The sequence below is a fragment of the Adiantum capillus-veneris genome, chromosome 15, assembly GCF_014529385.1.
Source record: "Adiantum capillus-veneris isolate H3 chromosome 15, ASM1452938v2, whole genome shotgun sequence".
Taxonomy (NCBI): Eukaryota; Viridiplantae; Streptophyta; class Polypodiopsida; order Polypodiales; family Pteridaceae; genus Adiantum; species Adiantum capillus-veneris.
Window position 1 is genome coordinate 57250055 of NC_140945.1, and position 72089 is coordinate 57322143.

The window sequence follows — 72089 nt, forward strand, 5'->3', positions numbered from 1 at the left end:
TCATGCATGACAAGGAATGCCCCTAGAGAAGGCATACGACCTTGTATGCTTGACAGTGGTATGCTTACGATAGAACACTTGGTTGAGTCATAGGAAATGGATGTGTGTGTCAAATTACTTCGGAATACACTCCATGTGTGTCACGGCTTCTACCCTACATGTACGACATGGACATGGTTCTCGCGGAGGGGACATAACCATGTGTGCCTGCGGAGGGTATGGCTTTGGTAGCATGATGCGGGGATGTCCTTAGTAGTTCCATATACTCTCGTCTACTCGATCAATGCATGTGTCATATCTGTAGAGCATGTTGTTGACTTGCTTGAGGCAAGTTGTAACCCTTATGCCTGGGACGTGCCAGGGTAAGCCTAAGAGGTACCCTTAAGACTAACTGGTGATAGGGCCATCCTCGAGGTAACCCCTATGTCTCGGAGGAAGAAAGTGTGCCTAGCAGGCACCATGTTTGCCTAAGCGGCAGTAAGCATGTCTAGGAGATCATGAAGGTGTGCAGGGCATACACACATGTCTCAAAGGTAGTTATCAAGCAGAGCTTGAGGTATGCAAGGCATCAAAGCATGCGTCACATGCATGGCATGGTGATGGCATGTACGATATAAGGACACTAGATTGTGCTACCTACTTGTGCAGGGCATGAGTAAGGTTAGACACATAAGGCTTGTCCAATGTGAGACTAGGCTCGGCGCTATGTCTCTTACTCCTTACGTTGAATGAGACTAGGCTAGGCGCTATGTCTCTTACTCCTTATGTTGGAGAGTTGGTTCATGTGTGAACTTGGGTATGTGGCGACTTCGCGCGTTTCGCATATGCTTGAGCATACAAAATTGTGAAGACATAGGCAATGTGTTTGCAGGTTAATTCATATTGCAGGTTATTTCATTATGTACCAGGCGGGTGTATAGGATATACGACGGCGTCTGTGCAGATACGGCTATAAGCCCTTTTGGAATGAGTTTTTCCTTCCAAATTTCATGACAACTGGTTGTAGCAACAACGACCAGGTTAGCCAAGTTTAAGTTTTTTTTGTTCTTTCTTGTTTTCACTTTACTTGGCAATTACTGTCATTGTGCAAAGCAAAGTGCTTTGGCAATTTTATAGGAAGCACGGCTTCAGGGAACTGGCAAAATAGGGGATCTCAGCTCCCAGAATCCTTACCAGTTTCAATTGTGGAAGGTGCCCTTTTAAGTCATCCCCATACAGTCACGACCCTACACTGTAGATGGTCAAGATTCAACTTGTGTTTTCTATTGCCTCTCTCGATGAGAGCGTCATACAGACAGATTGTGGCATGCTTATAGGATAAGCTGCAATTCAGGCATAAGATGTCTAAGAGCACACATTCTGGGCACACACTCTACAAATTTAAGGAAAGTTCCTCAGCCCAACATGCTCTTCTTTTCTCTCTTTTTCTTATTTCTTTCAAGAATAACGAAACTCTTCTAAGAAGCTTTTGATACATATTCTGCTGGTAAGTCTGCATGAGCCAAGGTGCTCTAACTCACAGCTAGCACGTGGCTAAGATGCGACTCAAATTAGTCTTCATCGGTAAGAATTCTGCAATCTACCACGAGGTAGTGGACAAATTCAACTTTTCAAGTTGATTTCAATCATTACGTACACGGTTAACTATGTTGGTTACTGTTACCTGCTAGTTGAGCAGTTTCTACAAAAGGTCTTACCAAAGGGTTTGACTACGCAGATTTTAACCAAAGGGGTTGGATTGCGAGGGCAACACCCATAGTTCCCAGTGCACTGCTGTTTGTTTTTTCAGGTAGGGGACGTGCTCCTCTCCATTTGAATACGGGTAAGTGAACATTACGTTCAAATCTCCAGGTATGCATCTATTGATTTGGTGTTATTCCATTTTTAGTATGCTTTGCTTGGTTTTTCAAGACGTATAAGTACGCTTGAATGTTACAGAGTCATGCCAAGGGCATGTCGGCACAAAGTATTTTGGACCAAGTATCCAATCTATTTTTCTGCCTTATGCTGTTTATGAACCTACTTGTAGGGTTCAATTTGGCACATGTTGTCACATGGGATACAACATGGTCTAGAAACTCAAGGAGTTCGGTTTAGCCAGTGTGGAGCATGATAAAGAGGGTCCCTCTCACTCTTGTCGTAAAGTGTTTAGAGCTACCTCCACACACAAGTACATCTTGTACTTGTAGGATTTTCTTTTTCAGACATCCTTAGTTGAGACATATTCCACATGTGGAGAATATGAGTCTCTGGACTGACACTGGCGCCATTATTTCAATTCTGTGTCACGACAAAGTCCCTAGGTGCTGGTCACATTTGTTTTCTCGACCATTTTTAGCACGACGTATCAGGAGCAATTTCGGTGGCTAGAAATTGTCGGATACTTAGAATGGCTTGTTAAGGTACAAGTGCTGCTAAACAACATTATAGATGGTTGTTTATACATATAGGACATGAAAAAGTTTCATTGTTTGTACCTAGAAGTGATCACTGTTTCACCTTCTATTATGGTTCAGACATTTCAACAAAGCTTGCAAAAGTTTGCAAATGAAAGTATTTAGGTTTGTTTTAGAACTATTTACATTCCTATTAATGTGTGCTAGGCGCATCACATTTTTCCATGAGTATTGTCAAGGATCATTATGGATATACAGGTTCGGGTTAGTTTTTGCTAAATGCATGCATACTAGGTGTTATGGGCCCTAGTGTTTAGCAAGGACTGATTTGGAACGACATGCATATTCCACAAATTGTTGCTTATGAAGCATTTTGCACTCTATGTGCACTATCTCTCTGAGATTACTTTTGGATCCACTAAATCACCAATAGAGGTCATGGCTCGGTTTGGGCGTTTGTGGATTTTTTCAAGTTAACCACGATGGTTATTTCGGACATTGTTGATTCTTCACCAATGTTAAACACTACTGTGATTTCTCGTTTACCAGTCATCTGGGACAACTGTCTGTAAACCGTGAGGAAAAAACACCTCAGTACTGTCACTTATCCAAGGGGATAGGCAGATTACAAAGATTACAAAGAGTAATCTTGTGCTAAAGGATCTGCTAAGAGCATACGTTAACACAATGCATTTTTAAATAGATGATTTTCTTCCTATTCTAGAATTTGCTTAAGTACGATTTTTGACTTTGAACACCTCTTGTGGCGGGGTTGGAGATTGTGTCAATACTTTCATACGTCAAGGACTTACCAGGTGTGCTGACATAGCATGTTGGCAAGTAACCTTCATTAGGGATGAACATGTAACGGACTTTTCAAGATACTCAGGCGAGTAGGAAATCTGGCTCACAACTGCATGGAAAGTTACGCCAAGGTTCCCTTGCATTATTCCAGTACCTTCAGAAGATCTGAAAATTGGTTATGCCTTTGGACAACTCTTAGTTGTAGTTCATCCTTCACAGTACTCAAGTGAGTTATAAATGGAGTTACCATTTAAGCCCAAGTGACTCTTAGTTGTGGTTACTTCTTTACAACACTCAAGTGAGTTATAAATGGAGTTACCATTTAGACCCTGTTGAGATGTCGAGCTCTACACCTTGAGCTGGCATCCACTACGGGTCTTGGCCGCTTACGGCATTTACTCACTGGCGTGTTAGGTGACCGACATGAAGGATCTCTGCCAGTGATTCTATAACTGGACTACACTTATAGTGCCAGCCTAGTACGCTTCTAGCGAGTTCACACTTAGTGACCGCATGTACATATGTGCTACTTTTCAGCTTTAGCACTTAGTCATTTTGTACTCTCTTTTCTGTGAAGAAGAAGAAGAAGCTTTCCATCTCTGTGTGCTTTGTGCTTGTCTTGTGTATCTCTCTTGCATCCTCATTCTTTACATGGTATCAGAGCCTGGTGTAGGCAAGAGAGACTAAGAGAGCAAGAGCATCACAATCCCTTCGTTCGCAATCCACGCACAAGTTTCTGAACAGGTCTCCAAAGTGCAGTATACAGAGAATTACTATACAAGTACAGTGGTTGTATGTACGCTTGATTGTGGACACTCGTTGAGTGTAGAAAGCATTACAGGTACCACGATAGCAGGTTCAACAGATTTGCAGGTTTTTGCAGATTGCAGCTATTTTGTCTTAGTGCTTCAAGATGTCTGACGGTTTCAGTTAGATTGTTACTGAGAAGCTTGAGAAAAATAACTACCCTGCATGGAAGTTCAGAATAACAAATTTCCTAAAAGGAAAAGGTTATTGGGACTATGTAGAAGGAGACAATGAAAAGGAACCAGAGATTCCCGAGGCAAATGCTACAGCAGAACAAAGGAAAGCTTTGAGGGACTGGCAACAAGGCCAGAGCAAAGTGATGTATTGCCTTCTATGAGCATCACACATGGCATGATGGGCTATCTACAGGATGCTGAAACCCCCGCCATTGCATGGAGAAACTTAGGCAGAGTGTTCGAGGTGAACACCAAGGCCAGGAAGCTTCAACTAAAGTCGGAGCTAAATCAGATTAAGAGGACCAACCTCTCAATCAATGATTATGCCTTGAAGATCAAGAGTATCATTGAGGCTCTTGGATTTATTAAAGTCTCAGTGGAAGACGATGACATTGTCCGTGCATGCTTGGATGGTCTAAGAGATGAGTATGTACATTTTAGGTCTTCCATGAATACAAGAGACGACATCCCCGTGTTCCAAGATTTGATTTCTATGCTTATTCTTGAGGAGAAGAACCTTGACACATCTTCTTCTCATGGCAGAAATAATTCTGAACAGGCCTTCTATTCTAACTCCAACAGAGATAGAGGTAGAGGTCGTGGTCGAGGCCCAAGGGGTTGCAGGGGCCAATTTTTGGAAGGTCAATCAAATCAAAACAATACAGGTGGCAAGGAAAACCAGTCTCAAGGCAGGGGGAGTCAAAGAGGTCGTGGTGCAGGATCAAGCAGGCAACAACATACTCCAGATAGCAGAGAATGTTGGACTTGTGGTGAAAGAGGTCACATGTCACGTGACTATCCAAAGGGAAAAGCAAGTGGAAAGAGAGAACAGGGCAACTATGCATCTACTAGCAGAGATGCAGATGACAGCAAAAACGAGCGTATGTTTGTTATGCAGCATGTAATGAATACAATGACTGCAGAGAATTCCACCCAAGATGATGTTTGGTATGTGGATTTAGGTGCCTCTAATCACATGACGTCTCGTGGAGAGTGGTTTAGAGATATGCGCAAACCAGATGTGTCAGGCTATGTGCAGACAGGAGATGACACAGCTCACCCCATTGCTCATGTAGGGGACATACCTCTAAATACGAAGAGTGGGAAATCAAAGTACTTAGCATATGTACTTCATGTCCCAAACATTACAAAGAATCTTGGTTCTGTTGGACAAATGGTTGAGCAGGGTTTGCAGGTTCTTTTCAATCCAAATGGCTGTTATGTAGAAGATTTCCAGAATGGCTGTAAGCTGATCACAGAGGGCAAATGTGTGGGCAGAATGTTTACGCTGAATGTAGACATGCCTGAGGTAAAAGCTGCATTATTTGCACAGGGCACATGTGTTGTGGCTGATGTTGACATTTGGCACAAACGCATTGGCCATGTCAATGAGCAGAGATTGCGCAGCATGCAATCAAAACAGATTGTAAAAGGTTTGCCCAAATTCAAGGTGGATGGTATGCATAAAGTGTGTGCAGCATGCCAGTTTGGAAAACAGTCAAAAGGCTCATTTCTACATGAGCGCAATGTATGTAAAAATCCACTTGAGGTGGTGCACACAGAAGTTTGGGGTCCAACTGATACTGCAAGTATACATGGTTGTAGGTATTATGTCTCTTTCATTGATGACCATACAAGGAAAGTATGGGTCTACTTCATGCGTAGCAAAAGTGAAGTGTTTGGTCACTTTCAAAACTTCAAAGTCATGATTGAGAAGGAGACAGATATGCAAATCAAGACATTGAGGTCAGATGGAGGGGGAGAGTACTTCTCCAATGATTTTTTAGATTTTCTGCGAATGCATGGTATATGCAGGCAGTTTACATGCAGATATACTCCACAACAGAATGGGTCGCAGAAAGGAAAAACAGGCACATTGCAGAGGTTGCACGTGCATTGATGAATGAGAAGAACATGCCTCATCATTTTTGGGCTGAAGCCGTAAATACAGCTGTGTACATTATGAACAGGACACCTACAGCTGCAGTGCATGATGTAACACCTAAGGAAAAGTTTACAGGTACAAAGCCTGATTTGGCACACTTAAAGTGTTTGGCTGCATAGCTTACGTGCATGTACCAGATGAGTTGCATAGGAAATTGGATCCTAAAGCAGAGAAATGTATTCTTTTGGGATATTCCCTTGAACAAAAGGGGTACATGTGCTACAATCCTACTACACGAGAATTACGAGTGAGCAGAGATGTAGTCTTTGATGAGATGAACAGCTGGTACAGTAATGCACATGGCACTATTGGGGCTGATGTAAAAGATGATGTGGTTGTACAAAATGTGAGGCCACAATCACAGGTTTTGAGTGGACCACAAGAGTCCTCTTCTCGTGGCTCTGTTGAGAAACCATGGAATGGTAGAGTACGTACGCAGGTTACTCCACCAACAGGTACAGGGAATGTATCACGAAAAGGAAAGGAAAAGGTTGATGAACCTCCCTTTATGGCTGATGCATCATCAGGTTTTTCACATGTAGACATGGATTCAGATGGTTCTGAACAAAGTCTTGATGAGGAATTTGGGATTCCGGCTGTCAGGACACCTGGTGTAAGGAAAGTACAAGAAGATGCTAGAGGGCAAAGGAGTGACCCAGGACCGCGCAGATCTAATAGAGTCAGAAATCCAGTTCAGAAATTGACTTATGATGGGTATCTAGCGCATCACCAAGCCTACATGGCTAAGGTGATACAGGATGTGGAGCCCACATGTTTTGAGGATGCAGTTGGAAATGTGCATTGGGATGATGCAATGAATGAAGAGATGGCTGCATTGGAAGCAAACGACACATGGGAGTTGGTGCCATTGCCAAGTGGCAAGAAAGCTATTGGCTGTAAATGGGTGTATAAAACCAAGCATAAGGCTGATGGTAACATTGAGCGTCACAAGGCAAGGCTGGTCGCAAAGGGTTATGCACAGACGTATGGCAAAGACTATGAGGAGACCTTTGCTCCAGTGGCAAAGATGATGACTGTGAGAGCTGTCATAGCAGTGGCTGCATCTAGAGGATGGATTATGCATCAAATGGATGTAAAGAATGCCTTCTTGAATGGTGAGTTGCAAGAGGACGTGTATATGGATCAGCCACCTGGTTATGTCGATCCAAGTTACCCAGATTATGTATGCAGACTTCTCAAATCTTTGTATGGTTTGAAGCAGGGCTCTAGAGCATGGTATGACAGGGTTGCCAAGTATCTTGTCAGTATTGGTTTTAGGAGAGCTCATGCTGATCATTCACTCTATGTACGTGAGAGTGATGTGGGGATTGTGGTCATTACCATATATGTAGATGACCTTATTATTGTTGGTGACAATGCTATGGAGATTGACTATGTGAAGGGTCTTCTCAAACAGGAGTTTGAAATGAAAGATTTAGGCGAGTTGCGCTACTTTCTTGGCATTGAGGTGATCAGGACTCCAGAGGGTGTATGGCTATCACAGAGACAGTATGCTTTGGACATGTTGTCAAAGTATGGTATGGCTGATTGTAAGCCAATTTCTATTCCCTTAGATGTGAATGCAAAGCTGAGTGCAGAGAAGGGTGATGTTGTTGAGGATGTCAACATGTACTGGAAGATTGTGGGTAGTCTAATCTACTTGACTATCACGAGGCCAGACTTGAGCTACACAGTAGGCTTGGAGAGTCAGTTCATGCAGCTTCCGAGGAAGCCACATTTGGATGGAGTACGACGCACACTTAGGTATGTGCAAGGTACTCTTGACTACGCATTGTTCTATGCAGCAGATGCACCATTAGCATTGTATGGGTATACAGATGCAGATTGGGCAGGTAGCATTGTTGATAGGAGATCTACGAGTGGCTTCATGTTCTCTTTTGGGAGTGCTAATGTTACTTGGAGCAGCAAAAAGCAGCCTACGGTTGCTTTATCGAGCATAGAGGCCGAGTACAGAGGTGCAGCAGTTGCGGCGTGCGAGGTAGCTTGGCTACGCACATTACTTGAGGACTTGGGAGTGCAGGTGGACCAGCAGATTTTCATCCATTGTGACAACCTCAACAGCATGCAGTTGGCTAGGAACCCAGTGTTCCATGCCAGGACCAAACACATAAAGGTCCATTACCACTACGTTCGAGAGCGAGTGTTGGCGGGCGACATCGACTTGGTCTACGTCAGCACAGAGGAGCAGATAGCGGATATCTTTACCAAGGCCCTCGGAGCTGAGAAGCTTCGACGTTTCCGGACTATTCTTGGACTCTGTGACATGCAGAGCTCGAGGGGGAGTGTTGAGATGTCGAGCTCTACACCTTGAGCTGGCATCCACTACGGGTCTTGGCCGCTTACGGCATTTACTCACTGGCGTGTTAGGTGACCGACACGGAGGATCTCTGCCAGTGATTCTACAGCTGGACTACACTTATAGTGCCAGCCTAGTACGCTTCTAGCGAGTTCACACTTAGTGACCGCATGTACATATGTGCTACTTTTCAGCTTTAGCACTTAGTCATTTTGTACTCTCTTTTCTGTGAAGAAGAAGAAGAAGCTTTCCATCTCTGTGTGCTTTGTGCTTGTCTTGTGTATCTCTCTTGCATCCTCATTCTTTACAGACCCAAGTGGTTGCAAATGGATAACAATGTTGAAAATCAAGATATTCATCTTGGTTTCATTGAACCTCCTCACTGCACCAATTATCGGTCATACAGACAACTGGCTCACTTATGGGACATCAATACAGAGAACACCAGTATTCTTAAGAAGATGTTACTACTTGTGTTTTCGAGGACGAAAACTCTTCCTTAAGGGGGAAGTAATGTCAGGACACGGGTCCTGTACCCTAAGGACTAGGCTAGGCAAGGACTACGGCCAAGGGTCGGGCTAGTGTGGACAGGGGATCCGTCTAGGGCAAGGGGCTAAGAGCCCACCTATAAAGGGAGGTTGGGAGGAGGATCCAAGAGAGCTTAGTTGCCTAGTTCCTTACACATGTGTCCTCTTTTACCTCTTTGAGAGAAAGAACTTAATTATTTATTTTTATGCATCTAAATTCTCATTGGACCCCTTTAAAGCTTATCCAATAGGATTCAAGCACATCAAGAGGGCCACATGTGGAGGATCTTGACATGTGTCTTTTATGCTTCTTAAGATATCATATTTAAATTGAACACTTCAAGCACCTAGTCATTTAGGCATGAAAACTATTTATGCCTCTTGAGAGATTATGTTTGAATTGAACACTGTAAGAACCTTAGTCATTTAAGCATGAGAAGCACCTCAAGCTTAGGCAAGGTTCCCACAAACACCTTAAGCACCTTAGGTAGCAAGTCGACAAGCACCTCATGCTTGGGTAGGATTCCCACCTCAAGGTGAGCCCTATCTTGCCTAAGGTCAAAGGAATTTTTAACACTAACTTTTGGAGGTCTTTAATGAAGCTAACCCTAAGGTCTTTTAAGCTCCATTAGATGCACGTTGCTCTTTGATAGACTACCTCCTTTTGGAACCCTATTGAATGTAACCATAAAGCTCTGCTTCTCTTTGTAATGAGTATCTTATGCATGCCTCAACCAATCAAGAAAAAAAATTGCATTTTAAAGAAATAACCTCTTTTTTCATTAGCAAAAAGGGGAGGCATCTCACCCCTTTGGGGGAGACCAAAACTGCAAGGTTATGTTTTATTTGAGGCACCATGCCATGACATCATCCCCATTAGTAGGTCCCATTTTCCTTTTTTTAATATACATATAGCCATTCGAAGCTTCACTTCCACTAGTTTTACGGGATCGCGGCCACTCATGCACACCCTCATGTCTCAACTTGAAGCAGGACTCGGGAAAAGATACGTTCGCTTTATCCAAAGCCCGTTCAAAATGAAAAATGGTTGGCTCAAATTAGGTTCTTAAGCTGGTTCAAATGATGGAATTTTAGTTATAATATGAGATTTTTAGTGTGATTACCCCTCTCAAGTTTGGAGTTAGCCTGCTCATATGAGTGTGAAAAGGTTCCAAAGCCGCTCCACAAGAAATGTTTCTCGAGCTGGGTGAAACCATAATACTGGCAACACTCCTTTTATTGACGAGATTCCCTTCCCCCGCCTCAGTTCCTACCCTAAAGCCTAACCCTTCCAGCCTGATATCACCATCGCCATCGCCAATGCTCCTCCACATACACCCTTTGCCTCGCCTTTTCACCTACTTGCGATTAACTGTCAACATTCCTTCAAATGCAGGTCTCGATAACTGCCTGAAGCAGAGCGAGATGGAGGCATTCAATCAGTGCTGTTAATCTGCAATAGGCAAGCAGGAGGCATTCAAGCAATGCTACGGACCTACAACAGAGCAGGCAATAATTAGTTGCAATGCAGGCCGTTGTAGAGAGAGAGAGAGAGAGAGAGAGAGAGAGAGAGAGAGAGAGAGAGAGAGTAGTGATGCAGGCCTTCGTAGAGAGCGATGGAGAGAAAGTGAGAGCGTCGCAAAGGAAGGAACCGAGCATGGCATGCCCTCCACGTCTTCCCTTCGTTTCTCTTCCCTTAGAAGAAGTTTTTAACGGCTCATGTGAACTAAAGCCTGCTCTTAATGAACCCTTTCTCCATTTTCTACTATCTATTCGCTCATCTTCAATTGTTTACACGGAATCTCACCAGATCCCTTGAAGGCCTTCTATCCGTTGTAAAAGTTGCAGCGAATTTCCCATGCAAGTCCCAGACTTTAAACTCAAGACGTCACAATCAGCGATTAGTCGTTGTTGCACTGAGCCAGTTGATCGTCACCGACTTCGTGCTCAGTGCACAACACGCTCAATATAAAAAAAAGAGGTCTCATCGTTCCAGCCTAGCATGCGACACTTCGAGCTGCATGCCTGAACCCACGTGTTGGGGAGAGAGAGACCCTTGACTTTTCTACTTTTCCATTTTTTTCCCGTCAACCTTCACCTTGGCATATATTGTGATTCCATCTAATTCAGACGTTTGGACTACCTATTTTGGGTATTTTGGGTGCGCGCTTAAACCTTCACCTTTACCACTTTACCACGAGGCCACTCTACAGGACCCATTTTCCAATTTAAACAGGTCGTAAGCCACCTTGGTTTTGATCGGGTGTAGCAATAGAAGCTGGCCATGGAGGATCAGAGGCGACTAGAATCGAGAAATGGCCTGCTCCTCCATTGAACGCTTGGGATGGCTCTGCTCTCTGTGCCGCTGTTTTCTGCTGCTTCTCCTCTGCTTGCCCTTGAACTCAGCTGCTGTTTCTTTCATCAGGTAATGTGTGCCCCTCTCTCTCTCTCTCTCACACACACACACACACACACACACACACACACACACGGGCGCCACGCACGCATGCACACGGTATTTGCGTTTTTTGTGAAACCCAACTCAAGCACACACACACAAAACACATATTTTCTTTCTCTGTCCTTTTAGCTCAACTTGCGTCACTTCTTGTATCTTTCTTCCAAGGCAGCTTTTCTTTCCTTCCATGCGCACTCTACTCTCATTTTATAGGCAGGACCCATTTGCATGTTGGTGAAAGCCAAGCTGTCTTTGCGTTTTCAAATGATTTGAGCTTATATGTCATGGATTTGAAGTAATTTTCCTGGTTTTTGCATTCTGAGCTACTGAAGATTGTGCACGGGCATCTCTGTGTGGGGAGGGAGAGAGAGAGAGAGAGAGAGAGAGAGAGAGAGAGAGAGAGAGGGGGGGGGGGGGGGAGAGAGAGAGATTTCTCTCGTAAAGTAGCATGCGTCTACACTCAAGTTGTTTGCATTTTATACTTTAAATTCTGATGTCGTTCTTTGCATGTTTTTGCAGAGCGAACAATGGCATTGCACAATCTGCTGATATTGCCACATCTGGTAGGCACTCTTGTCAATCTTGTCAGAATCTGCCTCGACGTACGTTGGCTTATAAATGTAGTGGTTTGCTTTATGTGGACATTAATGAATATATGAAATGGCGCAGGAATTCCTCGTTATCCTATGTTTTCTAATGATGAGAAGTTATTTTCTTGTGATGAAGGGTGTAGAGCTTGTTGAAATCTTTAAATGTTCCTGCCTGGGAAAAGAATTTTGACTCACATGGCATTCACCAAAATGCAAGTTATTTGCATCTTATATATTGCAGGATTGTCTTTAATAGTGTCAAATGAAGCAGAACCTTTGAAAAGATCTCTCATCGGTTTTCTGCTGTTATTAGATTAAACAAGATGTATTGTGTGCTAATTTGATCAAATAGGTGGTCTACAGGGGATCTATCGTGTGTCTTGCACTTCAAGCAGCAATATGGCTTCTCAGTTTCCTTCATGGAAGTGAGATTGGCGCTGATTCTAGTGTCAGCACGCCAGTTCAAAGAGAAACATAGGTTTAGCATAATCTCATATCAAGATGCAAAGAATATTTGCACAGATTGGAGAATTTGAGAGCAAAAGTCTTTCCTTTTCCTGTTTTACTCACCTACACTGTTTTTGTTGTAATTTACAGGTCCAGGAACTTTGTCTTGTGGTGTTGAGTCTGGCACTAATGGTGATGCCTCAGTCCCATGCTTGAAAAGTGCTTTGGCTTTTTCTCTCACTGGAATACCATATGTAGGACAACTCGACTCCCGAAGCTCCTCTTCTGGTAGCATCGATTCTGGCACTGAGGACGCCGCCTCAGAACCACACTTGCAAAACAGTTCGCTTGCTCTCTCTGGAGTGCCATCTGTAGAGCAAATCAAGTCTCTTATCAGCACTTATGGACCAATCATTTACTTTCACCCAAAAGAACAATATTTTCCTGCATCAGTAGATTGGTTTTTTGGTAAAGGGGCCTTGCTCTATTCAAAAGGACAAAGTGCACCAACAGTAATCGCAAGGGATGGATCAAACTTACCCGCAGGCGGCTCTGATGATGGTGAGTATTGGATAGATTTTCCTAACGATGGCACCGCAGGTGAGGTGAGGATTGGCAGTCTACAAACTGCAAAGGTGTATGCTCATGCAAAACAAATGTTTGGAGTCTTCACAGACATTGCCTTGTGGATATTTTATCCTTTTAATGGTGCTGCGAGAGCCAGATTTGAGATCATAGACTTGGACCTTGGGAAAATAGGGGAGCATGTGTCTGATTGGGAGCATGTCACTTTACGGATCGATAACTTGACAGGAAAGCTTTCAAGGGTCTTTTTTTCGCAGCATAGTGGCGGCGTGTGGGTTGATCCGATCGATCTAGAGTACGCTGATGGCAGCAAATTTGTGGTGTATGCGTCTAGATCAGGTCATGCAAGCTATCCTCATCCAGGGATTCACCTTCTAGGCGATCATGGAGTGGGCCTTAGGAATGATGCAGATAAAAGTCAGTATATTTTGGATGCGAGTCGGAATTTCAAAATCGTATCTGCAGACTACCTTGGATTCGGAAATGCTCCTGAAGAGCCGGCGTGGCTGCAATTCATGAGAAAGTGGGGGCCCAAATTGGATTATGAAGCAAAAGAAGAAATTGACAAGGCAATACAAACAGCTCCCTTTTTCTTAAGGCACAAGTTAAGATCTCTAGCAAACAAGCTCCCCAATGAGGTGATGGGGGAGGAGGGGCCCACTGGACCAAAAGAGAAGGCTTCATGGACCAAAGATGAACAAATGTGGTGAAGGTTTGTTATTTCATTTCATCATTCATTGTAGGGGCCATTGAAGCCCCTCTCTACTAGGTTATGTTACAGTTGCCTAAGGCTACTGTGTGTAAAAAATGTTCTAATGTAAATATGCAGCACTTTGTTATCATTGGAGTATTGGAGGATGCAACCAAATAGGTGCATTTTTTGACTCTTAAGAGTTGGGAAAGGGTGTTTGCAATGTTTGATCTTTCTTGAAGGCATTGTCAATTGCTTAGGAACTTGGTTATTGTCCTCGTAGGAGTGTATTCAATGCGTGGTCCCTGCGTGATGCTCATTTTTGTGCCAAAATCGTCGGATGTAATCTGGCAATCTTTAAGTGAGAGATGTGTCTGGGATAATCTCATCTCATCTATCTTTCCTTCTTGCTCTTTGAAGTCTTGGATGATAGTGATTCACAAGGAGTTTTGGACAAATTCTCACAATAATTCCCACATTGTCAACATCATGAGCTTTTGTGAGGAAGGCACCGCATACCTAGCTAGGTACGATTGGGGGCAGGGGACCGCTGGCCCCCCAATCCTACCTAGCTAGGTATGTGGTGCCTTTCGAGCAGAAGCTCATGATGTCATGCATTGTATGAAAAACATTGAAAAAGACTCCGTTTTCCTACATGAGAAAATTTCTAAATCTTCTTGTGTATATAATGTAGACATCTGCAATCTACTTAGGCATGCATAGATCCTCGAGTTGCTTCACTAGGTAAGCCACATGGGATTCATTTCCACACAGCTTGCAAAGAACCAAGCGTGTTCCATGCTTGTTTTTAAGTAGTGCTTGAGTGGATGTACAGTCATACCAATCAAAGCATGTGCTTATGAATGTTTTCCATCCCATCTAAGCTAATCTTCTTTAAATGGACAAGAGGGACAAACAACATGCGATAATAGTGGAAATAGATCAGTTGGTTCTCTTCTCCGTGTCTGCCATGAATTTGGACATGTTGTCAGGATGCTGCTCTTCCCTCGTTGGCACGGTGAGAAGCAACACTTACTTTTAAAGAACCCTCTGAGAAGCAACACTTATTTTCAACAAGTGCATGGAGACAAAGGATGACATTACCTTTATTAGTACCACGGGTTATTGAATGAAGTGTGAGCGGTGCAATCTACGACGTTGAAGTGGAGCACATTTTTCACAAAAGCTAAACATTGTGTCATTTGTCAATGTTAACTTTTTTTTTGGCGGTGTTTACTTTTTCCCTTGCCTTTCCTGTCCAAGTTTACTTTATGAGGGACTTAAGTGGCTTGGGGCAGGGCTAGAAAAATACATTTTTCCTAACCGATCAAAATAAGGGGAAACTTGAAATTCTCCCGGTTTTTAGGTCAAAATTTGAAGGTTTTGCTGGTAGTTACACTAAAACTTGTGTAAATTTGCCAGTTTTCTTAAAGGCAAGCTCAAAATCTAACTCAGCCGGTTAAAATACACTAGACCCTGGTTTTTTTCTAACATTTGCTTGGGGGACAAAGAATCCGACGTGGGCATGTGGTTAGAGCATTGAGCTACCAAAGAGGAGGTTTTGGGTTTGAAATTCCGGCACGAGTCTATCGAGTGAACTCGTTGGCTTTTTTTCAGTCGTTGCTCTTCCTCGAGATATGTGACACCGATCCCACCACCTGGGTGTACCCCATGGTATATACTGTCATGACCAACATACCGGCAATCAATCCCCCGCTGCCACTTTTGGTGGTGGTTTGTTGTCACAACAATGTTAAACATTAAGAGGGCTCCACTGTATTAGCCCATCAAAGGCATTTTGGAGTGGCCCTTTAGCAATCGTAATCATGCCTCATAACATCGCTACATCAGAGGAGTTGATCGGCACTGAGCAACTCTATTGGCAATAAGCGGCTATTTTTCAGTACGGGTGCTTCAACCACCCCCCACGATGTAGAAGTAGATGGTTTCATGGTCGGCTGTCAAAACAGACCTAGGGATTCCGGGTTTTGAAGGGCCCTTCAACCTCGGTATCCTTCTCATAGACCTATTAAAGGCGAATGTTAAAGGGCCATTCAAATCTGTAGAGCCATCTCATACACCATGAAGAGCGCCGTTGCCAAGAAGTCGCAAGCAGTTTCGCCCCTAGCATAAACTTCTAATAAACTACCTCCGAAACAGGGTAGAGCCTGTTATTGGCCGCCTACAGCTGCCTGTTGCACGAGACAATCACACAGTGACTGTCTAAAGTTTGGCAGTGGTAAATTCGGCAAGTGTGGGATTAGAGCTATCCTGCTAAATAGACTTTCCAAAAGTAGAGGGCCTTCTCTACAGGCGACGCTATCTACGGGAAGCCACTCTTATAGAGGGTCTATGGGGGAGGCCTTCTTACCCGTGTAACATGGAACAGGGAACGGGGGGAACACAGTCCAAACGTTCCGAAACGGCGTTCCACACGAGTACCATTCTCGAAATAGAGATGGGAATTGAACGCCGTTCCAGAACGGGGTGTAACCGGAACGGTGTTTCGGAATGGGGGGAACGAGGCGGAACGGCGAAACATGGGGCGGAACCGAAAAAAAGTAGGCATTTGGGGACAGATTTGGGACTGTTTGGGGATTATATTTGTTGCACTTTGAGGCAGGTTAGGGGGCAGTTTTGGGGTTGTTTAGGAGTTTATTTGGGACTAAGCTGAATGGAGGTAATTTAAGCCTTACTTTAGTGGACCGTTCCGGCCCCATTCCCATGCCGGCCCCCCCTCCTCCTCCTCCCCGTTCCCGTCCCATTCCGTACCCTCCCATTCTCGTTTCCCGTCCCGTTCCAGGTAACTATGCCTCTTACACGCTATTTTCTATGGCCAGGTTTAAACAAGCCCATCAAAAACATCCTCATGTGTTGCCTTGTTCCATGCTTCCTATTCACAAGAGGCGGAGGCAGCTCTACATACAAAAGTGGCGAACATGCCGACATCCAACCAACTCTAGCCTAGTGGTTAAGTTGAGGTCTTGCACGTCGTCCACATTCTTTGCTAAAAAGAGCTCGGTAGCTCATACTTCTTTCTGGGGAGGGAAAAATGCACGCTCACTTTTTGGCCCAATGGATTAATGCCAATGTGAACATTGAAGCTCTAGTGTCGTTTCGTATGAACACAACCTATGTGTGTGTGTGTGTGTGTGTGAGAGAGAGAGAGAGAGAGAGAGAGAGAGAAGAAAATATTATAGGCAACATTTTAACCTTAAAAAATGAAAAATTGTACGACAGCTAAAGACAAAGGGGTACACCTCTAATAAGCAACATTTTTTAAAGAGAAGCATCAGTTACCACACAAAATAATTTTCAATGAAGGCAATGTCAGTTCATTGCATTACATATCACCTTCCAAATTTCAAAGCAAACCGACTACCCCGCGTGGCGAGAGCTCCTTCATCCAGCATGTGCTCCCTGCAGCCCCCGGACACACAGACACACGCGAGTGCGCACGCGCGCGCACACACACACACACACACAGGAGGCCAAAGGCTGCCAACCGTACTAGTTGTTCTAAACTTGGAAGGCAGTCTACAACAAGATTACAACAAAGACAAATTTTCACCCTTACCATTCATGGCCCAAAGTCACGGACACTACGACCTATAAGTAGTATATCACCTACACATATAACGTTGGAAAGTCCAGTTGTCGTAAAATCTAATATTCAACCAACCCAAATAATTTTCTCATATTAAATTGATCATTTAATGTGTGAGAATAACCGAGAACAAGGGTTAGGATATAGACATGTGCTTATAGATCTATCTCAACACAAGGCCAATGGTAAAAGGGCCCAAATGAGAGATGGTATGTCAAAGAGCAAGGCTAACCAATGGAGATTTAATATCTTAGGGTTAGCTTCATTGAAGACCTCCAATAATTAGTAATAAAAGTCTTTTGACCTTAGGTAAGCTAGGGTTGTGCATGAGGTGGGAACCCGACCTAAGCTTGAGGTGCTTGTCATGCCTGATGAGATGCTTGAAGTGCTTGAGGTTCTTGTCGTGCTTGAGATGTTAGGGTTGTACCTGAGGTGGGAACCCAACCCAAGCTTGAGGGGCTTAAGGGACAAGCTTGTGATGAGAACTGTGCCCAAGGTTGAGGGCTTGAGGTGTCACAAAAGTCAAACGAAATCCCTACAAGGAGGGGGCGAGCCATGCAAGAAGGGGGGGTGGTTCTCTCCCAAAGGGCACCCCTTGCCCAAGAGGCAAGTAGCACATGTCAAGCCCCTAGCTAGGTCACCCTCATGGTGTGCCTAAAAGTCTATTGGTTGGCCTTCCAAGGGGTCCAATGATAATTTAGTGGATTTAATTAATTGTTTTAGCATTTATCAAGTCCTCTCTCTCAAAGGGCAAAGGGGGACACTTGTCCCAAGGCTACCCTTGTTGCTTGATATGACCTTGCTTGTGATTGGCTAGGCCAGGAGGGGTCCAATGAGCTTCAAGCATGAGCTACAAGGGGGGGTCGACCAAAGCAAGCTAGAGGGTTGCTTGAGGGGTATACTCTCCCACACACACACTCTCACACACACACACACACACACACACACACACACACACACACACTCATTGTGTATTTGTGCAAAGTGCAAGAGCTCCCTCTCCTTCTCTAAGTAAGTAGACAGGTTGAGAGCCTACACCAAAACTCTTGGCTATGGAATGCAAATCCAACAAGAGCCATGCTTCAATGCTTAAGCTTGCCATCTTCTCCATCTTCATTTACTATGCTATTATGTATGCTAGCAAGAAGATTGATGATAAGTGTTTGAGGTCTTGGGCTTGAGGCTTGGGATAGTTAATGCTTTCCACAAAGTTTATGTTATGCTCGTGATGCATGAAGCTTTCCATCTTCATTGCATCACGTAGGTCACAAGGAACTCAAAGATTGTATTGTAACAAGTCTCTCTTGATGGGAGAAAATATGATACAAATGTCTATTGGAGAGGGGACCGGCTCCAAATAAATCTGGTCCTCAACTGTTGTCATGTTCTCTAAACTCTCTCTCTTGCAAAAATATTCTTCATGCGATGCTATGTGTATAATGCTACCATCAATTAAGTTCACCCGCTATGCTCACAAAGTAATTTCATAAAAGTACTTCTCTAATTTCCGCTACTCTCAAAGTTAATAAGCCATTTCCATTACATTGGTATCATAGCATTTGGTTTCTCTTTTCTTGCTTAAGAAGAGAGGTCCTTAAGTAGCCTATAAATGGTTGATTTTGTTAATTATAATAGGGTAAGTGGGGCTGGGATCTATTATTGATTTTGTTGAGGCCACTATGTGGGATATGGTGCACACCTTGGGAGCTTTGGACTTAATAATGGGGTCTTTTTAGACTTGCCTATGGCTTTACCATTATTGATCCATACGAAATCTGAAAGGAGCTAGCCCTCGGCAACTCTTCAATATTAGACCTACTCCACTACTCTCTATAATTAACCACTTCGAACCGTGGGTGTAGATACTTAAGTGACAATTTTCAAAGGCCAAGAGCAGTAGCAAATAAGGTTTTGAATTGCCAAATCATATACTAAGTAAGTACACAATTTTTTTTAACATGGCTGACAATAACCAAGAGAGTAGAATGAACATTGATAACTTGATTTTTCACATGAAGGTGCTAATGATGCCCCCATGTTTGTCAATTATCTCGTTACTAGGTTGCAGCAACCTGTGGGAAACCCTGCTTTGCAAGCTGAAGTTACTCAACAACTTCGCACTTATGGGATTTTCCTTCCTCTCCAAGAGGAGAGATATCTTAGGAGGCCTCTTGAAGAGACCCCCAAAAGAAGAATCTCTCATACGAGATGAGGAATCCAAAGAACAAGAAATCAATGAAACTTTAAGTTCCTCTGAAGATGTGGCTCCTCGTAGACGGCGGTCTAGACGATCGCCAGCTCCTCCCCAGAGGAAAAGATCAACACACAGTCCTTCTCCTCGTCACTGTCTGAAAGGGAAGAGAGGAAACAAAGGAAGAGAAGGGCAAGAAAGAGGTCACCCTCTTCTCCTTCTTCTTCACTTTCCTCCTCTTCCGACAAAAGCTATGGCTATTCTCCTAAAGAATACAAGAGGGGAGGACATCGCAAATCATACCCTGCATGGCGTAGGTCACAAAAGCTCAGAAGTTCAAAGAGGGAGAAAAGAGTATCTCTTTTCTCACCTATAATGGGACCTTTGGTGCCACAACAAAGTATTGGCCTTCATCCAACAATTTGATGCGGCCTTTGGAGATGAGGGCTTCACGGAGTCCTCCAAGCTACCTCATGTAGCTATGCACTTTCAAAAAACGGCTTGACAATGGTGGGCTAGCCTTTGTGGCAACGACGAAGCCCCAAAAACATGGAAAACTCTACGAGTTTCCATCATGAAGCAATTCCTTGGAAGCGATGCAAAGGACAAAGTGCTCACCGAATGGCACAATTGGAAGCTTCTCTCTCATCAGTCTATCCACAAATATGTAGACAAGTTTTGGGATTTACATCTCAAGGCTATTGTCTTCCAAAAGATAGACTTTGTCGAGCAAAAGCAACAATTGTGTGCGGGATTACCTGAAGAGATGTCCGAATACGTCAACTCTCAATGGCCTGGTTCTATCACTGAAGTAATCCATCACACCATGGGTGCTTCACGCATCAATTTCCAACAAGGGGCTAGACGGAATGTCAAGACCATGGAAAACAAAGACAAAAATGATGCAAAGGGGAAAACCAATGCCCAAAATTCTTCTCAAGGCACTTCAAACAACAACAATCGGTCCAAGGAGAAGGGAGTTTACAAAGGCAAAAGCAAACTCTCTCTTGAAGAGCTTGAAGCTTTTCGCAAGGACCAAAAGTGTTTTAAATGTGGGGATCAAGGACAAGGCTATTGTTCTTGCCCCAAGAAAAATGCTCGCAATGAAACTCCTAGGGCTCCCACCATCAAAGCTCCAAAAGAGGATGCTCATTCCAAAGGATCATCTCTCTCCTATGCTTGGGGAAAGTTAATGGAGCATGATGCCTTTATCTTGTTTGACCTTGGCTCTTTGACCTTGGCTCTACTCACAATTTCATATCAATGGAGTTGGCCACCAAGTTGGGCATTCAAGCTTCAAGATGGGAGATATTGTAATGATGACACATCTTTCAAGGGACAGCAAGCCTCCGTTACTCCCTTGATTGGGAAGTTGAGGCTTCATGTCTAAAGCTATGTCGACAAAGAAGACTTTTTCATCTCTCCTCTCCAACATGAGGATGCTATCCTAGGGGCTCCATGGTTTGATCGCATGGCTGCCAACATGAAGTTCACTGAAAGGAGAATCTACTTCACCTATAGGGGAAAGAACATGTATATAAATGCTAGTGAGTGTGGTCGTACTATACCACTTGTAAATCCTCCTCCTTTTGATAAATTAATGAAGACCTCAGTTTTTCCGTACATGTCGGATAAAATTACCATGTCGTAGTACCTTGTCTTCATGCTGAAGGATAGCTTCGGGTTGTGTCACCTCTTCTCGGTCTTCGATTTTGGGAGGATCTTCAGTAATTGGTTCTCTTGGTGACTCTCCTTTGTAGGGCTTAAGTAGGCTCACATGAAAAGCATTGTGTATGAGCCAATGGTTGGGCAGCTTGAGTTGATAAGCCATCTCAAGATCTGAAAAGGACCATAGTATCTTTTCCTAGTTAAGCATAATACTTTTGATGGCCGGTAGGATTTTTGCTCGTTGTTTGCCTCAATCGAGCCTTGGGAAACTTAAGTAAGATCCAATCATTTTATTTGAACGTTAAGGCCCTTCTGTGCTTGGCAGAAGCATCTTTTTGCCTTTGTTGTGAGATGGATATAGCCTCCTTAATCTTTTGGAAAGATTATTGTAGGTCACGGCTATACTCATCGGTAGCAAAGATCTTCCCATGTACTTTAAGTAGCGAGGGACTTTTAGGTCTTCCCTCTATGATTTCCAAAGGTGCTTTTCCCATAGAAGTATGGACAATATTATTGAACCATTCTCTACAAGGGGTAAGTACTTCTTCCATTGTGAGCATTGATCTACTTCTGTAACATAAGTATTTAGTAGATCGAGTATCGTAAGATTGGCTATATCACTTTGGCCATCCGTTCGTGGGTGATAGGCCGAAGAGAAATTCAATCTTGTACCTAGATTTTCAAAGAGACCTTTCTAGAAATTACTGGTCATTCTAGGATCGCTATCTGACACAATCGATGTTGGTAATCCATGGTGTTTGAAAATCTGAGATATGAAGAGAGTTAAAATTTCCATTTGGTGTGCCTTAATAATCTTTTTGACAAGAAAGTGTGCTTGCTTGCTAAACCTCTCGACTAATGTCCATATTCTTGTATTCCCATGGATAGACTTGGATAATCCAAAGATAAAACCCATGGATATACTCTCCCATGGTGAATTGGGAATTGGCAATGGTTGGAGTAATCCAAGTTGCTTCCCTCTATCATACTTAGTCTTTTGGTATACCACACATTTTGAAACATACTCTTGTATGTCCACTTTCATGGAAGGCCAATAGAAGTACGTATCTACTCCTTGAAGAGTAGTTGGATTCCCTCTATGTCCCAATAGGGAGGAGCATGGGATTCATACACGACTTTCTCACGAAGGGAGTGTGTAACACATATCCTATTGCCATGGAGAAGATAACCATCCTGCAAAATGAATGGTTCCTCTTTCTTCCCCTAACCAAGGGTTGACATTATGTCTTTAAAGTCAAGGTCAGTAGCATACTTATCTATCATAGAAGAAAGATCATTGTGAGTTGCTAGAGACACCGCATTAATTCTTGGTTGTTGTGAAAGTGCATCGGCCACTTTATTGTGCTTACCGGCAATGTGAGCAATATGAAAATAAAATTGCGAAAGAAAATTTGCCCACCTCATTTGTCTGTCAGAAGGCTTGGTTTGCGTCATGAAGTACTTGAGACTTTGGTGGTCTGTTCGTAAAATAAATGGAGTCCCCAATAGATAGTGCTTCCATGTGTCTAGGAGAGATAAAAGCTCTTTTTTTTTATATGCCCAATACTCGTTCATCGGCATTGAGCCTTCGGCTCTCATATGCTATGGTATGCCCTTCTTGCAGCAAGACTGCTCCAAGGCAATCACCACAAGCATCACATTGGACCTCAAATGTCTTTGAGAGATCTAGGAGCATTAGGACTTCTTGGGAGGTAAGCTTCTCTTTGAGCTTGTCAAAAGAATTTTGCTCCTTAGCAATCCATAAATACTTAACGTTCTCTTTTGTTATGTAATGGTTTTGCTATTTGAGAGAATTTTGTTATGAAGTGTCTATAGTATGCACACATACCAATAAAGCTTCTTAGCTCATGTAGATTCCTTGGATTAAACCATGCTTTTATTACCTCCAACTTTGATGGATCCATACGGATACCATCTTGAGAGATAATATGACCTAAGTATCGAATCTCTTGAAGGAAAAATTTTCTTTTCTTTTGATTGATAAAAAGCTTGTTCTCCCTCAATGCTTGAAAAATCAACGGGAGATGTTGCTTGTGTTTGTCCAAGGACTTGGACTAGATGATGATATCATCAAAGAACACTCCAGTGAATTTGCAATAGGGTCTAAAGATTTTCTCCATTAAACGATTGAACGTGGTTGATGCATTAGTCAAGCCAAAAGGCATGACTAGATATTCATAAAGACCAAACGTTGTACAGAACGCGGTCTTTAGGATACCTTCATTCACCATCCTTATTTGATGGTAGCTACTTTTAAGGTCAATCCTACTAAAGTATATCAAGCCTTGTTGCTTATCAAATAGATCTTCTACCCAAGATACGAGAAATTTGTTTTTGATAGTGATATGGTTTAGTGCTTGATAGTCCAGGCACATGCGGTATGTACCATCCTTCTTTTGCACTAAAAGGAATGGAGAACAAAATGGAGAGGAGCTAGGCCTTACCATCCCTTTGTCTACCAATTCTTGTACTTGCCTCATGATCTCCTCTTGTTGAACTTGGTAAACTCGATAAGGAAGCTTTTTAGGTGGTGAGCTTCCTGGTAGGAGCTCAATTTGATGGTCATCATCTCCTTGTTTTGGAGGTAAGTCCATACGGATATCATTGATGGAACACATCTTGGAATCCATTTAGAAAATTAGACAAGTCTAAATTTTCTTGATTCTTAGCATTTACATTTGATGAAACATTAGGACCTTTTAGGTACTCTTTGACAAAAATAATGTACACAGAAACTGAGCTTTTTATTGATTTATCAAAAGCAGGAGGATTTACAAGTGGTATAGTACAACCAGACTCACTAGAATATGTATACATGCTCTTTTCCCTATAGGTGAAGTAGATTCTCCTTTCAGGGAACTTCATGTTGGTAGCCATGCGTTGAACCATGGTGCCCCTAGGATAAAATCATCATGTTGGAGAGGAGAGATGAAAAAGTCTTCTTTGTTGACGTAGCTTTGGACATGAAGCCTCAACTTCCCAATCAAGGGAGTAATGGAGGCTTGCTATCCCTTGAAAGCTGAATCGAGAGTTATAAAATCTCCCATTTCAAAAGCTTGAATGCCCAACTTAGTGGCCAAATCCATTGATATGAAGTTGTGAGTAGAGCCAGGGTCAAACAAGATGAAATCATCATGCTCCCTTACCTTTCCCCAAGCATAGGAGAGAGGTGATCCTTTGCGATGAGCATCGTCTTTTGGAGCTTTGATAGTGGAAGCTCTAGGAGTTCCATTGCGGGCATTTCTCTTGGGGCAAGAACGATAGCCATGTCCTTGCTCCCTACACTTAAAACATTTGTGGTCCTTGCGAAAAGCTTCAAGCTCTTTAAGAGAGTTTTTATTTTTACCTTTGTAAACTCCCTTCTCCTTGGACCGATTGTTGTTGTTTTTGGTGTTGGAATTGCCTTGGGAAAAATTTTGGGCATTGGTTTTTCCCTTTTACTCTTTCGTCCCTCTTTGAACTTCTTGAGCTTTTGGGACCTTCGCCCTGCAGGGTAAGATTTTGCGATGTCCTTCCCTCTTCTATTCTCTAGGAGAATAGCCATTGCTTTCGGTAGAAGAGGAGGAAGGTGAAAAAGAAGGAGAAGAGGGTGACCTCTTTCTTACCCTTTTCTTCCTTTGTTTACTCTCTTTCTTTTTGGAGTGACGAGGAGAAGGACTGTGGGTTGACCATTTCCTCTTGGGAGGAGTTGGCAATCGTCTAGACCTCCGTTTTCGTGGAGCCACATCTTCCGAGAAACTTAGGGATTCGCTTCTTTCTTATTCTTTGGATTCCTCTTCTCTTATGGGAGAGAGTCTTCTTTTGGGGGTCTCATCAAGAGGCCTCCTAAGATCTCTCTCCTCTTGAAGAGGAAGGGAAATCCCATAAGCACAAAGTTGTTGAGTAACTTCGGCTTGCAAAGCAGGGTTGCCCATAGCTTGTTGCTACCTAGTAACAAGATAATTGACAAACATGGGGACATCATCATTAGCACCTTCATTGCAAAATCAAAGGTATCAATACACATTCTACTCTCTTGATTATTGTCAGACATGCTAATTAAACTTATGTATAGATTACTATGTGCTTTGGTACCCTGAAAACCTTCGTCGTTACTCTTCTTTACCTTTGAAAATCAGTCCTCAAGCAGCCACACCTGTGGTTTAGACACTATTGATTTCAAAGACTAGTGGAGAGGGTCTAACATAGCTCAGCTGATTATGGTGCCTCTTGAGCTTGCTCATAGCTCAATAACGGTTAAGCCAAAGGAAAGCCCCGAGAGTCTCCATTATTAAGACTATAGTTCCCAACTGTGTACCTCGAATTGAGTCCTTCTCAACCAAGATAATAGATCCATGTCACACTTACCCTATTGCAATAAACATGCCCAACCTTTCATGGACAACTTAAGGACCTCTCTTCTTAAGCAAGAAAAGAGAAACAAATAGCTTTGATGCCAATGTAATGGAAATGGCCTATGAACTTTGAGAATAGTGGAATTAGGAGAATTAGAGTGAGAACTTTTGTGAGACTACTTTGAGAACATAGAGGGTGAACCTAATTAGTAGTAGCAACATAACCATCATAATTAATTAACTTGGCATGAATAATACTTTTTCAAGAGAGAGAGAGAGAGTTCAACATGAAAACAGTTGAGGACGGGATTTATGTGGAGTCGGTCCCCCCTCCATTAGGTTTTTGTATTATAGATTCTCCCATCAAGAGAGCTTGGTACAATACAATCTTTGTGTTCCTTGTGACCTAGGTGATGCAATGAATATGGAAAGCTTCATGCATCACGAGCATAACATAGACTTTGTAAAAAGCATTAACCATCCCCGGCCTCAGTCCCAAGGCCTCAAACACCTTCAATGGTGGAGAGAGCTAGTGGGGAATGAGGAGAGTGAAGAGGAAGAAAAAACATTCATAGGAGAAAGAAATAGTTCCTCACTTATCATCACTCTTCTTACTTAGCATACATAATAATATAGTAATGAAGATGGAGAAGATGGCAAGCTTAAGCATTGGAGCATGGATCTTGGTTGGATTTGCATTCCATAGCCAAGAGTGTTGGTGTAGGCTCTCAACTTCTCTACAAGCTGTTTAAGGCACAGAGGTTTAGAACAGACAAACACATGAATCAAAATGGAACTGGAACATAACACAGAAACAGATTAATTCCACCATAACTTCCACCTTCATATTCCCAAAAAGACACTGATCGACAGTTACATAGTTCGAGAATACTAATGGGAAACGCCCTTTCCCAAGAACATCCCTTGGAATCCCAAAAGTACAAAAGTTGATATTCCAAATTCCACTAAGGTGAAACATCCAAAATTCCCTAGGCTAAACACTTGGCACAGCCCGGTGGCTAGAGCCATAGGCTGACCTGGACCCACAATCTCTTGATCAAGTATTCTGCTCCCCAACAACATCTTCTACATGTGTGTCTCCAAAGACTTTTCTACCACAAAATCTAGATCCGCTTGCTTTTCCACCTTCACATCCGCCTGATTTTCCACTTCCGATTCCACTCCACCTGCCAAATTCCGATTTGGTTCCAAAACGCCACTGCTCAGCTCCGCCGTCCACTTACTCAGACCCCCTGCACTTACTTCAATTCTCCTCCTTTTATTCTTTAAATCCTCCATCTCTGCAACCAGCCTCTCATTCTCCATCTTCAATGCCTCATTCTCCCTCCTAATGCTCTCCTTTCCAGCTAGCTGAAACCAATTCTTGAAGTGGTCCGTCTATACTTCCATATGCTCCCTCCAAAGCCTAGTTTCTTTATTCCATATCTCCTGCGCATATTCCAACACTTCCTGCTTCAAGCCATCCGCATCCGAATCAACTACTAAGATGCCTGTCATTCCCTGATTCTGCAATGCCGCCTTCTCCATATCCGCCAATGGAGTTATTCTATTAATCTGAAAAACATTGTCAGTGGTCAAATCAGCCACCTTGTCCCCCAATTCTCTAAATTGCTCATCCACTGCAATCTTCAGTCCATCTTCCCACCGAGTGAAATCCTCAGCTACACTCAAAACTTCAGCATTCCATGCCATAGCCTGAGCTGTAATCCTCTTAACCTCCTCCTGCAATCTTTCCTTATCCGACCTCTCTTGAAATAATTGCATCCCGACTTTTTGCATTTCCCATTCTGGAATAGCACTACACTTATGTTCCATCTTCTCACTTTCCATCACCCTAAGCGCCGCATCCTAATGCTGTAGGAACTCATTCAAATCAACCAAACAGTTAGCAGCCTCCTCCACAGAGAAAATCCCCCTGGCCTCATAACTGGCACTGCTACCTGCCTTAACCTTCAAACTCTCCGGAATACTCTTCTCCGCAGCTCCACCCATTCCTTTCTTAAACAGTGTGACCTTCTTACCTTTAGACTCTGACTTCTTAGACTATGACCATGGTGAAAATGTTCAACTTTGATTCAGACTCCTCCAAACCCTTCCAAGAAACTTTAAAAGGTGATTTTCTTTTTTCAACTGTTGGAGACCCCAACAACAACTTCCTCCGCTTCATTCCACATAATGTTCCCTCTTCCTTCAACACATCTGCAACCGGTGTCTTCAAACCTACTGCTACTTACGAAACCTTCATAACATGCTCAAAGATTGCGACCAAATAAGGTGCCACTCAGTCCACTGCCGGTGTGCGACGCCAATCTCTCTTGCCTGTAAGCTGCATCCGATCATACAACATTGTTGCCCAATCAACCTTAATGCCTCTCTCAGCCTGAAACAATGGTGCAAAAGCCTCCTTAGACATGTAAGTGGTCTTCTGCAGAATGCACACCTTCTCCAGATACCAAAACAAATTTGAGGCTCTGATTCCACCCGCATTCTGCACCATATAGTATGCCTTCGTCCCAACCGGATTTCCAAATTCCCCCTTCATTTGGGAGTCAGTCACCTTCTTCCCCTTAGCCGGCACAGGAAAATACGAAATTTTTCTCTGGTGCTCTCAACATTCTGCTAGCATAATAAACTGGTCGAAACCATCCCTTGATCTTCTCCTGTATTAAAACAACTCCTACTGCCATGTCGGAAGCATCTACATACACATGAAACGGCAATTCCCAATTTGGTGGTTGAAGTATAGGTGAAACCACCAACATCTTTTTGATAATCTGAAAAGCCTTTTCTTGCGCTTCTCCCCAAACAAATTCCACTTCCTTCTTGGTCAAATGACTAAGTGGTGCGCTTACATCCGCCAAATACTGCAAATACCTACCATGCCATTTGATTTGTCCAACAAACCACATCACTGCCTTCAAATTGTCTGGAGCTACAGATTTCTGAATTGCACTAATCTTGTCCCCATCAATCGACATTCCTTCTTGAGAGATGATATGTCCCAACAACTTTCCCTTCTGCACTGCTATTGCACACTTCTGAGGATTAAGTGACATCCAAAACATCCTACTTATTTCAAAACACTTCCGCAAATATTCTAGATGTCTGACTTTTTTCCCAAAAACCAAAAAATCATCCATAAAAATCCTCATAAAATCTGTCAAATGTGGCTCAAAGGTTTTAAATGCTGCCTTTGAGAATGATGGTGGTTCATTCTTCAAACCAAAGCTCATCACTGTATATGCAAAAGCTCTCCATTCTGTGATAAAAGGAGTTTTTTTAATATCCTCCTCAGCCATTGGTATTTGATTGTACCCTAAAAATCCATCAAGGAAAGTGTACATCTCATGTCCCACTACGTCATCCATAACTAAATCAATAAAAGGTAATGGAAATGGATCTGAAACTATTGTTGCATTCAATTTCAATGTAATCCACGCAAACCCTTAACTTCCTAGACTTCTTAGGTACCACCACAATTGGTGACAACCATTCCGCCTGATCCACTGGCACAATGAATCCTGCATTCAACAATTTGTCCAATTCCTCTTTCACCTGCTTGGCGTAATCAGATTCATCCGATATCTTTGCTGAATCACTAGAACAACATCTGTTCTCAAATTTTTATGATGCTTGTAAACTTGAGGATCCATGCCTTTCAAATCAGAATAATCCCATGCAAAGACATTAATATACTCCAATAGTAATTCCTTCAAGTCCTTCTTGAAACCGTCCTCCAAATGAACACTAACTTTTACCATCTTTGGATGATCCTCCATCCCCAAATTCAGATCCTGTAAATCATCCTCCTTAACTCGAGAAATTTTCTTTTTCATCTTATCATACAGAGCATCCGCTCTCTGAATTGCCTCCTTTGGCTCCAACTCCGAATCTTCCATCATAATTTCTTTTTGGATTATCCTCTCTTCCCTCTTTAATTCTGAATTTTCCTGTTCCACACCATCTGTATTCCTCTCCAACTGATCAATTCCCAAACTGTTCTCTTTTACTACATATTTGTCAATGATCCGCTCCACATCAACCTCGAATACCGGAACAATTGTTGGATTTGCTGCTAGGAAATATGCCTCTTCATCATCCTCCAATCCTTCAGACATGTTAATTGCTTGTGCCAACATTGGCTTCGTCGATTCTGGCAATTCCTTTTTCGGTCCTATTGGTAATGTAACTTCTCTCCTTCCTTTCTTAACCGTCACTTCATTTTTTCCCTGGGTCCTGTTTTAGCTTAGCCGTGCGAAACCATGGCCTCTCCAACAACATAGAATAAGTATTTTTTGAATCCTTCATCTTGATGACTACAAAGTTTACCATAAACTGCAATTCATCAATGATAATACCCTGCCTCCTTAACATCCCCACCGGTTGAACTCTGCTCTGATCAACCATGCGCACTTGAAATGGAGCTGGTTCCAACCTGACATCTTGCATCCTTAGAAATTCCGATTCCAAAAGTATGTTGACACCTGATCCACCATCCAATAGAATATCAGAAAATTTGTTTTTATTAAATTCCAACGACAGTGTCGGTAATGAAAAATCCACATCCTCCGGGCTAATCTGGCAACTCTGAACTGTTTGCTGCACCTCATTCATACTCGGAGCAGTCTTTGACCTCCGCATCACTGTATATAATTTATCCCTAAAAATTGAAACTAATGACAACAACTGATCCAAGGTAAAATTTATAGAGGAATTAGTTAACTCTTCAAACAAAGCATCCGTTCTTTCTCTTTCCTTCTCCTCCTTTTTTACCCCTTTCTCCTTCCTTTTCAGCTTGATTTGTTGTTGCTCCTTTTCCATCAGATCTTCAACTACCTCATCCTGAATCTCCTTCTGTTCCTCCCAATCCAGTGGAGGTTTCAACCTTGCTTTTGACCTTGTTGTCACTAATACATCTACTTCCTCTTGCAAGCATTTAGAACAATCACATTCCGGTTGACAATCCATAGCCACTTCATTCACCCCCTGATCCTGAAACGATTCTACTACTATCAAACTACTTCCCAGTTCTTTGTTTGCTTCGGCTGATTGTGCTGGTGGTGCTGGCAACTGCGGCACTTGCCCCCTTGGCTTGCTGATTGATAATTCCAATTCAGCTGATTCCATCCTTGTGGTTGTGGCTGCCAATTCTACCAACACTACTGCTGATCCCAATTTCCCCCCCATGGGGGTCTTGAATTCTTCCATCCTCCATATCTTGGTCCTCCTCTAGAATTGAAATTTCCTCTGAATGATGGTCCCCCTTGATTAAATTGTGGTCTCCACCCAGAATACGGTTTTTGCCTTTGCCAACCTTGATTGTTGAACATCCTCTGCCTTCCTAATGTCTCTGGCATCCAATGTAGCCTCAAACTGGCGCATCTTAGCCTGGGCATCGTACACTCCGGCAAATCCTCTAGCCTGCCATCTTGTCTCGTATTGAGATATGTGGCAATCGGGATCTTCCTTTCACTTTCCCAAAAAGTTCCGGAATTTGACGCGCATATCCTGCCTAGCCGCCGCCATATTTGTAAGTCCACCTGGTTGTACAATATTTCTTGCACTGGTTCTTCCCAACGGATCCAAAATCAATCTCCTTCTCGCCACTAATACATGCTGAAAAAATGCAACCGCTAACAACCCACGAAAATATATCCGGTTCTTCGTTCTCTACTTCTTCTTCCCACCTATCACTCAGATAATCCTCTGCGCCATCCAAATCTTCCACCGTATCATCAGAATCTTCTCCTACAGAAACTAGGTGCATCCCACTATAATCCAAACTTCCCTGCAATTTCGAACTCTGACCATCTCGCCCATAAAACTGTCGGAACCTCCTAGCAACTGACCTTGTCCAATACGGGAATGTATCCTCTTCTGCTCCCTCCAGAGTGCAGCCAAACACCCATACCAACTCGCACTATTCTGAACGTCTTCCCTCCATTCAACTAAACCTTTCACCGCTTCAGCACTCACTCCTACAAGAGAAACTTGAAATCGTCCATGCTACATCACACCTACACCGTGATCGCCAAGTGTTTAAGGCACAGACATTCAGAATAGACAAACACAGGAATCAGAATGGGACTGGAACAAAACACAGAAACAGACTAATTCCACCATAACTTCCGCCTTCATATTCCCAAAAAGACACTGATCAACAGTTACATAGTTCAAGAATACTAATGGGCAATGCCCTTTCCCAAGAACACCCCTTGGAATCCCAAAAGTACAAAAGTTGATATTCCAAATTCCACTAAGGTAAAACATCCAAAATTCCCTAGGCTTAACACAAGCTTGGAGACGGAGATGGAGCTCTTGCACTTTGCACCTCACACAATGAGAGAGAGAGAGAGAGAGAGAGAGAGAGAGAGAGAGAGAGAGAGAGAGAGAGAGAGAGATATTTTATTATCGTCCTCGAAGTTCAAATATGACCTATGGGACCAAAGTTACCTATGATGTAGTATGTGTATGGCTGATGAGTGACTCGATGCTCCAAAATTGTGGTGATGAGAGTCGCAATGGAGAGCCCACACTTTGGATGGGAGAGAAAAGTGTGTAGGTCTAAGTTATGGCTGAAAATGTGAGAGAAGCAAGTTCATCATTTTGTAAAAAAGACTTTAATCATAATCAAAACTTAGCACTGCTGTCTACTGTGTGTGAGAGAGAAAGAGAGTGAGCGTGAGCTTCATCCTCTCGCTACGCCTGGCTCGCTCAACACATTGGAGATCCGACTGCACCATTGTTGTAGGCTCGAGGAGAGCTACGCAACAACGCCAAGCATTCCACGCAAGACGAAGCGCACACGCCGACGCATCTACGAGCTATTTGTGGCCGTAAGTGTATCGAACAATGTCTGTTTTTTGCGTGCTAGTAGTCTATAGAATCGTGGCGGCATAATCTACGCATAGGTACTCATAAATTTCAGTTTCGGGCACTTTCAAAATTCTGCTCTGTCATCCTACGCGTTTTCCGCAGATGGGTTTTGAGTGAGGGTTTTGAGTGTAGAAGCTTAGAGACAGGTGTAGAAGCTTAGGGACAGGTGTATCCTAGTGAGGGGATGGTGTTCCTTAAGTTTCGTACGAATCTAGCATGATTAGGTGAGTTACCTTCCGTATGTGTGTATGTGGCTAGGTGTTGTAGTTGAGAGTAGTGAGGTTCTTGATTGTGGTATAGTTGGCCTTCCAGAGTGTTGTATGTGTAAGATGGTCTCAGCTTGACAAGCTAAAGATATTTCCTCCGTGTGCCTATCGTGTCATGTGTGTCCTCGATTGACATTATGTTGATCTAAGTAGTGTTTGCATGCACTTCATGGGTGTGTGAGTCGCTCCTGTCCAACAATGTGCAAAATCAAAGCTATCAATGTTCATTCTACTCTCTTGGTTATTGTCAGCCATGTTAACAAAATTTGTGTACTTACTTGGTGTATGCTTTTGCAATTCAAAACCTTAGTTGCTACTCCTCTTAGCCTTTGAAAATTAGCACTTAAGTATCTACACCCATGGCTCGAAGTGGTTAATTATAGAGAGTAGTGGAGTGGGTCTAATATTGCAGAATTGCCGAGGGCTATCTCCTTTTGGACTTCTTATGGTTCAATAATGGTAAAGCCGTAGGCAAGTCTAAAAAGACCCCATTGTTAAGTCCAAAGCTCTTGAGTTGTGCACCATATCCCACACAGTGGGCTCAACAAAATCGATAATAGATCCCACTCCCACTTACCCTAATATAATTAACAAAATCAACCATTTATAGGCTACTTAAGGACATCTCTTCTTAAGCAAGAAAAGAGAAATAAAATGCTCTGATACCAATGTAATGGAAATGGCCTATTAACTTTGTCGAGTAGCGGAAATTAGAGAAGTACTTTTATGAAATTACTTTGTGAGCATAGCGGGTGAACTTAATTGATGGTAGCATAATAAAAATAGCATCGCATGAAGAATACTTTTGCAAGAGAGAGAGTTTAGAGAACATGACAAAAATTGAGGACCAGATTTATGTGGAGATGGTCCCCCCTCCAATAGACATTTGTATTATATTTTCTCCCATCAAGAGAGACTTGTTACAATACAATCTTTGTGTTCCTTGTAACCTACGTGATGCAATGAAGATGGAAAGCTTCATGCATCACGAGCATAACATAAACTTTGTGGAAAGCATTAACTATCCCAAGACTCAAGCCGAAGACCTCAAACACCTTCGAAGGTGGAGAGAGCTAGCAGGGAATGAGGGTAGGGAAGCGGAAGAAGAAACATTTCATAGGAGAAATAAATTCGTTACTCACTTATCATCACTCTTCTTGCTAGCATACATAATAGCATAGTAATGGAGATGGAGAAGATGGAAAGCTTAAGCATTGAAGCGTGGCTCTTGGTTGGATTTGCATTCCATAGCCAAGAGTGTTGGGGTAGGCTCTCAACCTCTCTACTTGCTTGGAGAAGGAGAGGGAGCTCTTGCACTTTGCACAATACACAATGAGAGAGTATACCCCTCAAGAAACCCTCTAGCTTGCTTTGGTCGACCCCTCCTTGTATCTCATGCTTAAAGCTCATTGGACCCCTCCTGGCCCAGCCAATCACAAGCAAGGACATATTAAGCAACAAGGGTAACCTTGGGACAAGTGTCCCCCTTTCCCCTTTGAGAGAGAGGACTTGATAAATGCTAAAACAATTAATTAAATCCACTAAATTATCATTAGACCCCTTGGAAGGCCAACCAATAGGCTTTAGGGCACACCATGAGGGTAACCTAGCTAGAGGCCATACATGTGTCTTACTTGCCTCTTGGGCAAGGGGTGCTCTTTGGGAGAGAGAGTGGTTAAGAAACCACCCCCTCTTCTTGCATGGCTCACCCCCTCCTTGTAGGGATTTGGTTTGAATTTTGTGACACCTCAAGCCTCTCAATCTTAGGCCCAGTTCTCACCATAAGCTTGTCCCTTACGCCCCTCAAGCTTGGGCTAGGTTTCCACCTCAAGTACAACCCTAGCATAGCAAGCATGACACGCACTTCAAGCATATCAATCCTCAAGCACTTCAAGCATCTCAGTCATTAGGCATGACAAGCACCTCAAGCTTGGGCCGAGTTACCAACTCAAGCACAACCCTAGCTTACTAAGGTCAAAGGACTATTAACACTAACTATTGGAGGTCTTCAGTGAAGCTAACCCTAAGGTCTTTAAGCTCCATTGGTTAGCCTTGCTCTTTGACATAGCATCTCTCATTTGGGCCCCTTTACCATTGGCCCCGTGTTGAGATAGATCCATAAGCACATGTCTATATCCTAACCCTTGTTCCCGTTTATTCTCCCACATTAAATGATCAGTTTAATATGAGAAAATCATTTGGGTTGGTTAGATATTAGATTTTATGACAATTCATGAACGTAAGCCTACGATTAGCGAGATATAGACAAAATTAAATGTTTGTATATTGGATGAGAATGATGTACACAACCACATTGACACATTTATGACACTTATTTGCACACATCCAACAGATGTCGTGAACAGATGTCCACCATTCCAAACAACTCGCCATGAAGAAGCATTTTTTGATTGACCAAATCATTGCCATTTTTATAAAGTCTTGCAACGCTGGCTATACCAAATTCCATGAACTTGATAATATTTCAATTAGTGGGAAATGCATGATCACCAAAAATATTGACTTCACTATTGGCACTACCAAATACAACAAAATCAATGGATAGGTAAATAACTCCTATTGTTATATTGATTCAGTGCACCAATAAGCAAATCGCGCTTTCGTAGAATAAGCTGATATCAATCAATGGAATATGGTACCACATGTTTGTATTTTCTTTGACATTAGCATATGCCATGACACGCCACAAATCCCAAGGAGCAATAATACTGAAAAAGATTCTACTTGTCTGCATAGAATCGTTGGGGTATTTTGCTTTTTTTTCTTAAAAATAACAAGCCTTATGACATGACCAACCAAGCATGACTAGTTTTTCTAGTAGCTAGTTCGCATGGCTCGCTTGTTCAATTTGATTGGATACAATGGTCGGCACCTCTTTAATGCTCTTTGTCTTTTCTATGGCTAGGTTCATACAAGGCAGTGAAACTTTTTCATGCACGAGTGTCAAAATTGTGTGGCTAGACCTGGCTCGCTCGTTCAGTTTGATTCGATAGAATGGCAGGCACCTCTTTAACTCTATGGAGAAGGATGGAAGAACTCCAAGTGCCAAGTGAGTTTATGCTTGAGGTTTCTCAAATCTATGAGAAGGTGATTTGTCAATTGCGCATGGGAAGAGAAATTTCAAAAAAAAAGTGTAAGCACTATTGGGGCTAAACAAGGATGTCCATTGTCTCCAAATCTCTTTGGTCCATGCATCGATCAATTGGAACAAATGGTACTTGAATTTATGCAAGAAGAAGGCATTGAAGAGGTCACTATTTGCAATGTGGTAATCATGCTTTTGTTTTATGCGGATGATGTAGTGCTTCTAGCACACACTTTAGAAGATGCACAAAAGCTTATGGTTGTCCTTGAGAACTTTTGCTTGCATAGTGGGCTGATTGTGAATGAATCCAAAATAAAGGTTATGCTTGTGAAAACCAACCATAAGGAGAAGCCATGCATTGTGTACAACAATGAGACACTTGAGGTTGTTGAGAGCTTTAAGTACCTTGGCCTTGAGGTTTCGTCCAAGCACAAGTGGTATGAATGTGCTATGCGTCGTTTGGAAGCGAGAATGAGAGCATATTATGCATTTGAGAACATGTGTAATGCGAGAAACATCAAGTGTTGGGCTCTCAAGAAGTATCTTTTTGATGCATTGGTGACACCGGTTCTTCTTTATGGAGTTGAAGTGTGGGGCAGGATCATCTCAAAGTCTACTTGGAAAGAGTTTGAGAATGTCCAAAAGAATTTTCTTACAAACTTTCTCCAAGTGAAGACACAAACACCATATATGCTCCTACTTCTTGAGTTGGGATGTCTTCTAATTGAGATTATGGGCATGGAAAGGGTTGTGGAGTACATGATAAAGATGCGTCAAAACCCCTCACATCAACTTCCTACAATTGCATGGGAAGCAAGCAAAAAAGTTCAAAAGACACATAAAAGCAAGATCTTGAGCACGGGATGGATGCAAGACATAAAGAAGTGGTTTGGGAGATGGGATGCATTACACTTGCTACATGATGCTTCAACTGACTCCCAAGTGAATGAAGCTTTTCTACAACGCCAATGTATTACGGCTTGGGAGAAATCCGGTGGGTCAGGCCTCATACATTACACCACCCATATTTCCCCCAACTACAAAACATGTTCTTTGCTGAAAGAGGAAACCGTACTCACACTTACATGATTGAGCCTAGCCCCTTGTTGGCGATACGTACTATCGCAGCCATTCGGCTTAGCTCCCATTTCCTTCGATGCAAGATAGGGCGTTGGGGCAATGGAGAAGAGTCAAATCGACTGTGCACATTATGCTCACTACAAGTTCGAGAGTCTGAGTACCACACACTACTAGAGTACTCAGCTTTTGGTCACATCAAAAAATTATCACAATAAAATTCAATGCATCGTACAAAACATTGCCCTCTAATAGTCATAATGTTAGGTCCGCATTCAGAATGCCTCCCCCCTTTTCTATTTGGAGTCATCCTTTACGACAGGGTATCGCAAAGGGTATGTGTTGTGCTTGGGCAATTAAAAGTTGTGCCTATGCAGGCCTTGTAATGTAGCCCTATTATGCATTCACAGTCAATGCATGGAAAAGATTTATGTTGTGCAAGATGTGGGTATAAGCAATTTTCTTATTGGCATTTGTTGGCGAGGCTTCCTATTCTAAGAAATGTAGTGGTCTTTGAAGCTCCTGTATCATTGCTTGATTGAAGCAACTTGCTCTCTTCTAACTGTACTGTAATCGTAGGAAGAATTGTAAGAATTCAAGCGGCGATGCACTGACAGCAGTTTTGTTGTTCTTCTTTGGGACCCATTTCTTTGTGATTATTGGGGTTGTTTTGTTGATGACGCTCGTTTGGGAACCCATACTTGCCCGTGCTTTGTTTGTGTTTGAAGAGACTTCCTTGGGATCCACCTTTTTGTTGTGTGAGTCGACAGTGGTCTTTGCTTCGGCCCTTGTACGCTTGGTTGGTGATGGAATTCAGGCTTTGAAAGTTGATACTGTGGTTGTTTTGGAATCCAAATGAATTCCTAAATTTTTTGTGCTTGAATCAACTTCTTTGGAGCCCAAACCTAAGTTGTGAAAGCTTGCGACTTTGTGATATTCTTACCCGTTCGTGCACGCTTTCCTTGTTTTTGTTTTGGTGTTGGATCTTGTGATTTGTCATTAGAGATCTTTGTCTTCTTGATCCATATCTGTTTTTGGCCGATCTGTCTTTTTGGTATCCAAATTTGTCGAGCTTTTTGGCTTTGACTTGTTGTCCTGTTCTTTTGACCTGTCATGGTTGTTGCTGAAGGGGTTGGTGATAGTGATGGCCTGAGTTGATGATAGGGGATGTCGTAAGATTCATCATTATCGCTACTATCCTCAGCAAGGTTGACTTCTTGTACTTTCCCTTGATTTTTTGGCTGGTAGTGGAAAGTTACTGTCTGTTTGCTCGTGGGTGGTAGTTTCTTGGAGGACTTTTCTAGCCCATTGATTAGAGCATTGTTAGCTCGTTGCTCTGGTCGTATTCCTCCTAGGTGAGTCTTTGCATCCTTATTAGGAGCCATGTATGAGGATGCTTGTGGTGGATGTGTCTTCACCGAGGACTTTGGAATCCACTTTTGATGCACTTTATTCGTGTAGCGATGACATTGATTCCCGAGTCGTTGATCTTCTTGAAGCTTGAAGTGTTCTACAGAGTCATAGAACTCGTCATCTTCTTCATCTTTTGATTCTCCACATTTCTTTGTTTGCTCCTTATTTCGAGAGCTTGTTGATGTCTGGTTCTCTTCGTTTTCCTGCATTACACTCACTGCAAAATAAGGAACGACATCATAGCCATTTTTATCACAAAACTTTGTTGTGGGAGCATCCTCCACGGCGCACACGTCCAGAGTAGCCAAGATGTGTTCCCATCCAAAAGGCTCTAACTCTTCTTCAGGAAATGGTTCTGGGATATAGTCCATATCCTCTATAACCCGTTCTAGGATACATTCCTCACGTTTCAAGCTACCACATTGTGAAGCTCCACAAATCCACAGTTCTTTAGGCTTACCTAACCAAGCTGGAAGTTCTGATCTTGCTACTGTGGAGGAATCAAACTCCTCAACCGGTGTTCTCGTCACATCCCTATAGCTATGGTCCCTCAAGCTTATCTTTGTTATGGTTTCCATATGTCTCAGGTATATATGGTCATAACCCCAATCTTGGACCATTTTCAATTGTCGCATGAATGGTCTTCCCAGAATGATGTCATAGTTGTTCTTCTTGCCAAAGTCAAAAATAGCAAAAGTGTGTTCATATTCAATGCCACAAGAAGTAGCAAGTACTTTTTCTAGCAGTCCTAGGGGATTTTCCTTGTGTCCGTCTGCAAGCTGCAGGGTCATTCGTGTGGATATCAAGGCAGGTTTTCCCCATTTTTTCCAAACCTCTTTGGTTGCAATGGCCACACCAGCTCCACTGTCAAGGATTGCCATGGTTTTTACACCATTGAATTCCACAGGAAGGGTGGTGTTTCCATCTTCTCCCTCGTAATACTCGCCTACCTTGTTTAATGGCACTGGCCTAGTATTTAGTTGAGGCATTTCAAGCTCTTTGATGCCTTCCTCGATTTGAGTCATTAGGGTTTTTACACCAAATTTCTCTAGACATTTACCCACATTAGCCCACATGTTTGGTCTTATTCTAAGCAACTCGGCTAACATTATTGTACAGGTGACTGGGGTAGATAGAATATCTACTAGCCCCTTTGAATCGATGGCCTTGTTGGGAGACAGTCATTGTGATGGGACTGCAACCACATCTAACTTGGTCTCGTACTCTCCCATGTAGGACGGTAGTGTTCTTAGCGAATGGGGTTGACTATCCATAGATTGTACAGATCCTTTGTCGCCCCAATACGATCGCACGTCCAGATTCATTTGAGATCCAGTCTCAAATTTCTCTATTGGTGGTAGAAACACTCCTCGTTCATCACCAGTCTTGTCTACTTGTCTTCTTAGGTCATCAGCTTCATTGGCCTCTCTGACTTGTTTCCACAATTCGTCAAGACCATCTATCTCTTTACAATCCTCAAGTATAGCTCGATGAAATCCCTCGAAAGAGTTATCCGTGGTATTCAGTACTATCCTTGGTTCTAATGCTGGGTCGTTGAGGTTTGGTTTGTTTTCATGACTAGAATCTGGCTCTTTTAGTTCCTGGTTTGGTGGGATTACTTGTGTAGGCATGACACGGATCACATCCTCAGGTTTTGCAACTGGTGGTTCTAGTAAAGCTTGGGCTGTTTGAATCATTTTCTGGCACATTGCAAACTTTTGCTTTTCTAGTTCTGCATTGGGATATGTCATCCACCTATGTTCTTGGGTTTGGTTGTTTTTGAGCCTTTCATCATAGGCTTTCAAGAGGGCATCTAATGTCTCATTAACCTTCTCTGCCAACACAGATCCTCCTGAACTAGCACTTCTCGGTTTCTCATCCGTGGATGGTTCTTCTAGAGGTTTAACCATCTGTGTAAGAGAAGGTGCCTCCTTTTCCTCATGTTGTTTTATCTTCTTTGCAGCTTCGGTAAGCTTCTCAGCTAGGGATTTTTGCTCTCGTTCCTTACGTGCTTTCATCCTAGTCTTTCTAGCTTTCCAACTATTTCATTTGCTCTTGGTTTTCTGACTAGGTGTGTCTATCTTTGGTCCATCATCTATCTTTGGACTCATGTCACTTTCCGTGTTCTTTGTCTCTGGATTCTCATCAGATTTCTTTTAAGCTTGTGCTCTCGTCACCACTTGAACTGGTACGACATTTTCATTTTCTGAGCTACTAGGTGGCTGAACAATCCCTGATTTATTTGTCGTGATCTTCCTGATATTGTTCGGGTTTTTCAGGCAATCGGGGATTAAGTGAGTGATGCCACACTCAAGACAATAGGCATTTACTTCAGTGATCTCCGTATGAGGACATTGTTTGACCAAGTGGTTGTCACGACTTTTGTGACAATCTGTCTCTGGTTGAGGAGATTCTTTTAGCATTTCCTCTTGGCTATAAGCAAGATTTGACCTAAATAAGCCGCTATTTGCAATGAATCGCAATGTCCTTTCATCCATTTCATACCTTCTTTCTTTCGAATGAAACCCAGGAGGTGGAGGTTGTACGGCCTCACCACTCCATGTGTTTCTCTCACATTTTGTTGCTCCGAAGGGTAGTACTCACGTTGGTTGCTATACCACATTGCAGTTGGTACTGGCGTTGGTTTATTTGATACTTCCATCATTGGCATGTATCTCATGTCTACCGGCATTCTAGCACCTGGCACTGGAGGTTGTTGTCCTAAGACAAGCTGTGGCCTTAAAACTCCTACTGGTCTTGGCGTATTCCCCGTAATGTATCTAGGTGGAGTAGGTGCTTCTGGAACAGGTTGTACATACCTCTCCCTAGCATTTTCCATGCTATAATAGCACTCTTCCTCCGTATGGTTCGTCCATTTTCTCTCAATTTCACACCACTTCGGCTCTCCCGAATCAGACCTTCTTGAACACTGTGCTGAGAGGATGTGTCATCTCCTTGACTCTTTAAGTCCGTTTCTTTGTATGCCTCACAGTTATCCACTAGATAAAGAGCTTCTTTGATCAACTCGTTTAGCGTCATCCTCCTTATCATATGCAGATCCTTCTAAAGGCCCGCATGTCTCATTCCCTGGATAAAGATGAGCATCAGTCGTGCTTGCGTAGGTAATTCCGCTCTCGGACAGAGCTTAACATATCTCTTGAGCCGTAATGATGCTTTGCGTACTGATTCATTCTCTTTCTGTTTGAATCTATGGATTTGCGAAACCGTGTTGTGAGCAATGCCTTTTGGCGAGAATTCTTCAATAAACTCCTCAAACAGCTCATCTAGGGTCTCAAAATCCCATTTTTCCATCGAGTCGAACCATGTAGCTGCATCATCTTCTAGAGTCAATCCAAATCCCGCAAACTGTGTCGCAAAATTTGAAACTTCCTCTGCTCTAATCACTCTTCTAAAAGCCTTTACGTGATCTCTCGGATCTTTATCTCCAGAGTATTTTCTGTTTACCCATTTTTGGACTTGGGATGGTCTTACTCGTTGATTGTCTGCAAGTCTAACCAGAGACTCTCCCAATCCTTCTCTCGTTATCGCTCTTGAAGGGAATCCTGGTGGCTCTCTTCTTGGAATTCCTATAGGAATTCTCGTGTTTGGTGGAGGCATTTGTGGTCCCTCATTGACCAAATATCCACCTCTTTCTAGAACAGTCTGTGGATTTGTGCTTTCTACAACTCTGTATTCTTGTCCATACTTGTCGACAACTATAGATCTCCATTGACAGTCGACTCCGTATGTGTAGACATATAAGAGCTTGTAATCCGTTATCTCTTCTAGGTATGGATCTGAGCACCTATAAAGATTGACCTCATTGTCGTCAATGTATCTATATAGTCCTTCACTCTCATGACCAATCATCCAAACTCTCTCAACAAGATGGGTCTTTATCAATTGCAAGTTTGGAAGATCCATTGTGGGAGGATATTCCTCTATCGTCAGGATCTCCAAGCTTGTGTAAGCTGCGTTTGAATCTAGGGTAGACATGATTTCTGGGCTTAAGAGCTTTTTCTTGGTTCAAGTAGACTTAGTCCACTGTGTTCAAGTGCTTTGCTAAGGGAAAAGTCGAAACTATGTCCAAAACCGCAACCGTTTAGTCACAATTCTTGCAAATTGTCGCTTTCAGACACCCCTAACTTGCGGATGTATTTTGAGGCCTCAAACGACGTTTTTTTCAAAGTTGAACTAAACGGTTGCCGTCGGCATACATTTAGTTCAAGTTTTGCTCTAAGATCTGTAGAGCCGCTCTCATGCTACGTTTTGATATAAAAACTTTTTTCAATCCGATACCGTTTGTGAAAGTTATGGCCAAAACAGTGAAATGCAGTTTAGACTGGTCAAAATGAGTCCAAATTCAATTTTGAAAAAAGATTTGGGATCTCTGTGACACTGTGAACACTCTTGTATGGTCAAAATTACAGTTGGACCCTAAAACTGTCCTAGAGACATACTACGCGTAGGATGTCTATATGCTCAGAATTTAACAAAATTTGGTCCAGAGACTCCCCTTAAGTCCAGCAACACAATGGTATGCTCAGATTTTAATTTGGACCTAAAAATGGCCTTGAGACATCCTACGCGTAGTATGTCTTTTTGCTCAGAATGACTTGAAATTTTCACCCCAGCTTCTCCTTGATGTGCTGATCACAGTGGTGTGCTCATAGGTTGGTTTGGAGTCCTAAATCAAGTTGGAGACATCCTACGCGTAGGATGTCTTTTTGCTCTGTTTCAGCTCAAACTTGCACTGTAGCTTCCCCTTGATGTGCTTAACTCACAGCTATTTTTACTTTTTGATTCTGACACCTATAGGTTGGTCAAATGATCCAGAATCTGCTCCAGAAGCCTGATGTCTATTCTGATGAATTCCCAAGACAAATCAACTCCAAACTGGACCAAATTTTCCTAGGAGGCTTATCTAAGGTTATATGACAGCATGTTATGGTCACAGTAGAATTTTGGTTTTAGAATTATGCAGTAGACATCCTACGCGTAGGATGTCTTTTTACTCAGAATGAACCCAAACTTGAACCACAGACTCTCCTTAAGGTGTTGATCACTGTGGTATGCTCAGAATTTTGTTTAGAGTCCAAAATCACACAGAAGACATCCTACGCGTACGCGTAGGATGTCTTTTTGTCCTGTTTGACCCCAGACTTGTCCCACAGCTTCCCCTTGATGTCAGCAACCCAATGCTATGCTTAGATTTGAGTTTGGATGTCAAAAGACCCCAAAACTAGCTATTCTTGCCTTTTTCAGTCAAAAATGCTAAAGTCTGTTCAATCTTCCCTTTCACTGACCCAAATGAGATGAAATTTATCACATGCACTCAATACAACATTTAGAACATGCCTATGGAGTCATCCTATGGTTTGGTCTCAAAAATTATGCCTTGGCACAATTTGGGTAGGATGTCTGGCAATTCTCGTCTTTTGGCTTTGATCTAACAAAATTTGGTCAAATTTCCACTTTCCAGGTGAAAATAGGGTAAAACCTACCTTTTGAACACACTGGTCAACTCAAAATTTCAAAATTTCCACCAGATCACCCTGTAGACATCCTACGCGTAGGATGCCTACTGCTTTTTGTTTCAGACTGAAGTGTCCCTGATGCTTCCTTATGCTCTCAGCAAGTGCAAGTATGCTTCACAATTGCAAAAACATACAAAAACCACTCAATTTAAACCTTTTCTGAAATTTTACATTTTCTGACTCCGCCTTTTGGCTTTTGGTCAACAAAAATAGGGAAAAACACCCAAGTCAATATGTTACTAGGGTAAAACGTACCCTCTGAACCCACTGGTGTAGTCAAAATTTTCAAATTTGGTCTCCAGAACCCCCTTGAGACATCCTACGCATAGGATGTCTATGTTTACAGAATTGCAGGTTTTCTTCACAGAACCCTTGCAGATGCTCTTTTATATGCACAACATCAGTCAGTCATACAAAAATATCCACAAAAGCTTGTTTAATGCATTTTTACCCTCAAAAGCAACTTTTCTGTGATTTCAAATGCAATCAAGCACTTTAGAAAATAATTCAATGCTGAATAGCTCTAGATCAAAATCGGATCACTTACCTAAAGCTACTCCTACAAATCATATGGGGTTTTGCATCTATGAGTAGAAAAACGCTTCACTACCACACACGGAATAGTAAACGCTTTTATCACCTCACAAATCACTTGACCACCAACAACTACTCTAATACACATATCCTAACTAAACCTATCTAGTCGGAGACCCTCGGCAAGACACACGCTTCTTGGCTATCCACTTGATCGCAGAATATCCTCTTCCGGATCCACTTAAGAAAAACGCTTTCTTTAGCCGAAACTAAATCAAGCAACCATCACACGAGTGTTAGTAGGAAACCTACTTAGGTCCTTGTGTCCCCGGAAGCGGCGCCAATGTTGGACGGGAGCGACTCACACACCCATGAAGTGCATGCAAACACTACCTAGATCAACATAATGTCAATCGAGGACACAGATGACAAAATAGGCACACGGAGGAAATCTCTTTAGCTTGTCAGGTTGAGACCATCCTACACATACAACACTCTGGAAGGCCAACTATACCACAATCAAGAACCTCACTACTCTCAACTACACCACCTAGCCACACTCACCTAATCATGCCAGATTTGTACGAAACTTAAGGAACACCATCCCCTCACTAGGATACACCTGTCCCTAAGCTTCTACACTCAAAACCCTCACTCAAAACTGTAAAAAATGAGGATGCAAGAGAGCTACACAAGACAAGCACAAAGCACACAGAGATGGAAAGCTTCTTCTTCTTCGTACAGAAAAGAGAGTACAAAATGACTAAGTGCTAAAATTGAAAAGTAGTACATATGTACATGCGGTCACTAATAGTGAACTCCCTAGAAGCGTACTAGGCTGGCACTATAAGTGTACTCCAACTATAGAATCACTGGCAGAGATCCTCCGTGTCGGTCACCTAACGCGCTAGTGAGTAAATGTCGTAAGTGGTCAAGACCCGTAGTGGATGCCAGCTCAAGATGTAGAGCTCGACATCTCAACACTCCCCCTCGAGCTCTGCATGTCGTAGAGTCCAAGCATAGTCCGGAAACGTCAAAGCTTCTCAACTCCGAGGGCCTTGGTAAAGATATCCGCTATCTGCTCCTCTGTGCTGACGTAGACCAAGTCGCTGTCGCCCGCCAACACTCGCTCTCGAACGTAGTGGTAATGGACCTCTATGTGCTTGGTCCTGGCATGGAACATTGGGTTCCTAGCCAACTGCATGCTGCTGAGGTTGTCACAATGGATGACAATCTGCTGGTCCACCTGCACTCCCAAGTCCTCAAGTAATGTGCATAGCCAAGCTACCTCGCACGCCACAACTGCTGCACCTCTGTACTCGGATTCTGTGCTCAATAAAGCAACCGTAGGCTGCTTTTTGCTGCTCCAAGTAACAGCAGCACTCCCAAAAGAGAACATGAAGCCACTCGTAGATCTCCTATCAACAATGCTACCTGCCCAATCTGCATCTGTATACCCATACAATGCTAATGGCACATCTGCTGCATAGAACAATGCGTCGTCAAGAGTCCCTTGCACATACCGAAGTGTGCATCGTAATCCATCCAAATGTGGCTTCCTCGGAAGCTGCATGAACTGACTCTCCAAGCCTACTGTGTAGCTCAAGTCTGGCCTCGTGATAGTCAAGTAGATTAGACTACCCACAATCTTCCTGTACATCTTGACATCCTCAACAACATCACCCTTCTCTGCACTCATCTTTGCATTCACATCCAAGGGAATAGAAATTGGCTTACAATCAGCCATACCATACTTTGACAACATGTCCAAAGCATACTGTCTCTGTGATAGCCATACACCATCTGGAGTCCTGATCACCTCAATGCCAAGAAAGTAGCGCAGCTCGCCCAAATCTTTCATTTCAAACTCCTGTTTGAGAAGACCCTTCACATGGTCAATCTCCATAGCATTGTCACCCACAATAATAAGGTCATCTACATATATGGTAATGACCACAATCTCCACATCACTCTCACGTACATAGCGTGAATGATCAGCATGAGCTCTCCTAAAACCAATACTGACAAGATACTTGGCAATCCTGTCATACCATGCTCTAGAGCCCTGCTTCAAACCATACAAAGATTTGAGAAGCCTGCATACATAATCTGGGTAACCTGGATCGACATAACCAGGTGGCTAATCCATATACACTTCCTCTTGCAACTCACCATTCAAGAAGGCATTCTTTACATCCATTTGATGCATAATCCATCCTCTAGATGCAGCCATTGCTATGACAGCTCTCACAGTCGTCATCTTTGCCACTGGAGCAAAGGTCTCCTCATAGTCTATGCCATACGTCTGTGCATAACCCTTTGCGACCAGCCTTGCCTTGTGACGCTCAATGTTACCATCAGCATTATACTTAGTTTTATACACCCACTTACAGCCAATAGTTTTCTTGCCACTTGGCAATGGCACCAACTCCCATGTGTCTTTTGCTTCCAATGCAGCCATCTCTTCATTCATGGCATCATCCCAATGCACATTTCCAATTGCATCCTCAAAACATGTGGGCTCCACATCCTGTATCACCTTAGCGATGTAGGCTTGGTGATGCGCTAGATACCCATCATAACTCAATTTCTGAACTCGATTTCTGACTCTGTTAGATTTGCACGGTCCTGGGTCACTCCTTTTCCCTCTAACATCTTCTTGTACTTTCCTTACACCAGGTGTCTTGACAGCCAGAATTCCAAATTCCTCATCAAGACTTTGTTAAGAACCATCTGAATCCATGTCTACATGTGAAAACCCTGATGATGCATCAGCCATAAAGGGAAGTTCATCTACCTTTTCCTTTCCTTTTTGTGATACATTCCCTGTACCTGCTAGTGGAGTAGCCTGCGTACGTAGTCTACCATTCCATGGCCTCTCAACAAAGACACGAGAAGAGGACTCTTGTGGTCCACTCAAAACCTGTGACTGTGGCCTCACATTTTGTACAACCACATCATCTTTTACATCAGCCCCAATAGTTCCATGTGCATTACTGTACCAGCTGCTCATCTCATCAAAGACTACATCTCTGCTCACTCGTAATTCTCGTGTAGTAGGATTGTAGCACCTGTAACCCTTTTGTTCAAGGGAATATCCCACAAGAATACATTTCTCTGCTTTAGGATCCAATTTCCTACGCAACTCATCTGGTACATGCACGTAAGCTATGCAGCCAAACACTTTCAAGTGTGCCAAATCAGGCTTTGTACCTGTAAACTTTTCCTCAGGTGTTACATAATGCACCGCAGCTGTAGGTGTCCTGTTCATAATGTACACAGTTGTATTTACAGCTTCAGCCCAAAAATGATGAGGCATGTTATTCTCATTCATCAATGCACGTGCAACCTCTGCAATGTGCCTGTTTTTCCTTCTGCAACCCCATTCTGGTGTGGAGTAGATCTGCATGTAAACTGCTTGCGTATACCATGCATTCACAAAAAATCTAAAAAATCGTTGGAGAAGTACTCTCCCCCTCCATCTGACCTCAATGTCTTGATTTTCATATCTGTCTCCTTCTCAATCATGACTTTGAAGTCCTGGAAGTGACCAAACACTTCACTTTTGTTACGCATGAAGTAGACCCATACTTTCCTTGTATGGTCATCAATGAAAGAGACATAATACCTGCAACCATGTATACTTGCAGTATCGGTTGGACCCCAAACATATGTGACATACATTGCGCTCATGTGAAATGAGCCCTTTGACTATTTTCCAAACTGGCATGCTGCACACACTTTATGCATACCATCCACCTTGAATTTGGGCAAACCTTTTACAATCTGTTTTGATTGCATGCTACGCAATCTCTGCTCATTGACATGGCCAATGTGTTTGTGCCAAATGTCAACATCAACCACAACACCTGTGCCGTGCAAATAATGCAGCTTTTACCTCAGGCATGTCTACATTCAACGTAAACATTCTGCCCACACATTTTCCCTCTGTGATCACCTTACAGCCATTCTGGAAATCTTCTACATAATAGCCAGTCGGATTGAAGCGAACCTGCAAACCCTGCTCAACCATTTGTCCAATAGAAACAAGATTCTTTGTAATGTTTGGGACATGAAGTACATCTGCTAAGTACTTTGATTTCCCACTCTTCGTATTTAGAGGTATGTCCCCTACATGAGCAATGGGGTGAGTTGTGTCATCTCCTGTCTGCACATAGCCTGACACATCTGGTTTGCGCATATCTCTAAACCACTCTCCACGAGACGTCATGTGATTAGAGGCACCTGAATCCACATACCAAACATCATCTTGGGTGGAATTCTCTGCAGTCATTGTATTCATTACATGCTGCATAACAAACATACGCTCGTTTTTGCTGTCATCTACATCTCTGCTAGTAGATGCATAGTTTCCCTGTTCTCTCTTTCCACTTGCTTTTCCCTTTGGACAGTCACGTGACATGTGACCTCTTTCACCACAAGTCCAACATTCTCTGCTATCTGCAGTATGTTGATGCCTGCTTGATCCTGCACCACGACCTCTTTGACTCCCCCTGCCTTGAGACTGGTTTTTCCTACCACTTGTATTGTTTTGATTTGATTGACCTTTTCGAAATTGGCCCCTGCAACCACTTGGGCCTCGACCACGACCTCTACCTCTACCTCTGTTGGAGTTAGAATAGAAGGCCTGTTCAGAATTATTTCTGCCATGAGAAGAAGATGTGTCAAGGTTCTTCTCCTCAAGAATAAGCATAGAAATCAAATCTTGGAACACGGGGATGTCGTCTCTTGTATTCATGGAAGACCTGAAATGTACATACTCATCTCCTAGGCCATCCAAGCATGCACGTACAATGTCATCGTCTTTCACTGAGACTTTAATAGATCCAAGAGCCTCAATGATACTCTTGATCTTCAAGGCATGATCATTGATGGAGAGGTTGTTCCTCTTAACCTGATTTAGCTCCGACTTTAGTTGAAGCTTCCTAGCCTTGGTGTTCACCTCGAACACTCTGCCTATGTTTTTCCATGCAATGGCGGGGGTTTTAGCATCCTGTAGATAGCCCATCATGCCATCTGTGATGCTCATAGAAAGCCAATACATCACTTTGCTCTGGCCTTGTTGCCAGTCCCTCAAAGCTTTCCTTTGTTCTGCTGTAGCATTTGCCTCGGGAATCTCTGGTTCCTTTTCATTGTCTCCTTCTACATAGTCCCAATAACCTTTTCCTTTTAGGAAATTTGTTATTCTTAACTTCCATGCAAGGTAGTTATTTTTCTTGAGCTTCTCAGTGACAATCTGACTGAAACCGTCAGACATCTTGAAGCACTAAGACAGAATAGCTGCAATCTACAAAAACCTGCAAATCTGCTGAACCTGCTACCGTGGTACCTGTAACGCTTTCTACACTCAACGAGTGTCCACAATCAAGCGTACATACAACCACTATACTTGTACAGTACATCTCTGTGTACTGCACTTTGGAGACTTGTTCGGAAACTTGTACGAAGGGATTGTGATGCTCTTGCTCTCTTAGCCTCTCTTGCCTGCACCAGGCTCTGATACCATGTAAAGAATGAGGATGCAAGAGAGCTACACAAGACAAGCACAAAGCACACAGAGATGGAAAGCTTCTTCTTCTTCATACAGAAAAGAGAGTACAAAATGACTAAGTGCTAAAACTGAAAAGTAGCACATATGTACAAGCGGTCACTAAGTGTGAACTCGCTAGAAGCGTACTAGGCTGGCACTATAAGTGTAGTCCAGTTGTAGAATCACTGGCAGAGATCCTCCGTGTCGGTCACCTAACGCGCCAGTGAGTAAATGTCGTAAGCGGTCAAGACCCGTAGTGGATGCCAGCTCAAGATGTAGAGCTCGACATCTCAACAAAAACCCATCTGCGGAAAACGAAAGTGCCCGAAACTGAAATTTATGAGTACCTATGCGTAGCTTATGTCGCCACGATTCTATAGACTACTAGCATGCAGAAAACAGACATCGTTTGATACACTTACGGCCACAAATAGCTCGTAGATGCGTCGGCGTGTGCGCTTCGTCTCGCGTGGAATGCTTGGCGTTGTCGCGTAGCTCTCCTCGAGCCTACAACAATGGTGCAGTCGGATCTCCAATGTGTTGAGCGAGCCGGGCGTAGCGAGAGGATGAAGCTCACGCTCACTCTCTTTCTCTCTCACACACAGTAGATGGCATCGCTAAGTTTTGATTATGATTAAAGTCTTTTTTACAAAATGACCTAGGTACCTTATATACTAAGGCTACCTTAGGTTTAACCAAAAATGGGGTTGAAAGGGTCAAGTGGCTTTGTATTTACAATCTGGAAGTGCCATTGCACCCCGGCTTCTGAAACTAGAATAACTACTCATTACAAATGACATTTATAGCCATAATCCGCAGCATTTCATAACTCGCAAAAGATAAGACTTTGGTACAAAACTTGAGCTATGTTGTGTTGTTGACCCAGCAGTCAACACACATGAAGGTGCTAATGATGATGCCCCCATGTTTGTTAATTATCTCGTTACTAGGTTGCAACAAGGTATGGGCAACCCTACTTTGCAAGCCAAAGTTACTCAACAACTTTGTGTTTATGGGATTTTCCTTCCTCTCAGAGATCTTAGGAGGCCTCTTGAAGAAAGAGGTCACCCTCTTCTCCTTGTTCTTCACCTTCCTCGTCTTTGATGAAAGCTATTGCTATTCTCCTAGAGAATACAAGAGGGGAGGACATTGCAAAACATACCCTGCATGGAGAAGGTCACAAAAGCTCAAGAAGTTCAGAGAGGGAGGAAACAATATCTCTTTTATTACCTATGATGGCACCTTTGGTGCCACCGACAAAGTATTGGCCTTCATCCAGCAATTTGATGTGGCCTTTGGTGACGAGGGCTTCATGGAGTCCTTCAAGCTACATAATGTAGCTATGCATTTCCAAAAATTGTCTCGTCAATGGTGGGCTAGCCTTCGTGGCAACGACGAAGCCCAAATACATGGAAAATTCTACGAGTTTCCATCATGAAGCAATTCCTTGGAAGCGATACAAAGGACAAAGTGCTCACCGAATGGTGCAGTTTGAAGCTTCTCTCTCATGAGTCTATCCATAATATATAGATAAGTTTTCGGATTTACATCTCAAGGCTACTATCTTCCAAAAGATAGACTTCATCGAGCAAAAGCAAAATTTCTGTGTGGGATTACCTAAAGAGATGGCCGAATATGTCAACTCTCAATGGCTTGGTTCTATCACCGAAGTAATCCATCACACCATGGTTGCTTCATGCATCAATTTCCAACACATGGAAAACAAAGACAAAAATGATGCAAAGGGGCAAACAAATGTCCAAAATTCTTCCCAAGGAACTTCCAACAACAACAACAAGAACAACAACAATCGGTCCAAGAACAAGGGAGTTTACAAAGGCAAAAACAGACTCTCGCTGAAGAGCTTGAATCTTTTTGCAAGGACCATAAGTGTTTTAAGTGTGGGGAGCAAGGACATGGATATCGTTCTTGCCCCAAGAAAAATGCTCGCAATGAGACTCCTAGGGCTTCCACCATTGAAGCTCCAAAAGAGGATGCTCATTGCAAAGTATCATCTCTCTCCTATGCTTGGGGAGAGGTAATGGAGCATGATGCCCTCATCCTGTTTGACCTTGGCTCTACTCACAAGTTCATATCAACGGAGTTGACCACCAGGTTGGGCATTCAAGCTTTGAGACTTGTAACGGCTCACACAGCTTTCAAGGGACAACAAGCCTCCATTACTCCCTTGATTGGGAAGTTGAGGCTTCATGTCCAAAGCAGTGTCAACAAAGAAAACTTTTTCATCTCTCCTCTCCAACATGAGGATGCTATCCTAGGGGAACCATGGTTTGATCGCGTGGTTGCCAACATGAAGTTCCCTAAAAGGAGAATCTACTTAACCTACAGGGAAAAGAGCATGTATATAGATTCTAGTGATTGTCGTCGTACTATACCACTTATAAATCCTCTTGCTTTTTAATAAATCAATGAAGAGCTCAGTTTTTGCGTACATGATTTTTGTCAAAGTATCCATAAAAGGTCCTAATGTTTCATCAAATGTAAATGGAAGGAATCAAGAAGAGCTAGACTTGTCTACTTTCCTAAAAGGATTCCAAGATGTGTTCATCGATGATATCCCTATGGACTTACCTCTAAAATGAGGGGATGATGACCATCGAATTGAGCTCCTACTAGGAAGCTCACCGCCTAACAAGCCACCTTATTGAGTTTCTCAAGCTCAATCAGAGGAGATCATGAGACAAGTACAAGAATTGGTTGACAAAGGGATGGTGAGGCCTAGCTCCTCTCCCTTTTGTTCTCTAGTCTTTTAAGTGCAAAAGAAAGAAGGTACATATCGTATGTGTGTGGACTATTGATCACTAACCAATATCACTATCGAAAACAAATTTCACGTGTCTCGGGTAGTAGATCTGTTTGATAAGCTACAAGGCTCTACCTGCTTCAGTAGGATTGACCTTAAAAGTGGCTATCATCAAATAAGGAAAGTGGATGAAGATATCCTAAAGACCACGTTTTGTACAACCTTTGGTCTTAATGAATATCTAGTCATGCCTTTTGGCTTGACTAATGCACCAGCTACATTCAATCGTCTAATGGAGAAAATCTTTAGACCAAGTCTTTAGAGGAACATAAGCAACATCTCCAAGTCTTTGGAGGAACATAAGCAACATCTCTAAGTGATTTTTCAAGCACCAAGGGAGAACAAGCTTTTTCTCAACCAAAAGAAAAGTGAATTTTTCCTTCAAGAGATTCAATACCTAGGTCATATTATCTCTCAAGATGGTATCCGTATGGATCCATCAAAGTTAGAGGTAATAAAAGCATGGCCTAATCCAAGGAATCTACATGAGCTAAGAAGCTTTATTGGTATGTGTGCATACTATAGACGCTTCATAGCAAAATTTTCTCAAATAGCAGGACCACAACATGACTTAACTAAGAAGAACATTAAGTATTTATGGACTTCTAAGGAGAAAAATGCTTTTGACAAGCTCAAAGAGAAGCTTAGCTCCCAACCAGTCCTCATGCTTTCGGATCTCTCAAAGCCATTTGAGGTCCAATGTGATGCTTGTGGTGATTGCCTTGGAGCAGTGTTGATTCAAGAAGGGCATGCCATAGCATCTGAGATCCGAAGGCTCAATACAGATGAACGTGTCTTAGGCATTTATGAGAAAGAGCTTTCAGCTGTTCTACATGCCCTAGACACATGAAAGCATTATTTATTGGAGACTCCATTTATTCTACGAACCGACCACCAAAGTCTCAAGTACTTCATGATGCAAACCAAACTTTTCGAGAAACAAATGAGCTACTCACAATGAACTATCTTCTATGATAGATGAGTATGCTACTGACCCTGACTATAGAGACATAATGTAATCCCTTGCTTTGGGGAAGAAAGAGGAATCATTCACCTTGGAGGATGGTTATCTTCTCCACAACAATAGGCTAGATGTGTTACCCACTCCCTTCGTGAGAAAGTCATGTATGAATCCCATGCTCCTCCCTATGCGGGGCATAGAGGCATTCAACCTACTCTCCAAGGAGTAGAAACGTACTTCTATTGGCCTATCATGAAAGTGGACATACAAGAGTATGTTTCAAAATGTGTAGTATGCCAAAAGACCAAGTATGATAGAGGGAAGCAACCTGGATTACTCCATCCATTGCCTATCCCAAATTCACCATGGGAGAGTATATCCATAAGTTTCATCTTTGGATTACCAAAGTCTATCCATGGGAACACGAGAATATGGACAATAGTCGACAGGTTTAGCAAGCAAGCACACTTTATTCCTATCAAAATGACTATTAAGGCACACCAAATGCCACCTCTCTTCATATCATAGATTTTCAAACACCATGGATTACCAACATCCATCGTGTCAGATAGAGATCCTAGAATGCCAGTAAAGTTTTGAAAATCTCTCTTTGAAAATCTAGGAACAAGATTGAATTTCTCTTCGGCCTATCACCCACAAACGGATAGCCAAAGTGAGATAGCCAATCTTACGATACTCGATCTACTAAAGACCTATGTTACAGAAGTAGATCAACGCTCACAATGGGAAAAGTACTTACCTCTTGTAGAGTATGCCTACAATAATATTGTACATACTTCTACGGGAAATCAAATTTTGAGATAATTGAGAGAAGACCTAAAAGTTCCTTGCTACTTAAAGTACATGGGAAGATCTTCGTTGCTAATGAGTATAGTCGTGATCTACAAGAATCTTTTTAAAAGATTAAGGAGGCTATATCCATCTCTCAACAAAGGAAAAAAGTTGTTGTTGACAAGCACAGAAGGGCCTTACGTTCGAAGAAAATAATTGGCCTTACTTAAGTTTCCTAAAGCTCGATTGAGGCAAATGGCGGGCAAAAATTTGACAGGCCATCAAAAGTATTATGCTAAGCTAGCAAAAAGATACTATGGTCCTTTCTAGATCTTGAAGCCCATCAATGAAATGGCTTACCAACTCAAGTTGCCAAACCATCGGCTTAACACAATGCTTTTCATGTGAGCCTACTTAAACCCTACAAAGAAGAGCCACCAAGTGAACCAGTTATTAAAGACCCTCCTGAAGTTGAAGACCAAGAAGAGGTGCAACAACCCAAATCTATCCTTCGACATGAAGATAAGGTACTATGACATGGTCAGATTATCCGACAATATCTTATTAAGTTAAAAAATTATCCTTTTGAAGATCTGCTAAATGGATGCAAGGAATACAGCTTAAGGATAGTATGAACCTTGTCAATGCTTACAATGCTAACATTAGAGTAAGAAAATGTACAAATTTCTTTTAAATGACCAATTTTTTTGTCTTATAAGACTAGTTCTCTTTTCATTGTACACAAATTTAAATAGTATGCATGCTTAGAATCATGTTTGTGATGATGAAGTATCTTAAGCACCAAGTAGAATTTGTCACTCTACTTGGGAGAATGAAATGACTAAAGAGAAGACCTGCTTGCGGTAGCTATGTCTCCCAAGCACCCAATGGATTAGTCATCCATCTTGGAAAGATGTCGTAGGGTAAAAAGGGATCCTCTACCCGCTAAGCAAGATTGACTAATAACTAAGGCTTTATCTCTTCTACCTTATAGTCGAGGATGACTATGATTTGAAGAGAGATATAATGTCATAAAATCTAATATCTAACCAACCCAAATAATTTTCTCATATTAAATTGATCATTTAATGTGGGAGATTAAACGGGAACAAGGGTTAGGATATAGACATGTCTCAACATGGGGCCAATGGTAAAGGGGCCCAAATGAGAGATGGTCTGTCAAAGAGCAAGATTAACCAATGGAGCTTAAAGATCTTAAGGTTAGCTTCATTGAAGACCTCCAATAGTTAGTGTTAAAAGTCCATTGACCTTAGGTAAGCTAGTTCTGTGCTTGAGGTGGGAACCCAGCCCAAGTTTGAGCTACTTGTCATGCCTGATGATTGAGATGCTTGAGATGCTTGAGGTTCTTGTCATGCTTCAGATGCTAGGGCTGTACTAGAGGTGGGAACCCAGCCCAAGCTTGAGGGGCTTAAGGTACAAGATTGTGGTGAGAATTGGGCCCAAGGTTGAGGGGCTTGAGGTGTCACAAAAGTCAAACCAAATCCCTACAAGAGGGGTCTAGGACGCATGTCAAGTCCCTAGCTAGGTTACCCTCATAGTGTGTCTAAAGCCTATTGGTTGGCCTTCCAAGGGGTCCAATCATAATTTAGTAAATTTAATTAATTGTTTTAGCATTTATCAAGTCCTCTCTCTCAAAGGGGAAAGGGGGATATGCCCCTGCTTGTGATTGGCTAGGCCAAGAGGGGTCCAATGAGCTTCAAGCATGAGCTACAACGGGGGGTCGACCGAAGCAAGCTAGGGGGTTTCTTGAGGGGTATACTCTCCCACACACACTCTCATTGTGTATTTGTGCAAAGTGCAAGATCTCCCTCTCCTTCTCCAAGCAAGTAGAGAGGTTGAGAGCCTACACCAACACTCTTGGCTATGGAATGAAAATCCAACCAAGAGCCATGCTTCAATGCTTAAGCTTGCCATCTTCTCCATCTTCATTACTATACTATTATGTATGCTAGCAAGAAGAGTGATGAAAATGTTTCTTCTTCCTCTTCCCTACCCTCATTACCTGCTAGCTCTCTCCACCTTCGAAGGTGTTTGAGGTCTTGGGACTGAGGCTTGGGATAGTTAATGCTTTCCACAAAGTTTATTTTATGGTCATGATGCATGAAGCTTTCCATATTCATTGCATCGGTTACAAGGAACACAAAGATTGTATTGTAACAAGTCTCTCTTGATGGGAGAAACTATAATACAAATGCCTATTGGAGGGGGGACCGCCTCCACATAAATCCGGTCCTCAGCTGTTGTCATGTTCTCTAAACTCTCTCTCTTACAAAAGTATTGTTCATGGCAAGTTAACTAAATGCTATGTTTATAATGCTACCATCAATTAAGTTCAGCTGCTATGCTCACAAAGAAATTTCATAAAGTACTTCTCTATTTCCGCTACTCTCAAAGTTAATAGGCCATTCCCATTACACCAGTTGTCTTCAAGGATCTCAAATGATGGCCGTGCATTTATCAACCTTTGGCGGCCTAAGGTAAGGGGGCTAGTATTAGAGCGACCCCTATCTGTGGTGCATATCATCGCCAATAACAACACACTCAGTCTTTGTATCGTGCGGCTGCAGTATGCCGATTGGTAAGCAACCTGCCTGGCATCCGTGTCATTGTGTGTTTGATAACATATGTAAGGGCCTTCTCCTAGCCCTTATGCAGGGCCAACATATCTAAGCCACCGACTTAAAAGATGAAAAAGAAAAAGAAAATAATAGAAAAAAATATTCAAGAAAAATTTGGGTTCAATTTAAGCATCAAAGTATACTCACGAGACACTTCTGCCTTATGCCATGGGAACATGGACATAACCAATGCATAGGAAATCAACGTTTCATTTTGAGAAAAATTAGCATAAAGGAAAAGATAAGATAAGGGAAAAGGGAAAAGAAAAGATAAAGGAGAAAAGGAGAAGATAAGGATAAGGTGAGTAAGTAACTTGTTGAGAACATTTTGATAAGTAAAATAAGTTATCGAAAAAAGATAAGTTATCAAGATAAGGAAGATAAGCTATCAAAACAAGTGAAAGCACTTATAAAAAATGTGCATAAAAAGAGGGCTTCTTCTCATTTTTCACTTCTCTCCTTCATTTTCTCAAGGTGCAAACTTGAGAGTAAGCTTGACAAATCCATAGCCAAACCTCTTTCACACACACCTCCTACATACACACACACACACACACACACACACACACACACACACACATCTCTCCAAGAGAATCCATGGCCAAAACCCTAATCAAGTTTGTCAAAACTTGATCTTCTTCTTCACACTATACTCTCCCTATCCTCTCTCCTAATTCTCAAGCTTTCCATAGCTTGAATTCCTTTTTTTCTCTAGATTACCAGACTAATATGGCATAGAGAGAGTAGAAAGCACTCTCTTTAACCATAGGTAAACAGAGATCATACTTATATTTCAAGCTCTGTTCTCTAGATTACCAGACTAATATGACCTAGAGACAGTAGAAAGCACTCTCTTTAACTATAGGTGACTCGAGATCATACTTATATAGAATGCATGTTGAATGATGATTAATATCTATACGTATCCTTAAACCCCACCAAAAATGTCTTTTTCTATGCACGAGATAATTATCACCTAATCAAGGACAATTAAGTATTGATTTTTTTTTGGAATTAACCATTCTATTCAAAGTGGCATTATAATTTACTCTAAAAATAATGCTCTTATGAAAGGTTCACAAGTTTTTCTTTAAATTCAAGAAATAGGATTTTTTTTCTTTCAAAGAGAAAAAGAGCATGTGTGTAAGATTTGTTAGTGATACCAATAAAGTTACTAATAATTCTCTCAAGGAGAGTTAAGTTTTGAAGGGTAGCCCTATCTTAATCAAAGGAGTTTTTCCTTGGAAGTGGGAATTTCCTTCCAATTAAGGTATTCCCCTCCCTCTTATCAATTGGAAAATCCTAAAACCCTAAGCCTCTTCTAACTACATAATTAATCCTCTCTGCGATAGCAAATGTATGCATAAATCCCCTCTTAAAGAAGAATTTGTTAATCATTCATACACTATTACATGAGCATTTTTCACTACACTAACATGTCCCCTCTTAGAAATTTTGTACTTTTTTATGCTTACACTACCATGCATGGAAGGGTTCACTCTTGCATAAGCACTCAAAGAAACTTTCATGAGTTTTTGTCTCAAGATTGCAAGGTGGTGCATTCCAAAGTTTTGTGTTTACCATGCATAGATCATACTGAAGAAAAAACTCATTGTAGGGAGCATATGCATTGTTCATTTCAAGTTTGTCTACTTTTAAGTTTTTTTGCAAATTCAAAGGGGAGGGTAAGGGGATAGCTTCATAGATGTCGTGATCGTGTTGCTTGAACATAAAACTCCCATCGCTTCCATGGAGATGCCCCATTGGATGGAAAATGATGCAAAGGGACCAAAATGGGATTCGTCAAAGTCGGGGTTAACTTGAAACTTACGTTGAGACAAAACCTTAAACTCCCAAGAGACTCATTGTATTTCTTAAGGTCTTGTTTGATCAAAGATTAAAATGAACTAGGAAGTAAGAGATTATAACTCAAAGAACTTAATCTAAATTTAAAGTAGGATTAAAACTTTACCAAGAGGATTTGAGGTGGATAGCCTTAGCATAACATAGAAGATTTAAGTGTAAACTTTGTCTTACATGCTTGGAAAAGGCCGATGCAAGTGTTTACCTATGGGATACAACGGGGGATAATCCTTTTTGGCTAGGACTGATAACCGTTGATCTATATTGTGAGCTCAGGTTCATTCACTCTCCTAGAAATAAGATTGAATGGGAGTGAGTCCCGGCCGCGGGTGATAGGGACCCGCGGATGCGTTTGGAAATCGTCCTAGTCCAGGTAGGCTTGATACCGACGGAAAAAGGAGGAAGGAAAATGGATCCATGAAGGGATCATAATAAGGGAGGAAGATGTGAATTTAATTAAGGAACTCTTGTAATTGTTTGGTAAAAAGGAACCTTGGAAAGGCTAGGAACCTAAATGAGCTATTTTGTAATTGTCCTCATCAGCCGGACCTTTACTCTACTTCTCAAATTATTGATTTAAAAATAATCTAGAATAGAATATTTTTTTGTAAGCCTTTTCCACCAAAATAAAGAAAAATAAGAATTGAAAAATTGTGCCAAGGCGCCGCCTTTACTCGTGGCGGAGGAGACAGGATACCCAAGTCCTAGGACAAGGATAAGGATATGCCTGGAGGAGTATATGTGATTGCTTGAAAGATAACTAGATAATTTTACTAATACTAAAGGAAAAATGAAGTAAAATATTCTAAAAAAGAAAGAGGTGGGAATGACTTGATAAATGCACACTTGCAAGGGTATGCAACAGTTTACATGCTGCTTTCAAATGCTTCAAATGTATTCTTGGTTCCACATGTTTTGGAATACTTTTTTCTAGTATTATAGTACTACCTTGGGAAGGTGCATTTATCAAACGGTTCTGTGGGTGGTTGGATTCCGGAGGGTTAATTTGTTGGCCGAAAAGTTGAACCCAATTTTATGTTGTCGATTAAGTTAAGATCTGGGGAAAAGAATCCCAATCTACGAAGTGGGGATCAAACTTGGAAACAAGGGATTCATGTATTTAGTAAATGCACTCATCTTAGGGGAACGTACGGACGGTTGTGCACGGTCATAGCCGAGAAAAAAGCACTAGTGACCTTGAACCTAGAATGAATAAGAGGACTCCCACATGTTGACTCTGGAAGGTTGAGTTCACATCTAGTATGATGACTTTGAGTGGAAATTTCAAAGCAATAAGGAAAGATGTTTCGAGGTTAAGGGTTTTGTAAGAGAAAAGTGAATGTTATCACCCCCTTGAGTTGGCATCAAAGAGAAGGAGGAGTCATGTCTTGGTGTCGGTCTCAAGCAGGAGGGATGTCCGGAATTGTGTGTATCCATTTGGAGATGGTGCAGCCGATGGTCCCTAGCATGGCCCTCACAAAATACTTCCATTGGCCCTCGCTTGCCACATTATTTTACACATGAAATTTTGCAAAGCAAGTGTGTGCTTGGAATGAAGTTGAGATGAGATCTTTCTATGGGTGGTTTATCACTTTGGAGTGAAGGTGAAAACACGGGAGACTTGGCCCATTCCTCTCAAGTGGAAGAATCCACTCGCTTTCAATATTATGCCATTGTATTGGCCCCTCGATCTTATCCTTCGAAGCACAAACCTATTATTTCATCATGCCACACAAAAAACTTTGGATGATAAGGTTGTGAATTTATTCTTGTTGGTTATAGTTTAGACAGAAAAGGTTGTATATATGTGGTTTCATCCACAAACAAATCGGATGTTGATTAGTCTAGATGTTTTTTTATGGAAGTAGCAATTCAACCCTTCTTAGCATGTACAAAACAAACAAATATGGGTTCACAAAATGTATATGATACATTATTGCCTCTATTTAATGGTGGGAGTACAAATGTAAGTCCTAATGAGACACTCATGTAATGTATATGGGTTCAAATGATTACAGATCATCCATTTTTTGATGCAAATTTTTAAGATGTAATTCTTGAGGAAAGGACTAAAAATGAGCAAGCTAGAGGCACGTCAAGATGGTTGGTGCAAACCTTGTGTAGCACTAAATTGGATGCATCTTTGTGTAGTCATACTCATATAGGTGCTCAATATGCCTCTTATCTAATAGATTGTTATCTTTTGGCTATTGTAGTAAGTATGATGAAGAAGAAACCTTTGCCATTTAATGAAGAAAAAAATTCAAAAAAATGATTGTTTGTAATGCAATATGAGTATGATGCTATTTTGAAGAATGGCACATGGTCTTTATGTGACTTAGCTCCTCGCAAAAAGGCCATTGGGAACTAGAAAATACTTGGATCTTGAAAGGGCCCTTTGGATTAAGAAATGTATAAGGATGGACCATAGGAAGAAGGTGTTGGTACTGCCTAGTATCTAAGGAAAGGAAAGGAGGAAATTAGTTTGCCCCTCTAATAATGTCTTGAGCTATCAAAAGGGAAATATTCACTTGTCTTCCTCCATTGTACTTGAATTTAAACAAAAAAAATGAAATATTTGCATCCATAGCACAACCAAAGATAAAATTGTAATTTACGTTTTTGCATGCATGTGTGGAGATGACTTGATCTTTTCGTGCTTTTGTGAAGAGGTTAGAAATTGATCAAAGGAGAATCTTCTTGATTAAGACACCTCTATAGCATTATGGAAGAAAGGAGATTGATTGGGTTAATGGTCATGGATTTCATACATGGCAAACTAAGCTCAATGGCTACTACTAAATGATGAAGAAGGGGTTATGAGGCATAGTGAAACCTACCATTAGTGATCCTCTTCGAGAACACAATCCATGAGTGCATAAAATCAAGCCAAAGACAAGCAAGCTTTAGCCAATTATCTTCAGATCCTTACATGATGATTTTGTACAAGTCATAGATGAAGGTGATACATTCTCACAAGCATTGGATATTCTAGAAGAAAACATTGGGGATGAAAGGAAAAAGAGTAAAGTTAGCCTTAAAAAGAAACTTTACAAAGTGAAGATGGACTTCACAGAAAATGCAAGACACTAGAGACTCTGACCCCAAGTAACCCTAGGAACAAGGGTCTCTCCTCATGCCATCCTATGGGGTGGGCAACGTCGTGGAGTACCTTGAAAGCCGAGAAAAATTAATTCTACCTTAGTACGGCTAGGCACAACCACAAAACATCCCACTTTCTAATATGCTAATTGAGATACTGGAAATTCCAGTGGTAGACACACTAAACACCCCCTCTCAGCTCTCAGTGATGGGAAACAAGTCCAAAGAGAGTTGGCATGAGAGGATAATGCCACCCATGGAAGAGGTTTGGTGAAGATATTAGCAAGGTTATTTGACGTCAAAATATACTCTAGTAAAATAGATCCATCTTTGGTCTTCTTACTATATCTCTATATGCTTGCTATGGTCTTGAAACATTGGGTTCCTTGCAATTTCTTTACAACTTTGGTTGTCACAGTACATCGTGGTTGTCTATTGGGGAAATCCAATATCCAAAAGTAGCCTTCATAAGCACACTAACTCACTTATAGCACTACAAACAGCCATGTACTCTTCCTATGTGGAGGATAAGGTAATTATCGGCTATTTCTTGCTACTCCATGAAACTTCTCTTGAGCCAAAAGAAAGGGTGTAACTTGTAGTCGACCATTATTCATTTGGGTCTCCATCCCAATTTGAATCACTCCATCCTTGTAGAATGGTCTTGGAATCTGTACCTCAAACTGCATAGTGTATGCCTAATGACTTTATCGCCTTTAAATCACAGTCTGAAGAGCTTGCTCCAAATGTGACTTGGTGGGTCTCTCCATAAAAGAACTGAGAATTTCCACCGAGAAACTAACATTAAGTGGGTGTTGAGAACCCAATTAAGAGAGCCAACCAATTTTCAATACTTTCTAGCATCTCTACATTTGAGGGGTCATACTGTGACTACCTACTCTTGATTGGGATCCATAGGGGTTGAGATAGGTTTACAGTCAGTCATACCAAATGCTTCTAACAACTCTTGGATATAGTGCTCCTAAGAGAAAATGATGCCCCCCTCTGTCTGCCATATCTCCAATCCAAGAAGGATCTAAAGCAAGCAAAGATCTATCATCTTAAACTGCTTAGCCAAGGTCCCCATAGTATTGTGGATGTTCTCAACATGTCTACATGTGATCACAAGATTGTCCACATAGAGGACAACAAGAGTCACGAATCTTCCTTCATTAAATATACAAATCTGGGACTGCACAAGAGCGTTAAAAGGAGTTTCATGGGAAGAAAGAGTATCTTTTGGTACCATGCTCAAGGGGCTTGCTCCAATGTGAACACCATGTGAATTGTGTGTGATCAAAGTGTGAATTGTATAGGTGGGAACCCTCATGTTTTACATTATTAAACAAATTGTTACTACAAAAAAATCATGTCCGCTAGCACAACAATAAAGTTGCATCCTTGGAAGAGGGAGGTTGAGGGTTCAAGACCCACCCCACAATGTTTTTTTCCTCCACCCACAATTTGACGGTTGACAAGTATCTTTCATCTCCCGTTATTGATCCCCTCTAGCCGTAGCCCTCCAACAAAGTGCATGTGCCCTTGGTAAGGAAATGTGATTATGTGATCACTATATACTTGGTTAACCCAGCACCATATTTTGGAAGGTTAAATGGAGAAAATTTCACATGGCACCACCTCTATAAAATATTGAAAAACTAATGAAGTGCAGACATGTCCTAGGAAACTGTCTCAAATAACTATAGCCTACCATGTCCCAGGAAACTATCACCAATAACTACAACCTACCATGCATGTAGCATAGCCATCCCCCCTAAATTGTGTGTAATAAAGTTGTCTTCCCTATTTTGTGAGCTTTGCAGGCTTCCTGGTCCTGCCTTGATGCTAGTCAAGGTAAGCTCTCTCTCTCTCTCTCTCTCTCTCTCTCTCTCTCTCTCTCTCTCTCTCTCTCTCTCTCTCTCTCTCTCTCTCTCTCTCTCTCTCTCTCTCTCTCTCTCTCTCTCTCTCTCTCTCTCTCTCTCTCTCTCTCTCTCTCTCTCGTGTTAAAGTGTGTATTTTCATTTCATGCTCGATCAAGCATGAAAATAGATCAGGCTATTTCATTTGAAAGCATAGGCAAAGCAAGATTGCACTCATTTTGAGCTTAGCCGTCACTTTCTCATTGTTGTTTTTTTCAGTTGACTAATGGCAAGAGAGATGTGGGAAGTCGGGGGGGGGGGGGGGGGGGGGGGGGAGTGCAATAGGGTAAATGCAAAGGGATGGAGATCCAAACTTGAATCTGAAGATGGCTTGAGCCATTGATTCGACGCCAACATGGGTAGGTGTGAGTGATCGTCCCCTCAAGCTTCTTGTTGGTGGTATTGTCATGTCATGTGCTTCGTCAAGCATGAAAATAGAATGTGAAATTTGATTTGAAAGCATAAATAGTAGCATGATTGTGCTCATTTTTAATTGAGTCATCACTTTCTCATTAATCGACAGTTGGTAAGAGAGAAGTGGGACTTCCATAGCTAAGAAGGAGGGGGGGGGGGGGGGGGGGGGTCCTATGAGGCCGTGCACAAGGGAATGGAGATCCACATTTGAGTTTTAATATGGTTGTCTCATTGATCTAACAACAATATGGGTGAGTGTGAATGATCATGCCCTCAAGGTTGTTGTTGGGGGCAACCGATTTGCTACTGAGAAAACATTTAGTTTGTAGCACACAAATGGAGTTTGATTTCACGCCAGTTTTTCTCTTCATAGGAGGCTTATATCAGCCTTTGGTCATCCCCTTTTGGAAGCCATTTGTATCCACATCAAGGAGGTGCATTGGTTGAAAACAGAATGCGCACTTTCATCTGAAAGCATAAGTAGTAGCAAGGTTCTACTCATTTTGAACTTAGTCATCATTTTCTCATTGATGTTTTGTTCAACCGACTCTTTGTAAGAGAGATGTGGGAAGCCCATAACTACTTCATCAACCATGAAAATAGAATGCAAATTTTTTTGAAAGCATAGGTAGTAGCATGATTTTTCTTGTTTTGAACTTAATCATCGCTTTCTCATTATCGTTGTGTTCAACTAACTAATGGTAAGAGAGATGTAGGAAGTCCATGGCTGAGGAGGAGAGGGAGGGAGTGTTTTAAGGGTGAATAGAAGGGGATGGACGTCCAAAAATTTGAATTTGAAGATGGCTAGAGTCATTGATACCCAACACCGACACACGTGTGAGTGATTGTCCCCTCATGCTTGTGGCTGGTGGTAGCCGATTTGCTATTAAGAAGACATTCAATTTTCAGCATACAATTGGAGTCTAATTTCAACCCAAATCTCTCTTTACAATAGGCTTACATCAGTGTTTGATCATCCTTTTTTAGAAGCCATTCGTAGCCCACATCAAGGAGGTGCATTGGTTGAATCTAAGATTTGTTTTATACCATCAAATTTCAACAAGGAATAGCCCCTCTAGATCTGGGTTTTGAGAGCAACCCCTCCTTTAGCCTTTTCAATGAAACTCCTACATAGTTTTACAATGCATCTCTGTTTGAGATCTACAAACTTCATGAGGAGTGGACATCAACTTGACATGTCTTCTCACATAACATGCAAATATCTCAAAAGTGTTCCTTATCAAGCTTCACGTATACACCTAGTCAAGATGGTGCATCAATACAGCCACATTCAAAGGTTGCCTTGACTCTGGTCTTCTTTCTTACAAACTTTGATAATGCCAATGTCCACTACATTTGGTTCACACAACACATGTCAAAAGAATAATACTCATGTTGCCCATGTCATTGTCTTCTCCACTAATTATATTAGTCGAATGGTAGTTGCACACATAGTTGCTCAACATTATTGACATATCAGTGAGTGTCACTAGGACTATAAAAGCAATAGCTCGAGGCTTTCTTGAACAAAGATCATTGCTAGATAACTCTCTAATTTTGTGGTCTTCTACAAAAACAACACACTCTACCATGCAAGAATTTTTATCCAACATTGTCAATGGCAGAGAGACCACACCAATGACTTGGATTATGTGTGCTATTAGAAGATGTAATGATGGAGGTGGGAGCCATCAAGACAGAGGGCATATACTATCACTAACACCCATGAGTTCAGCTCCATTCAACTTTGAGACTCAACCATAATCATGTAGCATCACTCAATACAATGGCTTACCTAGTCATACTTCCAACTTCAAAGACATTACAATCAAAATAGGAGCCTTTTCCTTCTTATTTCCTTTTAGACACACACAATATGATGGACTCATACACTGGAAAGAAATCATGCTTGCCAACTCCATAACAACCATTGTCTTGCAACCATACATCAAAAAATATAGACATGCACATAAGGACACAAATCAAGACTATTACTAGAGCCTCAAGCTTTAAAGTGGATGTCTTATTGATAAGGATATGAGCATCACAATCTCGTGCCTTATCATCCAACCATACTGATGTTGTTGGGAGCACACAAGAACATCCAATGTGTCACTAACTCTTTGATTTCATCCTCTCTACTCAATTATACAATGAAGGAAAAGTCAATTAGCCCTCTTGACATTTGCGATGCTGACATGGTTGCCAAACTTGGTCTACCCAGCCTCAAAACCATAAAATAACAAATTAGAGGGAGCTCTTTCACTTTGCACAATACACAATGAGAGTGTGTGTGTGGAAGAGTATACCCCTCAAGCAACCCCCTAAATTGCTTTGGTCAACCCCCCTTGTAGCTCATGCTTGAAGCTCATTGGACCCCTCCTAGCCTAGCCAATCACAAGCAAGGGCATATCAAGCAACAAGGGAAGCCTTGGGACAAGCGTCCCCCTTTCCCCTTTAAGAGAGAGGACTTAATATATGCTAAAACAATTAATTAAATCCACTAAATTATCATTGGACCCCTTGGAAGGCCACCCAATAGGCTTTAGCCACACCATGAGGGTAACCTAGCTAGGGGCTTGATATGTGTCCTGCTTGCCTCTTGGGCAAGGGGTGCCCTTTGGGAGAGAGAGAGTGGTCAAGAAACCACCCCCCCTTCTTGCATGGCTTGCCCCCTCCTTGTAGGGATTTGGTTTGACTTTTGTGACACCTCAAGCCCCTCAACCTTGGGCCCAGTTCACACCACAAGCTTGGTCCTCAAGCCCCTCAACCTTGGGCTGGGTTCTTACCTCAAGTACATCCTAGCATCTCAAGCATGACAAGCACCTCAAGCATCTCAATCATCAATCACTTCAAGCATCTCAGTCATCAGGCATGACAAGCACCTCAAGCGCAACCCTAGATTACTAAGGTCAAAGGACTTTTAACACTAACTATTGGAGGTCTTCAATGAAGCTAACCCTAAGGTTTTTAAGCTCCATTGGTTAGCCTTGCTCTTTGATAGACCATCTCTCATTTGCACCCCTTTACCATTGGCCCCATGTTGAGATAGATCTATAACCACATGTTTATATCCTAACCCTTGTTCCCAGTTATTCTCCCACATTAAATGATCACTTTAATATGAGAAAATCATTTGGGTTGGTTAGATATTATATTTTATGACAACTGGACTTTCCAACGTTATAAGAGTAGGTGATATGCTACTTATGGAGTCCCCAATAAATTATTATTCCATGTGTCTAGGGCATGTAGAACAGCTAAAAGTTATTTCTCATAAATGCCTAAGACACGTTCATCTGTATTGACCCTTCGGCTCTCATATGCTATGGCATGCCCTTCTTGAAGCAAAACTACTCCAAGGAAATCACCACAAGCATCACATTGGACCTCAAATGGCTTTGAGAGATCCAAAAGCATGAGGACTGGTTGGCAGTTAAGCTTCTCTTTGAGCCTGTCAAAAGCATTTTTCTCCTTAGCAATCCATAAATACTTAACGTTCTTCTTAGTTAAGTCATGTAGTGGTCCTGCTATTTGAGAAAATTTTGCTATGAAGCGTCTATAATATGCACACATACCAATAAAGCTTCTTAGCTCATGTAGATTCCTTGGATTAGGCCATGCTTTGTTTACCTCTAATTTTGATGGATACATACGGATACCATCTTGAGAGATAATATGACCTAGGTATTGAATCTCTTGAAGGAAAAATTCACTTTTTTTTTGTTGAGAAAAAGCTTGTTCTCCCATGGTGCTTGAAAAATCACTTGGAGATGTTGCTTATGTTCCTCCAAAGACTTGGAGATGTTGCTTATGTTCCTCTAAAGAATTGGTCTAAAGATTTTCTCCATTACAAGATTGAACGTAGCTGGTGCATTAGTCAATCCAAAAGGCATGACTAGATATACATAAAGACCAAACGTTGTGCGAAACGCGGTCTTTAGGATATCTTCATCCACTATCCTTATTTGATGATAGCGACTTTTAAGGTCAATCTTTTTTTACACTTAAAAGACTAGAGAACAAACCATCCCTTTGTCAACCAATTCTTGTACTTGTCTCATGATCTCCTCTAGTTGAGCTTGAGAAACTCAATAAGGCAGCTTGTAAGGCGGTGAGCTTCCTAGTAGGAGCTCAATTCGATGGTCATCATCCCCTCGTTTTAGAGGTAAGTCCAAAGGGAGATCATCGATGAACACATCTTGGAATCCTTTTAAATTCCTACCATTTATATTTGATGAACATTAGGACCTTTTATGGATTCTTTGATAAAAATCATGTACGCGAAAATCGAGCTCTTTATTGATTTATAAAAAATAGAAGGATTTACAAGTGGTATAGTACGACCATAATCACTAGCATCTATATACATGCTCTTTCCCCTGAAGGTTAACTAGATTCTCCTTTCAGGGAACTTCATGTTGGCAACCACGCGATCAAACCATGGCGCCCCTAGGATAGCATCCTCATGTTGGAGAGGAGAGATGAAAAAGTCTTGTTTGTCAACATAGATTTGGACATGAAGCCTCAAATTCCCAATTAAGGGAGTAATGGAGGCTTGCTATCCCTTGAAAGCTGTGTGAGCCGTTATAACATCTCCCATCTCGAATCTTGAATGCCCAACTTGGTGGCCAACTCCGTTGATATGAACTTGTGAGTAGAGCCAGTGTCAAGCAGGATGAGGGCATCTATGCTCCCTTACCTCTCCCCAAGCATAGGAGAGAGATGATGCTTTGCAATGAGCATCCTCTTTTGGCGCTTCAATGATGGAAGCCCTAAGAGTCTCATTGCCAGCATTTTTCTTGGGGCAAGAACGATAGCCATGTCCTTGCTCCCCACACTTAAAACACTTATGGTCCTTGCGAAAAGATTCAAGCTCTTTAGGCGAGAGTTTGTTTTTCCTTTGTAAACTCCCTTGTTCTTGGACCGATTGTTGTTGTTGTTGTTGCAAGTCCCTTGGGAAGAATTTTGGGCATTCGTTTTCCCCTTTGCATCATTTTTGTCTTTGTTTTCCATGGGCTTGACATTCTGTCTAACCCTTGTTGTAAATTGATGTGTGAAGCAACCATGTTGTGATGGATTACTTCGGTGATAGAGCCAGGCCATTGAGAGTTGACGTATTTGACCATCTCTTAAGGAGCTCTTAAGGTAACCCCGCACAGAAATTTTTCTTTTGCTCGATGAAGCCTATCTTTTGGAAGACAATAGCCTTGAGATGTAAATCCCAAAACTTATCTACATATTTGTGGATAGACTCATGAGAGAGAAGCTTCAACTACGCCATTTGGTGAGCACTTTGTCCTTTGCATCGCTTGCAAGGAATAGCTTCATGATGGAAACACGTAGAGTTTTCCATGTCTTTGGGGCTTTTCCATTGCCACGATGGCTAGCCTACCATTGACAAGACAATTTTTGGAAGTACATAGCTACATGGCATAGCTTGGAGGACTCTGTAAAGCCCTCTTCTCCAAATGCCGCATCAAATTGCTGGATGAAGGCCAATACTTTGTCGGTGGAACCAAAGGTGCCATCATCATATTGTTTCCTCCCTCTTTAAGCTTCTTGAGCTTTTGTGACCTTCTCCATGTAGGGTGTGTTTTGTGATGTCCTCCCCTCTTGTATTCTCTAGGAGACTAGCAATAGCTTTCATCAAAGAGGAGGAAGGTGAAAAAGAAGGAGAAGAGGGTGACCTCTTTCTTGCCCTTTTCTTCCTTTGCTTCCTCTATTCCCTCTTGGAGTGATGAAGAGAAGGACTGTGTGTTGATATTTTCCTCTTGGGAGGAGTTGGCGCTCATCTAGACCGCCGTCTACATGGAGCAACATTTTAGAGGAATTTAAAGTTTCATTGCTTTCTTGCTCTTTGGATTCCTCTTCTCGTATGGGAAGAGTCTTCTTTGGGGGTCTCTTCAATAGGCCTCCTAAGCTCTCTCTCCTCTTGGATAGGAAGGGAAATCCCATAAGCGCGAAGTTGTTGAGTAACTTTGGCTTGCAAAGTAGGGTTGCCCATAGCTTGTTGCAACCTAGTAACGAGATAATTGACAAACATGGGGGCATCATCATTAGCACCTTCATGTGCAAAATCAAAGCTATCAATGTTCATTCTACTCTCTTGGTTATTGTCAGCCATGTTAACAAAATTTGTGTACTTACTTAGTGTATGCTTTTGCAATTCAAAACCTTAGTTGCTACTCCTCTTAGCCTTTGAAAATTAGCACTTAAGTATCTATACCCATGGCTCAAAGTGGTTAATTATAGAGAGTAGTGGAGTGGGTCTAATATTGCAGAATTTTCAAGGGCTAGCTCCTTTTCGACTTCTTATGGCTCAATAATGGTAAAGCCGTGGGCAAGTCTAAAAAGACCCCATTATTAATCCCAAAGCTCCCAAATTGTGCACCATATCCCACGTAGTGGGCTCAACAAAATCAACAATAGATCCCTGTCCCACTTACCCTAATATAATTAACAAAATGAACATTTATAGGCTACTTAAGGACCTCTCTTCTTAAGCAAGAAAAGAGAAACAAAATGTTATGATACCAATGTAATGGAAATGGCCTATTAACTTCAATAAGAGTAGCGTAAATTAGAGAAGTACTTTTATGATATTACTTGGTGAGCATAGCGGGTGAACTTAATTGATGGTAGCAACATAAACATAGCATTTAGCTAACTTGGCATGAACAATACTTTTGCAAGAGAGAGAGTTTAGATAACATGACAACAGTTGAGGACCGGATTTATGTGGAGCCAGTCCCCCCTCCAATAGGCATTTGTAGTATAGTTTCTCCCATCAAGAGATATTTGTTACAATACAATCTTTGTGTTCCTTTTGACCTAGTTGATGCAATGAAGATGGAAAGCTTCATGCATCATGAGCATAACATAAACTTTGTGGAAAGCATTAACTATCCCAAGCCTCGGTCCCAAGACCTCAAACACCTTTGAAGGTGGAGAGAGCTAGCAGGGAATGAGGGTAGCAAAGAGGAAGAAGAAACATTTCATAGGAGAAAGAAATAGTTCCTCACCTATCATCACTCTTTTTGCTAGCATACACAATAGCATAGTAATGAAGATGGAGAAGATGACAAGCTTAAGCATTGAAGCATGGCTCTTGGTTGGATTTGCATTCCATAGCCAAGAGTGTTGGTGTAGGCTCTCAACCTCTCTACTTGCTTGGAGAAGGAGAGGGAGATCTTGCACTTTGCACAATACACAATGAGAGTGAGTGTGAGTGTGTGTGGAAGAGTATACCCCTCAAGCAACCCTCTAGCTTTCTTTGGTCGACCCCCCCTTGTAGCTCATGCTTGAAGCTCATTGGACCCCTCCTGGTGGCCTAGCCAATCACAAGCAAGGGAATATCAAGCAACAAGGGTAGCCTTGGGACAAGTGTCCCCCTTTCCCCTTTGAGAGAGAGGACTTGATAAATGCTAAAACAATTGATTAAATCCACTAAATTATCATTAGACCACTTGGAAGGCCAACCAATAGGCTTTAGGGCACACCATGAGGGTAACCTAGCTAGGGGCTTGACATGTGTCCTACTTGCCTCTTGGGCAAGGGGTGCCCTTTGGGAGAGAGAGTGGTTAAGAAACCACCCCACTTCTTGTATGGCTCACCCCCTCCTTGTAGG

The 72089-nt window shown here is 42.1% G+C and overlaps 1 protein-coding gene across 2 annotated transcripts; it reads left to right on the forward strand.

The window, feature by feature from the left end:
- The first annotated feature begins 11199 nt into the window (after nt 1-11199).
- Nucleotides 11200-13891, forward strand: LOC147440727 (hypothetical protein At1g04090-like). Of its 2 annotated transcripts, none has more exons than XM_086483575.1 (3): nt 11200-11397; nt 11950-11993; nt 12618-13891. In XM_086483575.1, exons 1-3 carry the CDS (start codon nt 11288-11290, stop codon nt 13760-13762), a joined length of 1299 nt encoding a protein of 432 aa, XP_086339701.1. In that variant the 5' UTR covers nt 11200-11287; the 3' UTR covers nt 13763-13891. The 2 variants fall into 2 exon arrangements, with proteins under 2 accessions (XP_086339701.1, XP_086339702.1); XM_086483576.1 differs by lacking the exon at nt 11200-11397 and adding an exon at nt 11616-11725.
- The last annotated feature ends 58198 nt before the right edge of the window (nt 13892-72089 follow it).

What these genes read in the sequence shown, in the direction of transcription:
- LOC147440727 (XM_086483575.1), top strand. Translation starts at nt 11,288, where the DNA reads ATGGCCTGCTCCTCCATTGAACGCTTGGGATGGCTCTGCTCTCTGTGC. An exon ending in GCTGCTGTTTCTTTCATCAG is followed by an intron (nt 11,398 to 11,949) that starts GTAATGTGTGCC and finishes ATGTTTTTGCAG; the next exon opens with AGCGAACAATGGCATTGCAC. An exon ending in TGCTGATATTGCCACATCTG is followed by an intron (nt 11,994 to 12,617) that starts GTAGGCACTCTT and finishes TGTAATTTACAG; the next exon opens with GTCCAGGAACTTTGTCTTGT.